General features: G+C 40.6%; 2 protein-coding genes across 2 annotated transcripts; both read left to right on the top strand.

Annotated features, from left to right (window-relative positions):
- Positions 1–24,936: 24,936 nt before the first annotated feature.
- On the top strand, positions 24,937–51,816 carry CCDC126 (coiled-coil domain containing 126). The gene is made up of 2 exons (XM_052638643.1): positions 24,937–25,174; positions 51,632–51,816. Exons 1-2 carry the CDS (start codon positions 24,937–24,939, stop codon positions 51,814–51,816), a joined length of 423 nt encoding a protein of 140 aa, XP_052494603.1.
- LOC128046522 (merlin-like) lies at positions 45,150–46,932 on the top strand. Its single transcript, XM_052638642.1, is given in 2 exon segments — positions 45,150–45,500; positions 45,502–46,932. Coding segments are annotated over 2 exon segments (1,782 nt in total).
- Positions 51,817–72,089: the final 20,273 nt, after the last annotated feature.

Consider the following 72,089-nt stretch of genomic DNA (forward strand, 5'->3'; position numbering starts at 1 on the left):
ATTTTGTGGTTAGGCAAGTTAGCACCCTCCCCCCCCCCAAAAAAAAGATACATATTTGTACCTTTTGGTGTGAAAGGTTAAAATCCATCTTCCTGAGTGTGTATGAGCACCTGCTGGGAGATATAATCATCATTATGATCTTGGTATTTTGAATGTTCATCTTCGCATTTTTGCAGTTTACATATGGGAGTTTAAAGAAATAAGATGTGCTTTCTATAAAGGAAGGCCTAAATTTGAATTAGGCAAGATGATGGGTTTTTAGCTTCAGTTCAGTTCAGTCGCTCAGTCGTGTCCGACTCTTTTTGACCCCACGGACTGCAGCATGCCAGGCCTCCCTGTCCATTACCAACTCCCGGAGTTTACTCAAATTCATGTCCATTGAGTTGGTGATGCCATCCAACCATCTCATCCTCTGTTGTTCCCTTCTCCTCTCGCCTACAATCTTTCCCAGCATCAGGGTCTTTTCCAATGAGTCAGCTGTTTGCATCAGGTGGCCAAAGGACTGGAGTTTCAGCTTCAACATCAGTCTTTCCAATGAATATTCAGGACTGACTTCCTTTAGGATGGACTGGTTGCATCTCCTTGCAGTCCAAGGGACTCTCAAGAGTCTTCTCCAACACCACAGTTCAAAAGCATCAATTCTTTGGTGCTCAGCTTTCTTTATAGTCCAACTCTCAGATCCATACATGACTACTGTAAAAACCATAGACTTGACTAGATGGACCTTTGTTGGCAGAGTAAGACAGCTTTTTAATATGCTGTCTAGGTGGCTCAGATGGTAAAGTATCTGCCTACAACGTGGGAGACCTGAGTTCAATCCCTGGGTTGGAAAGATCTCCTGGAGAAGGAAATGGCAATCCACTCCAGTATTCTTGCCTGGAAAATCCCATGGATGGAGAATCTTGGTAGGCTACAGTCCACGGGGTCGCAAAGAGTCGGACATGACTGAGCACCTTCACGTTCACTTTTCAAACTGGTCATAACTTTTCTTCCAAGGATTAAGTGTCTTTTAATTTCATGGCTGCAGTCACCATCTGCAGTGATTTTGGAGCCCCCCAAAATAAAGTCTGTCACTGTTTCCACTGTTTCTCCATCTATTTGCCATGTAGCTTCAGTTCAGTTCAGTTTAGTCGCTCAGTCGTATCCGACTCTTTGTGACCCCATGAAGCGCAGCAACTCCCGGAGTTCACTCAGACTCACATCCATCGAGTCAGTGATGCCATCCAGCCATCTCATCCTCTGTCGCTTAGGGGTAGACAATTAAAATACCTGTCTTGCATGTTCACACTGATATCTTTAAAATAGATAACAAATGAGGATCTACTGTATACAGGGAACTCTGCTCAATACTCTGTAACAACGTATATGGGAAAAGAATTTGATAAAGAATAGACACATTATATGTATAACTGAATCACTGTGTATAACTGCACACCTGAAACTAACACAACATTGTTAATTAACTGTACTCCCACATAAAATTTAAAAAGCCAAAACGTTGTTTTTATTTTGATATTTTTTACACAATGTTAAATGATATATACATATACAAAGACACATTCTTAAATAAAAAACATACCATATTGTATATTAAAAAAAATCCCCTTTGTTTGGCCCAAACTGTTTATTACATTTTTGATTAGGAGCTCTTCCTGTGGTTAGCAGGCTCCTCCTGCATTCCCAGACCCCAAAGAAGAGGGGCAGCTTCAGGGCTCCCTTCCCTAGCCTGTCAGACTCCCCCAGACCAAACCCTTTGGACCACTGTGTGGAAAAGTAGAATCGTCCATAAACGGTTAGGCACACCACAGAAACTTACCACAACGTAGAAGGAACGAAGATTCTGTTACCTTGAATGTACCCCCTCAAAGCCCAGCGGAAGGTGCTTCCAGGTTTAGGCCTTCCCAACAATGGTGTCCTTCAGGGAGGCTTCCTTCATTTCTGACCTCTCTCTCCCTCATCTTGCTGTCCGCATTTCAAACTCAGCAGAGAGCCACCATTTCCCCACAGGTTAAGCCCAGAGTCCTTTTCATGGTTTCAGCAGAGCTGAGCAATACTTCAGGCCCAAGCTGTGTTATGCTCTGCCTCATATATGAGAGTGGAATTAGGTACTCCAATTCCAACTCCTTCTCCTAGTTTAGTTTCTTGCTCCTTTCCTCAGAGACAACACAATTAACCTCGGAAAAGTCTACTTTTGTTGTTAACATGATATGACGAGCAACGTATTTTAGGAATAAACTACCTTCTTACCTGTTACATGGGCTTCCCTGGTGACAGCAGAGGTAAAGAGCCTGCCTGCCAATGCAGGAGATGTGGGTTTGGTCCCTGGATTGGGAAGATTCCCCTGGAGAAGGAAATGGTAGCGCACTCCAGTATTCTTGCCTGGGAAATCCCATGGACAGAGGAGCCTGGTGGGCTACGGTCCATGAAGAGTCGACTTAGTTACTGAATACCACCATCTATTATATTGCTAATGAGGCACTTTCCAAACTGAGGTCAGGAACTAGTTGGCTATGGTTTTCCTTTGATTTCAAGAAGGAATGGTTTCAATTCTGATCAAATTTATTTGAGCAACTGATTACATTCTTTTGACTCTAGGTCTCTCTTTGACAGAAGAGTGGGCAGAATTTGGCAATGCATCCCACTACCTCTAAGAAAATTATTTCTAAGTTGTAAAGGGCTATAAAATATAATAGTAATTATTATCTTCAACCTTCCAAATTAATTTACTCTTTGTCTACCAAGATGTGGGATACAATGGAGGTGATGAGAAATCTTGAAAATAATAGTAGATGAATCTTTTTGGCCAGGGAAACCTCTACCAAATAGCCGTTATTAAATATATATGTACAGTGATTTGTGTATGAGGCATCCAGGTGTCCAGAGAGTTGTCTATGAGGCCAGTGGGAAGAGTTATTTATTCATCATATATTTACCAAGTGCCTTCTACCAGTATTGGGAAACAGTGAATAGTAACGTGTTCACAACCTAATATAGGAAATGGATCTAATGGCTATTGTACTGTCCAGTACAATAATCTGTATCCAGGTATCTTGTGTTTTGTATACATGACCTGCATTGCTCCTTCTCATTTGTACCTGGTTACTGAACAGACTTTTCGCACTCAGATGGAAGTGTTTTTTCCTCAAACAAAATATGCTTTCTTCTCCACAGATAGCAATGCAGGAGACCCCGGTTAGATTCCGGGGTGGGGAAGATCACCTGGAGAAGGAAATGGCAACACACTTTAGTATTCTTGCCTGGGAAATCTCATGCTCAGAGGAGCCTGGTGGGCTACTGTCCATGGGCTTGCAAGAGTCAGACACGACTTAGTGGCTAAACCATCATAACAGGTATCACGTTCTGCTGTGCCTTTTTGTTTATTTACCTTCTCTCCCTTCCCCCTACCATAAGAGAATTCCCAGTCTTAACCCCTTCCCCACAAAGTACCTTCTGTCCTAGAGGTAGCCATTAACCTCCTTTTTTTTTTTTTTTTAGACGCCCCTGCAGTGGAGGCACGCAGTCTTTAATTACTGGACCACCAGAGAAATCTCCAACCTCCTTTTTTATGGTAACTATTGCCTAGTTCTTCTTTACTGTTTCAGCACCTAAGTATGCATTCTTTCATTAAAAATTTTTTTTAGACAGTCTTTACTTTAAAATTTTATCATTTTGTTTATTTATTTTTTTGCTCTGCTTTATTTTCGTTGCTTTGCTTGGGCTTTCTCCAGTTGCAGGGAGCAGGGGCTACACTTGGCTGTGGCGAGCAGCCTGCTCACTGCATTGGCTTCTCTTGTTGCAGAGCACGGGGTTCTAGGGCGCGTGGGCTTTAGTAGTTGTGGTTTACAGGTTCTAGAGTGAGGGCTCAGTAACTGTGGCATACAGGCTTAGTTGCTCCGAAGCAGGTGGAATCTACCTGGCAAGGGATCGAATCTGAGTTCCCTGCATTGGCAGGCAGATTCTTATTCACTGTGCTACCAGAGGAGTCCCTATGCATTCTTTACTCATGTTTTCGAACTTTATAAAAATGGAATAACATAGTATATATTATTTTGTGAGCGGTTTCTTAACATATTTTTAAGATCAGCTATATTATTGCATGTAGTTTTTTCATTTCTCTATCATATTCTATTATCATATGACAATTTGTCCATTTTTATGATGATAGAGGACATGGGGTTGCTGACAGTTTTTAGCTGTAACAGCAGCACTGCTGTTAACATTCTGGCACATGTATCTTGGTGCAGATGACCCTTTCTCAGGGTATATACCAGGAAGTGATATGCTTGGTCACGTGTGGGCCTGTGTTCAACTTCAGTTGATAAGGTCAAACAACTTTTCCAAACTGCTCTTTTAATTTACTCTCCCTGTAGTAAATGAAAATTCCTTTCTCCACTTCTAGTCAACTTGTAATTATCAGTCTCTTTCATTTTAGCCATTCTGGTGGGTGGTGTAGTATTATTTTGCTGTGGTTCCAATTTCCTTTTCCCTTATGAGATTGACACTTTTCACATGTTTACTGGCTATTTGGATTTCTTCCTTAGTAATGTGCCTGTTCAAATCTTTTTCTTATGATTGTAGTTCTTTATATGTCCCGGGTATAAGATTTCTCTTGTTTCTACATGCTGCAAATGTCTTTTCAGCTTCATTGAGAGATAACTGTTGAGATATACAATGCAATATTGTCATTTCTTATTTGACTCTGAGATTTGCTTATTGAAATATAATTGACATATGGCTCTGTATAAATTTAAGCTGTACAGCATAATCCTGTAATTTATTTGACTCTGAGGCTTGCTTTTTAGCTCTTTTAATGGTGTCATTTGATGAAATCAAGTCTTAAATATTAATGTAGCTAATTTATTAGTTTTTCAATTATATTTAGTGCTTTTGGATTAATTTTAAAAGTCTGTCCCCTACACTTGTGATCCTGGATATATTTTCTTGCTTTATTTTCTAAAAGCTTTATTGTTTTGCCTTTCAAATTTATGTCTAGTATCTACCTGAAACTCATTTTTGTGTGTAAAGAGGCCAATTTCATCTGTTCCCTTCCAAATGGAAATCTATTTGTCCCAACGCCAATCATGGGAAACTATTCTTTAGGCATTGCTCTGCATCACCTCAGTTCAGTTCAGTTCAGTCGCTCAGTCGTGTCCGACTCTTTGCAACCCCATGAATCACAGCACGCCAGGCCTCCCTGTTCATCACCATCTCCCGGAGTTCACTCAGACTCACGTCCATCGAGTCAGTGATGCCATCCAGCCATCTCATCCTCGGTCGTCCCCTTCTCCTCCTGCTCCCAATCCCTCCCAGCATCAGAGTCTTTTCCAGTGAGTCAACTCTTCGCATGAGGTGGCCAAAGTACTGGAGTTTCATCTTTAGCATCTTTCCTTCCAAAGAAATCCCAGGGTTGATCTCCTTCAGAATGGACTAGTTGGATCTCCTTGCAGTCCAAGGGACTCTCAAGAGTCTTCTCTAACACCACAGTTCAAAAGCATCAATTCTTCGGCGCTCAGCTTTCTTCACAGTCCAACTCTCACATCCATACATGACCACAGGAAAAACCATAGCCTTGACTCATGACAACATAAGTCAAATTTCCATGTACAGATGAGACTTTCTGCACTCTTTATTTTTTTAATAGCAGGGGCTGGCCAACAGCAACTGTCTCCTAGGGGAGGTGCTAGCAGACTCAGACTCATGTGGGGACAGTAGGGCATCCGTGGGCTCTTTACTCAGTTTGATTGGTCTATTGGTGCACTCCTGATCCAATATCACACTGCCTTAATGACTATGGCTTTATAAGAAAGCTCGATATCTGGTTGCACGTCTTCCTCCTCCTGGTCTTTCTTTTACTTCTTCCTCTTTCTCATATTTCATATATACTTGTCTTTGCTTTACCATAAAATTTTAGATTAGCTCGTTAAGTTTCTCTCACACACATCCCCCCCCCCCCACCTACTGAAGTTTATCTGAAATTCCACTGGATCCATAGATAAATATGGGGAGATTTGACATCTTCCAATACTGAATCTTGCAGTCTGTGAACACTATTATCTCTTATTGGTTTAGGTCATCTTCAGTGTTTTAAAAATATTTTCTTCATATAGGTCTTGCACTTTTTGATTTATTTCTAGATATTTGATATTTATTTGAAGGTACTGTAAGCTTCAAATACTCTAACTTAAAATTTCTAACTTTTCCCCTCAGTTCAGTTCAGTCGCTCAGTCGTGTCTGACTCTTTGCGACCCCATGAATCGCAGCATGCCAGGCCTCCCTGTCCATCACCAACTCCCGGAGCTTGCTCAAACTCATGTCCATCAAGTCGGTGATGCCATCCAACCATCTCATCCTCTGTCCCCTTCTCCTCCTGCCTTCAATCTTTCCCAGCATCAGGGACTTTTCAAATGAGTCAGTTCTTCTCATCAGGTGGCCAAAGTATTTGAGTTTCAGCTTCAACATCAGTCCTTCCAATGAATATTCAGGACTGATTTCCTTAGGATTGGCTGATTTGATTGATCTCCTTAGCCTTTTCCCCTAGATTATAGAAAAAAGTATTATTTTTGAAAGATACTATTTTTCTTTCTATTAATCTTGTTAAAATTCATTGTAATAATTTATCTGCAGATTCTTTTGGATTTGCCACATACATATCTATGAAAAATAACGACTTTGTTTGTTCCTGTTCTTAGTCTTTTTTTCCCCTTACTCCATTGGCTAAGGACATTCGGGGCAATAACGGGCATTCTTGCCAGTAGTACACTTTTAATCACTACTAAGCCCTCTGCCTCAAGCCAACGGCTTGTAATTGTTGGTTCCCAGCTGGAGAGTGTGAGTGAGACGCCCACGCTCTCTCTTCAGCGCTCGCAGCGAATTAAACCAGAGAGTAAGCCTCCCCTAAGCTCGCCTTCCAATTCTCAAGAAGGAGCTGGCAGCCCCCTCTGGTTGCCACGCAACGGCGTCTCCTGACCCGGAGTAGGTGCGAGCCGTTTCGAGGCACGTGCCGCCTCTTCCGCATTCCTGGACTACATCCCCCACAATGCGTCGCGCTACGGGCCGCAGGTCTCCAAGCAGGGGAAGGGCCGGGCAAGGAGGCGGAGCGGAAGCGGAGTGTGAGAGACAAGAGGAGTAAAATCCCCACAAGCCGGGAGCCAACCTTGTTGCTGATTCCCAGCTCAGGCCTTTCTTCATCCCCACCTGGAGGCTGCTTCGTGAGCGCAGGACGCAGCTGACGCCCGCTAATCGGCTTTCTTTGCACCGCCCCAGCTCGGAAGCCAGTCGGCGTCGGCGACAGAGACGTGAAGCCCACAAGGCAAGGTAATGAGGAGGGGGCGAGAGGGAAGCCGCGGTTGGAGGCGTCTCTGTCCATCTGGCTCGCGTCTCTGCCGGAGCCCCTCGGGCCGGGGGCCGCCTCTCCTCCGCCGTGCCCCGTCCCCCGCCCCATCGGGGCCGCTGCCGCGGGGCGTCCGCGAAGACCCCGCTCCAGCGCTGACCCGCAGCTCCCGGCCACGGCCGAGGAGGGTCTTTGTCCCTGCCGCTCCAGGTCTGACAACCGCGGCCCCAGGGCCCCGGGCAGAGAACCGAGCGTGGCTCGGGCTGCGTGATCCGAGTGGGGCGGGCTGGGTCCCGTGGCCGCTGGCGCCGGGGAGCGACGGACCTGAGCTGCGGGGTTGGAGCGCCCGCGCGGCAGCCGCACTCACTTCTTTTTCTGTTTCTGACAGCTCAGTTCTGTTCTACTTTGAGAGAGAAAGTCAGATGCCCTTTTTAAATTCCGTCTCCAAAACTCAGCTGCTGGGTGACTGGTAAGGATGAATTTAAACGGCTATGTCGACTGTGGCTTATAATCTCGCAAGCCCTATTAAAACAGCCTGGCTTCCAAGACTGATCGACTCACTGCCTGGCTTTAGTGACCTTGGTTAATTAAGGCTCTAAGCCTGCATTTTCTCACCAATCAAATGGCCGTAACAGTACACATCTCTAAGTTGCTAGAATAAGAAATAATACGCTTACAACGCCACAAATTCTTCACTTGGAAAAATTCTTTGAGTGTGATAATTACATTAGCTATTCTGAAGTGGCCCCTAGATTGGTGAATTTTGTGTTCTCCTTGTTTAATCACTGGCACTCTGGGTTGTATATTCTTCACTTTATGTATCTTGTTCACCTTAAACCTAAGTAAAGGATTCTTTAAAATGTGCTGTGTTTTCAATTTCCGCCGTTTTAAGATGGCTGAGAACATTCTTGGAAAATTGATGACTCTGGTTTTTGTGGGTTCGCTTTAGATATGAGGACTTACCCCCATCCCCCCCTGTGTTCTGTAGGGGATTCTTGGAGGAGCTTAAGTGTTTTGGCAGAATAAGCATCTAGGTGTTCTGCAGTCCTTAACCTGGGGCTTCACCATCTTTACTTTATGCCAGCCCCCCCCCCCCCCCCCCCCCCCCCCCCCGCCCGTACTTTTCTACTGTTTAGTAATTTTCACTTTTGGGCTTTTTGTTTCCAAGTTGTAGTGTTTGTTCTCAGGATAAATTCAATGTTAGCAATACATTTTATAAGAAATGATTGGAAGCATTTCACATTAGTCCTTCTTTAGTTATGATTGTTCTTGCACTGTTTTCTCCTGAATTTTACCGACATAGGTGTTGAGTTTTTCCTCATGGAAATCTTTATGATCCTTTGTTGAAATTGTTTTCATTTAAAATGTGTGTTCAGTACTACTTTGAGTTCAAATGCTGTGCAGTCTGAAATAAGTTCTCTACATTAAGCTATTTTTGAATGTATGGTTGTGGTGGGGGAAAAGCCAGTGGAGCAAGGTGAATTTTGTGTAATGTCTTGAGAGACACATGCATGAAAAAAAATTACTTAAGGAGAAATCTGCTGAATGTATTTCATCAGGATATCAGAGAACCAGAGAGTAAATACGTGAAAAACGTATTTAAACTGTGGGAGATGGCATAGTGCACATAAAGATTTCTTATTCATTTAGAAATGTGTGGCAGAAATACTCGTTTTTAGGAAAAAATATTTCTCTGTTGGTGTTGTCATTTAGTGCTGTGTATAGGACAGAATAATGACTGTGGAGATAGGAGACCTTGATTCTTGTCCTGGGTCTGTCACTCTGTATGACCTTAGTTTCCTTTGTGGTTGTCAACTTCCTCATCTTTCAGAGAATTGGTCTGATTCCAGGGATTCTTCTAACTCAGACTTTTCAGTGATAAGTTCTTTTCCAGTGTGGGGAAAAAATGATGTAAACCCTTTTAATAATTTATTTGTGTCTTAGGGTATTTTTCCCCCACCTTGGGGAACGGGTGCACATGAAAGAGTAGAAAGCTGCCATGAACAAGAATCTTTTTTCATCCCTCTTTCAGGAGCTGCACATGTTTTCTCTGCATTTTTGACATGGTTAGTTTTCTTCCTCCGTACTCTGCATCTCTTTTCTTTAGTCACAGTCTCTTTATCTGTTATCCCTGCTTTTATATAACTTGGGATCCCATGGACAGAGTAGCCTGGCAAGCTACAGTCTATGGAGGCCCAAAAGAGTGGGGACAGGATTTAGCAACTAAATAACAGTATAACTTGGGTTTGTTAGTCCCCCTAATTCAACCTCATTGTTTCTTTTTGTGATATTTATTTATTTATTATTTATAGGTATTATTTATTTATTTATTATTTTTACTCCCAACAGCTTGTTTTTTTTTAGAGGCTTTTTTTTGTGCGAAGTCTCAGGCCAAGGTGCCCAGTCCTGGTCTGGTCAGCTGTGGAAAGGGAGGTGGGGTCATGTGGCACAAACCATGGTTGGCTGAGTCAGTGGCTGAAATATCTAGTAGGGCGTGATGTATTTTGGATTACACTTTTACTGTGTGTAGTGCTTGAGTAGTTTCCCTTTTGCTCTAACATTCTCCTCGTCACCCTCACTTATTTTATCCGTTGTCTTTTGTCTGTCTTTGTCCTCTGCAGTGCTTTCGTTGTCTTTTGCCTCTCCCCAATATTCCATCTAAAAATGATCTTAGATCTTGAGATGTGATATTTCTGTGTCTTAGCTGGAATTACAGTGTAGCTTCTTCCAAGGCAGTTCACATTTTAAGTCTTAGACCTAATTAGTAGTGGATGGCTGTGTCCTATGTTAAATTTTTTCCCTAGTTGTTAGCCTCAGGCAATTTATGTAGAGAAACTAGAAAATATTTTAGGAATGAGCTTTTCTCCTGAAATTACATTCAAAGGCAAGTCTGTGGCATACTTATTTCTTTTTTTGGAGAGAACTATCTGAACCTCTGAGCTCTAGTGAGAACATACTGTGTCTTTTTGTAATAAAGATCTGCTTTTCCAGCTGTAAATTCCGTAGGAGACCAACAGGCAGTGATTCTTGTAGCACCTTTGGCTGAAAGAGAGCTTCTGTGCTTGCTAGTTGCTGCTAATAGTTACTTTAGTTATATATTCATAACGGCACAAAAGTAGAGCCCTGAATGAATGCAAAAATGGGACTTGAAGGAGAGAGTTCCAAGGTAGGATTGGTCATCCATTGAAGTTTTTAGTCTTGCTATTGCAACGTTTGCATAAAAATACAAGGAAGTATTTAAAGATCGGCAGAGTGAAATGCAGTGTTTATAACATTTTTGACTGCAGCCCATAGAAAGGGGCCTTTTAACCGACAGACTCTATGGATATATAACTCTCTGTGCGTGTGTATGAAAAAACTACATGTATATATAAAGCTGAAAAAAGTTTTACAAAATAAAACCTATATTCTGTACAGTCTACTCTGATAATTTCTCTTTCATTTCTGTATTTTTGGCTATGTTAGATCTTGGTTGTGTACGGGCTTCCTCTAGTTGTGGGAGGGGCTTCTCTCTAGCTGTGGTGCGCTGGCTCCTCTTGTGGAGAGCAGGCTCTAGGGGGCGCTGGGCTTCAGTAGTTGTGGCTCATGGCATTAGTTGCTCCTTGGCTTGTGGGATCTTTCTGGACTAGGGATCGAACTCATGTCCCCTGCATTGATTGGCAGATTCTTAGCCACTGGACCACCAGGGAAGTGTTCTGTGTTTCATCTTGTTTAAAAAGGGCTAGTTGAAAAGTAGATTCTTGTTCCTTGCTTTTGAAAAAACGCTGGAGTCCTGGGCTGAGTTTAGATGCTTAATTTCCCCATTTGTTTGACACTGGGTGGTCATTAATCCTCCTGATGCTTCCCTTTCCTTCTCTTTATTTATTAAAAGATATTTCTTTCTTTATTTGCGTGCACCATCTCTTAGCTGTGGCACATGGGATCTTTAGTTGCAGCATGTAGTCTCTTAATTGCAGCTTGTGGGCTCTAGTTCCCTGACCAGGGATCGAACCCAGGTTCCCTGCATGGGGAGCACAGAGTGTTAGCCACTGGACCACCAGGGAAGTCCCTCCTTGTCTTTAAAATGAGGATCTTCTAGTTTAAATATTCACTGATCCTCTATCTTTACTTTTCCCTAGTAATAATGTTGGAGCAATGTATTCGTCCTTAGGTCTTTGGCTAGGGAGAAACCACTGAAAAATAGCTTAGCTATGTAGTTACTTGAATGTTTGCTGTTTGGCAAGAGCTTTGAAAAATCTTTGTTCATGTGTAAATCTTGTGAATTGGAGTGAATACATTAAGGTCTGTAATACAGTAAATATATAAATTTAGAAAAAATTTCCCCTTGTTCTTTGTTTTTCTACTTTAGTGTTTTGTAACGAGCAATATTTTGGAGTTTGAAAAATTGTATTTAAAATGCTTAACAGCAATTACAAATTAATATGCCATCACATTGCCAGATAGACTTTATTTCTCCTCCTTCTTACCACTGCCCTTTTCATATTAGAAAAGGTCAAAAAGAATGTTTTCCTGTGTAAAGACCACCACGTCAGATCATTACTGCTCATATGTTACCAAACAGCGAAACTGCCATTCTCATAAGAAAAGGGAATACAGAGCTTTCTTTGCTTGTGGGTTTCCTTTTGTTCATTTTGGACAGTTTCTCCAAACCAGGCCATTCCATGTGGGGACTGGGATTCCTTTCATTCTCATATGTTTGTACTGAGGAGAATAGAAATAAGAAATTTACTGTCTGCTCCCAAGATTCTGGTTAGAATTCTCAAGGTTTTGGTTAGAAGGAAATTGGAGCCAGACTTCATACTTCCGTTTCTTTCCTCAGGTCAGACCTCCTTCCTTGACCTCATAGCTCATTTGGCTCCTCCAAATTTTCATTTTTTCTCAATCTCTGTTTATTTTCTTTGTAGCAATTTATTGCCAGCTGAAATTAGCTTCTTTCTGTGTTTGCTTGTTACCATCTGACTTCTACTAAAGCATAATCTTTAGAAGAGCAGGAATCCTGGCTTGTTTCCATTCACATCTCCTGTTCCTGGCACATAGTAGGTGCTTTAATAAATATTGTGAATGAATAAGTGAGCAAATGAATGAATAAACCAAGGTCTTTCAGGCTTAAATGAAACTGTATGTAGTAAAGGTTGTGTTTGAATACTGTTCTTTCTGTGTCATCCCTCCCCCTGCCCTCCCTTTATTTTTTCTGGAAATGTGTTCTTATTGTATTTGCTGATCATGGTGAAGATACCTATATCCAGAAGACCTTGTATATTTTTTCTAGTTCTTTTGCTTATGTTAAAAAAATAAAGATCTACGATTTCTTAAGTTCTTCCTATAGCAACTTTGTAATACTTTGATTTCTGTGAATCAACATATTTGAAACTTTAATATACCAACCTGATAGTTTAAAGAATAGTCCAAACTATATATCTTCAGAATTTTTAGTATCATTGACCTAAACTGCCATTACTGTTTTCTTATTACATTCCTTTAAAACAAAAAAGAACAAGATTCACTTGATATTATAGTTCGTTCAGTACTTACAGTCTTTTCTCCTGGAGGTAGGGGAGGTAGTGTGGTACAGACAAAAACCTGAATAGTGAGTCAGGACCTGTGTTCAGGGCCAGTACAGTTTCTGCTACTAACTGGTTGCCTCCATTTTAGGCAAGACACTTAACACCTCTCAGCTTTAGTTCCTACATCTGAAATGTGAGAAGATTAAATCAGATTTCTGCTCAGGTAATTGAAAATACAGTCGTCCCTCAGTATCTGCAGGGCATTGATTCCAGGTCCACTGTACCTTTACTGCCCTGTGACCATGGATGCCAAAATCTTTGGGATGCTTAAATCCCTTAGATGGCATGTTATATGCAGATAACCTATGCGCATTGTCCTGTATACTTTAAACCATCTCTCAATTGTTTATAATACCTAATACAATGCAAATGCTGTGTAAATTGTTGCCAGTGCATGGCAAATTCAGGCTTTGCTTTTTGGAACTTTCTGGAATTTCTTTTCATTAAATATATATATATATTTTTCCTTTTCATTAAATATTTTCTATCTGCAGTTGGTTGGATCTGTGGATGTAGAACTCAACTGACTGTAATTTTATCTTGAAATTCTCTTCTCCTCTGCACCTTTGCCCCTCAGAAACATTGCAGGGAGGTTACATTGGTGCTCAGGGGAGTTGGTGGGGTAGGCTGAGGGTGTGCTTAAAGTAAATAGCATTTCTGCTGATTGTTCTCCAGGCTCTGTGGAAGTTATGGCTGCGGTGTAGGGCACGTTACTCTTGCCCTTAATGGACGTGGGACTTAAAGAGACAAGGCTCAGTTGGTATAAAGTAATGTGCTTTGAAATGTGAGAGGAGTTGAAAGTCGACTAGAATAAGGTTATGAGGTTTTAAGACCTTTCTCATACAGGTAGCATTTAAACAGCTACTCTAGTCTCATTTTAGGCCATATGGAAGAGGAACTGTTCTCATCCATGACATGCTGTTAAGTCGTCTTAATCATTGTTTTATCACTCAGTCGTGTCCAACTCTTCTGCGACCCCATGGACTGTAGCCCGCCAGACTTCCCTGTTCATAGATTTTCCAGGCAAGAACACTGGAGTGGGTTGCCATTTCCTCCTCTAGCGGATATTCTTGACCCAGCGGTCGAACCCGCATCTGTTATGTGCCCTGCATTGGCAGGAAGTTTCTTTACCACTAGTGTCACCTGGGAAGTCGTCTAGGAAAACATCCCCTGTATTAACTCAAGTTACTCAAATTGCTAACTGATATCGGTGTGTAAGTACCTGATAAACGTACTAATAAATGTTAATATTTATTGACGTTAGTAGTATAAGGTGTCTTTATCCTCACCAGTGTTAGGTAGGTACTGTTGTCTCCATGATGTGAGACTTTAGGGTTTAGGAAGATAAAATAACTTGGTTAAGGTTTTAAAGATAGAATATAGTCAGCCCTTTGTATCTGTGAATTCTGCATCTGTGGAATCAACTGTGGATTGAAAATACTGAAAAAAAATTCCAGAAAGTTCCAAAAAGTAAAACTTGAATTTGCTACTGTTTATATCACATTTACTTCCTGGTGGCTCAGACTGTAAAGAATCTGCCTGCAATGGAAGGGGCCCAGTTTTGATCCCTGGGTTGGGAAGATCCTCTGGAGGAGGGCATGGCAACCCACTCCAGTATTCTTGCCTGGAGAATTCCATGGACAGAGGAGCCTGGCAGGCTGCAGTCCATGGGGTCACAAAGAATCAGACGTGACTAACATATAGCATTTACCTTAGTAAATAGTATTAGATATTATTAGTAATCTAGAAATGATTTAAAGTATACAGGAGGATGTGCATAGGTAATATGCAAATAATATACCACTTTTTATGAAGGACTTGAGCATCTGTGGATTTTGGTATCCACTGAGGGCCCTGGAACCAACCCCTGCAGATACTGAGGCAGGATCATACTGTATGTAATTTCATATGGAGATTGATAGAGAGTACCTTGAGGCTGGAGGCGGGGTAGGAGTGGGAGTGCTACTTTTTGAAGAGGTGACATTTGAGTTAAGGAGGAATACTAAAGGAGGAAAAGGAATAAGCCATGGGAAGAGCATTTCAAGCAAGGGAATAGCAGTTGTATTGACCCTGAGTTCAGAAGGAATTTGGTGTGTTTTGCCTAGCTTGACCTGTAGTACAGTGAGCAAGGGGAAAGTGGTGTGAGATTAGGACAGACAGAGATAATGGTGAAGTCAGGTGAAGTCAGCAATGCAGAACCTTTTCGACTGTGGCCATGTTGCCAAACATAAGTTTGTGTGCCTCATGCACAGTGAGGCCAAAGAGGCCAAAATGGGAGTTTGGAGCAAGGAAAGGTTTATTGCAACAAGCATGAAAGGAGAATGGGCAGCTTGTGCTCAGAAACCTTGAACTCCAGGAATCGTGTGCTCATCACTGTTGTATCTTGACGGCTTCTCCTTTGTTTCTGCATTCTCTCCCTTCTGTGATCAGTATCTGTTTGAACCTGGTGAAGCCTTTTCTTTACAAACAAGAAATAGGGGGCACAGAAAAGCATTTGTACCTAGGAGGGCTCCACTGGGTCCTACTTGGTTTCAGTAAATAGTTTTAATTTTATTTCAAGTACAGTGGGAAACCATTGAAGAGGTTTTTTTTTTTTGGTAACTGTAAGTTTGTTTCCTACATCTGTGACTCTTTCTTGTGTTGTAAATAAGTTCATTTGTACCATTTTTTAAGATGAAGCATGTAAGTGATGTCACATGATAATTTGTCTTTGTCTGGCTTCACTCAGTATGACAATCTCTGGGTCCATCCATGTCGCTGCAAATGACTTTATTTCATTCTTTTTTTGTGGCTGAGTAATATATGGCAACCCACTCCAGTATTCTTGCCTGAAAACTCCCATGGATGGAGGAGTCTGGTAGGCTGCAGTCCATGGGGTCGCTAAGAGTCGGACACGACTGAGCGACTTCACTTTCACTTTTCACTTTCATGCATTGGAGAAGGACATGGCAACCCACTCCAGTGTTCTTGCCTGGAGAATCCCAGGGACGGGGGAGCCTGGTGGGCTGTCGTCTATGGGGTTGCACAGAGTTGGATACGACTGAAGTGACTTAGCAGCAGCAGCAGCAGTAATATTCCATTCTATGTATGTACCATATGTTCTTTATCCATTCATCCATCAGTGGACATTTAGGTTGCTTCCATGTCCTGGCTGTTGTAAATACTGTGGCAGTGTACATTTGGGTGCATGTATCTTTTTGAATTATAGTTTTCTCTGGATATATGCCCCAGAGTGGGATTGCAGGATCATATGTTAGCTCTGTGTTAGCCCAGGAGTCCATCTACCTCCTTCCTTACTATCACTGCCTTACATCTCCAGTTTTTCTTCATCCCAGAGTATTTATAAAACTCTGTACTCTAAACCATAACTCTCCATTCTCTCCTCCCACTAGCCTCTGGTAACTACCATTCTACATTCTATCTCTGACTAACTCGTCTAGGTACCTGTACAAGTGACATCATATACTATGTGTCTCTTTGTGTTAGCTTCTTTAACTTAGCATAATGCCTTTAAGGTTCATCCATATTGTAGCATGTATCAGAATGTTATTCTCCTTTATTACTGAATAATATTTCATTGTATGTGTATACCACATTAAACAAAATGTTCAGCTGTTCACCTGTTGTTCCCACCTCACAGTGCTGCAGTGAACATGGCTGTACAAGTTCCTCTTTGAGTCCCTGCTTTTGAAACCAAGCAGGACCCAGCGGGGACCACCTGGGAACAGAAGCCCTTCCCAGCCGCCCCCACCCCCATTTCTTTCTTGCAGAATGAAGGCTTCAGCCTCCTAGACCTCCCTGAATTTCAAAAGGCAGATTCAAATAGTTGCTAATCAGGCAAGTAAGGGTATGCAGAAACAAAGGAGAGACATCAAGAAACTATATTGCAGCAATTAAAGTAGTATTCTGGTTCCTCCTCAAGGAATATATATAAAATATCTTTCAGTTTTTCTGAAGGAACTAAGATTCCCATACAGATAAGGATGGTTAACTTCAGCTGAGCACAAGATTCCTGGAATACCGCCCTGTTAACCTTATCACCAACCAATCAGAAGGGAGAAACATACCATACAGCCCTCATTCCAGATTTTGCTGATGAAACTTTCTCCCTGAAAACCATCAAGGACTTCAAGGTTTTTGAGCATGAGCCACCTGTTCTCCTTGGTTGGCCTTGTAATAAACCTTTCTCTGCTCCAAACTCCCACGTTTTGGTTTGGCCTTACTATGCATCAGTCACATGAACTTGTGTTTCATAACACTTTCAGTTCTTTTGTAATTACACCCAGAAGTGGAATAGTTGGGTCAAATTGTTTAATTTTTTTAGGAACTGCCAATACTGCTTTGCATGGCACCTGCACCATTTTGTATTGGGTTTCAATTTCTTTGCAACTGTACCAACAGTTTTGTTTTTGTTTTTAATAATTGCTGTAGAAGAAAAAAACGTTTTCATCTACCTTCTTAGGTTCAGTGCCCAGGACTCTGCAAACTAAACTGACAAAAGATCAATTAACAGGAGAGAAAGGTTGTTTCATTTACAAATGGTTCACATCACAGAAATGAACTTAAAAAATAAAAGAAGCAGTTAGTACTGAGAGTGTGTATACCATTTAAACAAAGAGCCATAAATTATGGAAGTGTGATAAGACAAAGGAAAAGGAGTTTGAGCTTCTGGAGTCAGTAAATTGTGGGAAGGTAAATAAATGGGGGAAACTAATGAAAGATAAGATTTGTTTTACTAAGATGTGTTGGTACAGATTTGTTTCAGCATCAGTGCCCTGTCTCCTGTGATGAAGAGTGTTCTCACCTTTCTCATAAGTAATTCATGTTTTGCTTTCAGGTAGAAAGGGGGAGGTCAGGGAGGCCTTACTGCATCTGCTGTTTCTCAGTTATCTTCGGCTCAAAATACCAAAGTGGATATTTTGGGGTGACATGTTCTGATGCCCTTCATAGCCATCCTGATGGTGTCATGTGGTATTTCATTGTGGTTTGAATTTGCTTTTCCCTAAAGACTAGTAGTTTGAGTACCTTTTCATGTGCTTATTGACAGTTTGCATATTTCCTTTGGAGGAAGAAATTAAAATTGTGACTCTTCAGATCATGGCTTGTTTTGCTCTGAGGACAATGGCTTGAAGTGGGGTTGGAGAGGAATCTAGGAAATCACTTGAGAAGTAGGGGCAGTAATTTAGTTGGAGATGATGGCACTTGGAGCATACTCTGGATGGTACTCTGTTGCCCGTCTTCAGGTTCATTTTAAGCGTGTCTCCTCTCCTTAATTTTTCTATTTTTGGGCCATATGGTGTGTAATTCCTTTTGTAATTTCTGCAGTTGTGTGAGAACTTTCCCCTGGGAATCCTAAAAATATTCAGAAGTCTGTCTTAGGTCAAAATAATGATGATGAAGCTAATATGTTACTGAACCAAAACTGTGATCCTCCCACCTGCAGTAAAGCCAACCTAATCTGCTGACACTGGGTTGTTGGGAAGGAAAGTACAGAGTTTATTGTAAGGTGCCATACAAGTTGTGATGCTGATAGCTCAGCTTCTTTGTACACTGGTGCCAAATCAAATCTCAGAGACAGAGTTTTCGGTGAAGTAGAAAAGGATAGCTTTAGTGCTTTGCCAGGCAGAGGCAGGGAGACAGTAGGCTCCTGCCCTCGAAACAATGTATCCTCACTTGGGGAAGATAATAGGTTTTATAGTAAATGTTTAAGGAGGGTATGGTCATTCTGCGGCTATTCTTCTGAAGGGTTGGTGGTGAGGTAGGTTGGAGTCACCATCATCAAACTTTAGGTCCAACTGGTCTTGGGTCTGCTTACTTGTGGGAATCATACCTTAGCTTAAAGACATTGTTGTGTGTATCCTTAGGTGGGAAACAGGACCTTGCCCCAAAGCTGGTCCTGACTGTTTCTCCCTGGTCTCACATGCTTGCCCTTCCCTAATTAACATCTGCTTGTATCTGCCCCATTGGAACTCAGGGAAGGGCATGGAGGCTGAATGAAGGTGGTTTCTTATAATCAAAGAAATGGGGGACACAGAGGCCTGTGGGGCCCTGAACGGAATCAGTTGTCTGGGACAGATAATGCTCAAAAAGTCCCTTTTCTGGAGGAAGTTTTTATAGACAAAATTTGAGGTGAGGGCTGTATGGTGTGTGACTTTCTTCTGACTGGTTGGTGGTGAGGTAACAGCTTGTGCTCAGCGTGAAGTTACCATCTCCTACCTGTGTGGGGACTTTCCCTGCAGAAGAACTCAGAGGTGTGTTATGTATATTCTTTGTGGAGGAACCAGGACCGTGCCTCATCACTGCACTATTGTGTTTTTCTTTTTGGCCGCCCCATGTGGCGTGTGGGAATCTTAGCTCCCTGACCAGGGACTGAGCCCATGCCACCTGCAGAGGCGGGGTGTCTCAGCCCCTTGGGCCACTGGGGAAGTGTCCCTGTCACTGCACTGTTGTTTCTTGACTCTTCCTCTTTTGTTTCTGCATTCCCTTACTTTGCTGATTAGCAATTATTTGACTCTATCCTTTGGAACTCAGGAAACGTCTAGGAGGCTGAATGAAGTCTGTTTCCTAAGAACAAGAAACAGGGGACACCGAAAGGACTTGTATCCAGGAGGTTCCCACTGGGTCCTGCTCGGTTTCAATAATGATTTTACTTTTGCCTTTAAAAACTCCAGCTGTTACTTGGGACATATTTGAAGTTTTATTTTTTAAAGTAATTAGTAAGAAATTAATATGGGGGCCTAGAAGTTAAGATTGAAAAGTTTTTATATTTTAGACTGTTTGGGCGGAGGACGACTGCTACGCTGGATTGTAGCCATAAGTCCCCAGTGACAGTGTAGGCCTTTCAGGTTTCTTATTATTGTCTCTATCTTGATCTAGGTGGCCTTTCAGGAGCTGAACTGGTACTTGAAGGACAAAGAAAAATTGGGGAGTTCAGCGTTCAAGTTCTCTGCCATTTGCAACAGAACGTTGCACAGAAATGAGTCAGGGGATAGAAGGGCTCCAGGTTAGACATTTACAACTGTCCTCCTGTTTGCATTTCATGGGGCACGAAAAAGTGGGTTTCAGGCCTGATACTTAGAACTGTTAGCATTTCCTGAGACAAGAGTTAGATGGGCTGCAGTTGAGGAATTTACAGTCAGCCTCCTGTTTGCTCTCCAAAATGGAAGTAACAGCAGAAACAAGGTAAATAGCCAGTCTTTGTCTCTTGTAAACACCTTAAGGTAATAGTCATGGCAAGGACAAAGAGGGGCAAAGCCCTATTTGCGTAAAGGATTAAGGGATCTCTACTCCCCCCTCTTTTGGGACAAGGGAGATGCTACACGTTCGCAGAAAGGCTCCTTGTGGGTGGGTCAAAAGTCAGGGGATAAAGAGTATTGCTCCTCCCAGAAGCCTTCACTTTGAGATCCATATTGGCTGGGGGGTGTGTGGGCACCAAGGGGAGGGTCCCAGGGTAGGTCAAGTGTGGAGAAAAAAACCAAATAATTGGCCTGAAGGAGGACAAAGATTGGTAAGAACTGAGGTATATAAATGACTTGACCGCCTCCTTGTGGGGCTCCTCCTCACTAGGGGGGTGCCTGTACCCTTTTCGCTCCGGGTGTACGTCTCTGCCTTGCTTCTATCTTAACAAACTGCTTCTCTGTGTGCTCTCCCGCTTGTTGTGCTATGTCTGTAGTACCTGCATTTATAGTTTCTGCCTCTGTGATAAATGTATTTTTTACTGGGAGCAAAGTTCCAGGAAGAAATAGCTTCTGGCCTCTAGCCATTGCTGATTCTGGTTTTCCTCCAGGCTCGTCAGCACTGGGATTAAAAAAAAAGAAAATTTTCCAGGTGGTTTTAATGTGAAGTATTCCCTCAGAAGAGGCCAAAAGCAGAAGTGTATCCTTTTTGGTATTTTAGTCACCTCTGCTGGGCTTGCCTGGAGTAGCTTGTGGAGATGAACCCTGAGATAACAGTTCTCAGGTCTTCTTGGGTCACTGTGGAGAATCCTCATGGACTGTTGAGTTGTTCAGCTTTTTGTCAGGCAGAAGCTGGCTCTGGGCCATCATTTCAGCTTAGAGAAGGCTCTAGGGTGTCTTCCGCACTCATTTATTCCTTGGTGTCCTTTTGTAGTTCCCTCATATCTTGAGGGATTAACTGCTCCCAACTTCTGACCTCTTTGCTATTCCCAGAGACAAACCCTTTTAATAGTAAAACTTCTTATCTCTATAGAAAACCATGTAAGAAACACAAGCAAGTTACACAGGGTATAAATTTCACACTGCAGAGTCCCTTTGAAATTTCCTGGACTTCCTTCTGAGATGGTCTGCTTTAATTTTGTTGTAGGCAATGGTGAGTAGACACATTCCATGTAGAATCAAGGCTACAGAGATCTTTCATGAAAGCCCCTTTTCTGAATCTGTGGTACAGTTGGGTCATACACAGTATATAACCAAAAGGGAGGTTCTTTATTTACTGTTTGCAGCTTATTTGGGTCCCTCAAACTGAGAAACTCGGCTTCCATGTTCCCTGGGATTTGTTACTCCGGGGATATGCCCTCCTCAGCCGTGCTTGTGCCTTGTCTCCTCCCAGGGTTTTCTCTCTGTGTCTGGTGTTGGTACTGCCTTTAAGCAGAGTTTGTGTTCATGATGGTGAGCAGTCTGTCGTTCCTTTTTGTAAAAATTAATTAATTAATTTGACTGCACTATGCATCTTGTGGGATCTCAGTTCGCTGACCAGGGATTGAACCTGGGCCATGGCAATGAAAACCCAAGAATCCTAACCACTAGGCCACCAGAGAACTCCCCAGCCTCTCATCCTTAAGCTTGTACCTCCTTGGAGGGATTTTACCTCTTATGGGTTAGGCTTCCTGGGTTTAACTATTCTCTTTCACTAGGCATTCTGGCTTCCTTACCCATGAACCTCCTGTTCTCTTCCTAAAGCCATTTACACTTTGGGGATTTGTCACTTTTGTGAAGTTTTGCCACTTTTGTGGAGTTTCATAAGACCTAGGAGTTCTAATATGGCTGGGTTTAAGGACCCTTTTGGAGAAGGAAATGGCAACCCACTCCAGTGTTCTTGCCTGGAGAATCCCAGGGATGGGGGAGCCTGGTGGGCTGGCGTCTCTGGGGTCGCACAGAGTCGAACACGACTGAAGCGATTTAGCAGCAGCAGCAGCAGCAAGGACCCTTTTAAAGGAAAGAAGAGACCCTGAATGGAGATATAGATTCTGAATTTGTGGACTTGGTGATCCTTGTCAAAGTTCAGGCAAGTGAAGTGAGTGGTCCTGCGTATTAAAAAATCTTAAGCAGGCTAACCTCGTAAAGCCTTACTTTAGTCATCTTTGGAGTGGGAACAACAACATTTTTTTTTGAGGTTATGTAAATAGTGAATGAAATAACCTTTGTGAAGTGTTTATTTCAGTCTGGACGGGTGATAAGGATTCAGTACTTTCACCGCAGTGGTTGCTGCTGCTGCTCTTTTAATGCCGTTGCTGTAAAAGAGGGCAGTGGTTAAGAGCCTGAGCTTTGAATCCTCTCTCTCCCACTATCTAGTTGTTTGATCTTGGGTAACTTTTTTTTTTTAATGTAGGATATATATATCTCTATTTTTAAAAAAAAATATTTATTTTTAATTAAAGGATAATTGCTTTATAATATTGTGTTGGTTTCTGCCATACATCAACATGAATCAGCCATAAGTATACATATGTCCCCACCCTCTTGAACTGGGCAACTTATTTAATGTCTGTTTGCTTCAGTTTTTTTCAACTGTTTAAGTTAGAATATTATTAGTATGGGATATTGTGAAGATTAAATAAGCTAATTTATGTAAGGAGATTAGAGTAGAATCTGGTATGAAGTAAGTAAGTGTAGTGATGATTGTTGCTGTTATTTAACTGAAGTATCCTCTTGCTTCTGGTTTTGAGTCTCTTCCTTTGTGGCCTTGGACAGGTAACAGTAGCCTAGAGCTTTTTAGGCCCTCATTTTAACCTTCATCTGCCAAAATACCTGTCTGTGTTCTCAATTCTCTGGTGATGTCACTTTTCTGGCTTTGTGGGCATGCCACCTTTAGAACCCTGCTGTGACTGCTTCAGGACAGATTCCCAGTTGATTTTTCCACTGGGTACTGGGTTGGATAATCTAGCACTCAGGTCAAACTTGAAAAGACATAAGCACCTGTAAAGATGTGTGAAGGAAGGTTTATACATGTGAAAGAATGTTTTTAAATTTTGCTTGGGAGCCCATAATTTCTATTTTTTCTGAACTTAAATGTAAAAATACTTGTAGAAAAAAATATTAGGTGATGTTTACCTTACTTTGTTAAACAAAATTTAGTAATCCAATATTGATATTAATGATACTGTTTCAGTGAACTCTGAAGGAGTTTGTTGGGTGCACGGTAACTGAAGAAAAAAGCAGAAGAAAATTAGAAAATGAGTTAATTCCTTAATTTTTAATTGCTTTACATAGTAATTAACATACCTAGTTGGTGGTGTAGTCTTGGTTGTAGTGAGGTTTGGAAACATAAATATACTTCAGTTAGAGTAGATGGGTAGAGCTTCAAACCTTGAAGCTCCAGAATTTATTGGATGTGTGTCAGGGACTGGGTGGCAGGGTGGAGTAAAGTAAGAATGGGAATTTTCTGAACCAAAATTGGCAGGGCAGTAGATCTCCCCCTTAAGCATACCTCAACACACATGCGTTTGCTAAAAAACTTTGATTATATGTGTTTTGTATTTTGATATTTTGCATAAGATCATTGAGTAAATACTTTCTTAATTTATTTTCAAAAAGGCTTGAAAGCACCTATGCTAGAAATCAAATTCCTAGGGCAAAACAGGATTTTCTTGCTGCTTATCATATATGCTGGCTTATAAATATGTGTTGAGAGTGATTGAATGCTTTACCTTTATTGATACTATATTCATTTCTAGTCATAGTATCCTCAAACTAGATTTTATTACTTCAGTTAAGTAGGTTGGAATTAGTGTGTTTTATTTGCCCATACTACTTTAGGAAGTTAAAAAGTTCTTAGTGATTATTTTCATTAAGCTGTGCAATGCATTTTTTGGACTCTAGGTATATTTCTCCCTGAAGAATTTTATCCTATTAGACATAATTGAAGAGTTTTCTTCACTGGACCCTTTGGTGATTTGGGCACATTATTACTGTTAAGATGTTTATGATTCCTTGATTGTTACTACTTTATCTCTTTTAAAAAACTGAAGTATAACTTTTCAGTTTTTCCTCAAATTATAAAAATACATACCTGTTTAGAATTATAAATTTGGAAATGTAAAAAAAAGAAAGTGCTTGTCATGTCTGGCATAAACTTAAGAGTATAAACTTAGAAATTATGACTTATTTTTCATCTTAGGTTGGTTATTTTTTAAGATTATCCACTGTCATTAGTAGTATTTTCTAGTGACGTTGGCATACTTATTGTGGGCTTGGTTTTGTTCTTCAGTCAGCCGTTTTGATCTTCCCATCTGTTTCACCTTTCCCATTTCTGACTTTCATTTTGGAATCAATTTTTTTTTTTTTTTTAAAGGAGAAGGAGGAATTGCTTTCACACATTTAGGTTGGTGACTTGTATTGGAAGAGTCTGATATCTCTATAAATCTTATATATTCATCGTTTTAGTTACAGACGATGAGAAGTTATTCAGTTTCATGACCATGGTGGTGTTTCTTTCAGGTAGTTCTAATGAACTGACATTTATTTCTAGTTTAAATTTTTGAAGAGCTGTGTAAACAGAGCTGATAAAAGACCTGGAGGCTTATTTAGTGATAGAGAAAATTATCAAAAAGAAGACAGTACAATTCCAAATGAAAACTGTAGAATCTCTTCTTTAATCTATCATTGTCTATTCTATTACTGATACAGTTAAGACTAATCGCCTTTTTTCTTCTCAATTTTACAGAGTTATTGTGAGTTGGCGTCAACCTTGGTGAACATGAAGAATATACATTAGAGGAGGAGATATTTTTCTTTCACGTCTTGATTGCTTGGTGACTTGCCTCTAGGTACCATTTTTCAGTTGAGGCTGTTTGGTTCCTCAGAAATGGTTTTTACAATCTCAAGAAAATCCATGTCCCAGAAATTGAGTTTACTCTTGCTTGTATTTGGACTCCTTTGGGGATTGATGTTACTGCACTATATTTTTCAACGACCAAGACATCAAAGCAGTGTGAAGTTACGTGAGCAGATACTAGATTTAAGCAAAAAATATGTTAAAGCCCTAGCAGAGGAAAATAAGAACACAATGGATGTCGAGAACGGTGCTTCTATGGCAGGATATGGTAAGATAACCATAGAATATTCCTGGTTTTCTCCTCTTCATCTTGTCCCCATTTAATGATAATCATGGAGATCCAACTCACTACTTCATGCACAGGTGTTCACAAAGTAATTTTGTCTTGACTTTTTATTATGAAAAATTTCAAATGTACTGAAAAATAGAAACCTGATAAATACCCAAATAATCCATCACTGAGGTCTTAACAATTCTAACATATTGCAATACTTGCTTTGTTCAATTTTTGGAGAATATTTAGATTATAAAAAATGTGGCATTTTACTGCTAGATAATTCTGTATGTGTCCCTAATAGAATGACTTTTCCTGCATAATCAGTACTGTTGTCATCCCTAGTTCATATTTGTGTTTTTCCTGATTGTCGCTTTACTGCTGCTGCTTTGTCACTTCAGTTGTGTCCAGCTCTGTGCAAACCCCATGGACTGTAGCCCGCCAGGCTCCTCTGTCCATGGGATTCTCCAGGCAAGAGCATTGGAGTGGGTTGCCATGCCCTACTCCAGGGGTTTCACATTACTGTAGAGCATCAATCGCATAACATCTGTGAATTCCTGAGAAGCAGCATTTGCCAGCGTCTCCACTGTTGCTTGTCGCCATTCTCCTTTTCACATCCCACTTGCTGCTGTGTTTGAAGTTCCTTATGTGTTGTGTTCTCTCTTGCTTTTAAGACTTAAAGAGAAGAGCTAGATCATGGTGCGTGTATATGAATGTGGGGACTATTTCAATATCTTTTGAATTAAAATTATACATGTATGTATTTAAACAAGCAAACATGTTATGATTGTAAAGGGGCAGTTTTTACTACCTCCAACAGCCCTCAAATTTCCCATGCCTTAGAGTCAGCCATTTAAAATTATTTAATCTGCTGGATTTGGTGATTACATCCGTGACTCTAAATAGCATGTTCTATGAGCTACTTCTTGACTTTTTCACTTACAGGAATTATCTGTTTACCTCTCACTACAAGGTGAGAGTTCAGCTTTCTTTCTTACTCCAAATGTCTTACTCCAAATCCCAGCCACCCTAGGCTACTTTCACACACACACACACACACACACACACACACACACACACACACACGTGCTTCCTGGCCCATCATAATTTTGGTTGGAACAGTAATTAGTATTTTATTATTATGACTGTATTGGTGGCATTTGTTAATATTACTGAGCCATATAATACATAATGGTTACTTTTCCTTTTCTGTACAACTATATTTTCCCCTGGAAATAAAATCTATAAGGATCAATTCTTATTTCTTTGCCTAGTTTTCTATCCCCACAGCCATATAAATCTCCTTCTGTATATTCAGACACATTAGGTATTTCACCACTTTTTTCTTGAGTAAAATCTTTCCCAGAGCCTTTGGATTTGCTCTGGACTGGTCTGTGTCCTCTCTAGGCTTCAGTACTGAATTGTTCTAGGATCCCACTCCACCACCATCCCGTGGCTGCCCTTTCCCTCTGTCATGTTGGATCTCCTGTATCCTAGAATCCTGGGACTTCCCCTTTATTGGGGGAACAGACCCACTGGGAATTTTCTCAGAAAGGTAGAAAAGGAGAAAGTCCTTGCATATCTGAATATCTGGAAAGCTTTTTTTTTTAATTGCTACCCTCTATCTTCATGCTTAACTGACAGTTTTGGTACTAGTTTGGAAATAGTTTTCATCTGATTTTAAAGGCTGTGTTCTTTTTTTTCCTTCTTAGCTTCCATTGTCCTTTTGGGAATCTAATGCTGTTCTGGTTCTTCAATCTTTATATGTGACTTATTTTTGGATGCTTATACGATTTTTGTTGTTCTGAAATTTCTTTTAAAAAATTTATTGAAGTATAGTTGATTTACAATGTTGTGATAATTTCTTCTATAAAGTGATTCTGTTATAACTATATACATATATGTACATGTTCTTTTTCATTTTTTTGCCATTATGATTTATCATCAGATGTTGAATATAGTTCCCTGTGCTATGCAGTAGAACCTTGTTGTCTTGAGATTTCTTGATGATGTGCCTGGGTATGGATTCATGTGCTGGAACCTCAGTGGGCACTTTAAATCCTGAAACTTATGTCATTTATTCTGGAATATTTTTCCAAAATTGTTTATTTGATTTTTTCCTGCACATTGTTTTCATTCTTTCTTTTTAGAATTGTTATTCAGCATTTGGGCCCTCTGAACTAGTCCTCTCAGTTCAGTTCAGTTGCTCAGTCGGGTCCGACTCTGTGACCCATGAACCATAGCACGCCAGGCCTCCCTGTCCATCACCAACTCCCAGAGTCCACCCAAACCCATATCCACTGAGTTGGTGATGCCATCCAACCATCTCATTCTCTGTTGTCCCCTTCTCCTCCTGCCCTCAATCTTTCCCAACATCAGGGTCTTTTCAAATGAGTCAGCTCTTCCCATCAGGTGGCCAAAGTATTGGAGTTTCAGCTTCAACATCAGTGCTTCCAATGAACACCCAGGACTGATCTCCTTTAGGAAGTACTGGTTGGATCTCCTTGCGGTCCAAGGGACTCTCAACAGTCTTCTCCAACACCACAGTTCAAAAGCATCAAATCTTTGGTGCTTAGCTTTCTTTATAGTCCAACTCTCACATCCATACATGACCACTGGAAAAGCATAGCCTTGACTAGACAGACCTTTGTTGACAAAGTAATGTCTCTGCTTTTTAATATGCTGTCTAGGTTGGTCATAACTTTCCTTCCAAGGAGTAAACGTCTTATAATTTCATGGCTACAGTCACCATCTGCAGTGATTTTGGAGCCTAGAAAAATAAAGTCAGCCACTGTTTCCATTTTTTCCCATCTATTTGCCATGAAGTGATGGGACTGGATGCCATGATCTTACTTTTCTGAATGTTGAGCTTTAAGCCAACTTTTTCACTCTCCTCTTTCACTTTTGTCAAAAGGCTCTTTAGTTCCTCTTCACTTTCTGCCTTAAAGGTGGTATCATCTGCATATCTGAGGTTAGATATTTCTCCCGGCAATCTTGATTCCAGCTTGTACTTCCTCCAGCCCAGCGTTTCCCATGATGTACTCTGCATCTAAGTTAAATAAGCAGGGTGACAATATACAACTTGGACGTACTCCTTTTCCTATTTGGAACCAGTCTGTTGTTCCCTGTCCAGTCTAACTGTTGCTTCCTGACCTGCATACAGGTTTCTCAAGAGGCAGGTCAGGTGGCCTGCTATTCCCATCTTTTTCAGAATTTTCCACTAACTCCTCTTTATTTGCTTTCCTGGTTTCCACCCTTTAGTCTTTTTGCTTTATTCGTTAAAGTTTTTCCTTAGCTGTATTTTCAGTTCTATATGGAATTTTACGGAATTTTGTCTCTTTCATTTTTAACTGCTAAGAGCTCCGTTTTTGTTATTTCCCTAAGGTTAATTAGTGATGACTTTTCTGAAGTGTTCTTAAAGAGTGAGACACTAAAACCTTGATGGGAAATGCTGAGTTGCTGAGTGGTGTTCACTCAGATGATCTGACTGGGTCATTTGTTTGGGCATATCCTTAATATTTACAGTGACTTCTGATTACTAACTACCTGTAATTCAGCCAAATTTCACAGGTTAAGGGCATAATCCTTCACAATACTGCCTTTACTTCAGACACCAGCCGTAAGTTTGGGTGTCCCCAGGTCATCTCCACTTTTTTTCCAGCTCTCTACAAGTTCCAGGGTTCACACTATCCTCTCAGATTTATAATGCATGAGATCAGCTCATGGAACTCACTGAAAGTACTATACTAACTCTTACAGTTTTATTACTACCAAATGGAAATCAGAATCAGTCAAAGGGAGAGACAAACAAGGCAGGTCTGTGAGGATTCTAGGTGCGAAGTTTCTGTTGTTTTCTCCCTATGAAATCAGAACACATTGCCCTCCTGGCATGTCAGTGTGTGTCAGTATTAAGAGCATTGCCAGTGAGGTGAGCCCACCGAAACATCGGTGTCTAGAGTTTTTATTGATGTTTCATTTGGAGGTATGATTGATTGAGTCATTAGCCACGTGGTTGAGCTCAATTTCCCAGTCTCCCTCACCTCTCCCCTACTGGAAAGCCCTAACCCTCTAATCACAAGATGGGTCTCTCTGTATGGCTTGCCCCCATTCTGAGTCACCTCCGTACACACTATCTAGGGGCGCACCAAGAGTCCCAGTTTAACACATTATTGACCCGGGGTGGTTTTTGCAGAAACTAATGCCTCTGGTGCTAATCTCTGGTCAATAATATGTTAATATCAAGTGCAATTCCTTGGGCCCACCATGAGTAACAAAGACAGTCAGTCAGGAACTTCCTGGCATTCAGAGTCTGCCTCCCAGGATCCTGGGACAAAGGCCAGCTAAACTTTTCTTTCCCTTTAAAAAAAAAAATTAACGAATTGATTTTTGGCTGTGCTGGGTCTTTTGTTGCTGTGCGTGGGCTTCAGTGGTTGCGTCACGTGGGCTTAGTAGTTCTGGTGCACAGGCTTAACTGCCTTGCTGCTGCATGTGGAATTCTCCTGGACCAGGAATAGAACCTGTATCCCCTGTGCTGGGAGGTGGGCTCCTAACTACTGGACCACCTGGGAAGTGCCCCAGTTTTTAAATTATAGTATCAGTGTCTGTTCATGGCAAATAGATGGGGAAACAATGGAAACAGTGAGAGACTTTATTTTGGGGGGCTCCAAGATCACTGCAGATGGTGACCGCAGCCATGAAATTAAAAGACGCTTGCTCCTTGGAAGAAAAGCTATGACCAACCTAGAAAACATATTGAAAAGAGACATTGCTTTGCCAACAAAGGTCCATCTAGTCAAAGCTATGGTTTTTCTTGGAGAAGGAGATGGCAACCCACTCCAGTACTCTTGCCTGGAAAATCCCATGGATGGAGGAGCCTGGTAGGCTGCAGTCCATGGGGTCACGAAGAGTTGGACACGATTGAGTGACTTCACTTTCACTTTTCACTTTCATGCATTGGAGAAGGAAATGGCAGCCCGCTCCAGTATTCTTGCCTGGAGAATCCCAGGGACAGAGGAGCCTGGTGGGCTGCCGTCTATAGGGTCGCACAGAGTTGGACACGACTGAAGCGACTTAGCAGCAGCAGCAGCATGGTTTTTCTAGTAGTCATGTGTGAATGTGAGAGTTGGACTATAAAGAAAGCTGAGTGCCGAAGAATTGATGCTTTTGAAGTGTGGTGTTGGAGAAGACTCTTGAGAGTACTTTGGACAGCAAGGAGATCAAACTAGTCCATCCTAAAGGAAATCAATCCTGAATATTCATTGGAAGGACTGATGCTGAAGCTGAAACTCCAATACTCTGGCCACCTGATTTGAAGAACTGACTCATTTAAAAAGACCCTGATGTTGGGAAAGACTGAAGGTGGGAGGAAAAGGGGATGACCGAGGATGAGATGGTTGGATGGCACCACTAACTCTACGGACATGAGTTTGAGCAAGCTCCAGGAGTTGGTGATGGACAGGGAATCCTGGCATGCTGCAGTCCATGGGGTTGCAAAGAGTTGGACACGACTGAGCGACTGAAGTGAACTGAATATCAGTATGTTTAGGTCTTTTCTCTTAAGCTGGTCAGACTCCTTAGAGAAGGGCTTCCAATCTCTTCCAACACTTGCAGGACATCTATGCCTCCAAGTGTTCTGGGAGCGAACACTTTTTCTCTGAGCCAGGGAAAAGGGTGCGGCGGGAGGAGTGGCCTCAGTACTCACCATGTGAACTCTCACTTCCTCCTCCAGTTTTCAGTGTGGTGCCCAGGCCTTCAGCTGTTTTACTGGCTTCCAAAAATGCCTCTCAGATGTTCTGCAGTGGTGGAGGGGCCATTGCCCAGTTTGGAGTAGCAGAGAAAATTTAGCAATCAGATTTCTTTATAAATCAGTTTTTATCCAGTCCTTTGGTTTTTGGTTCTTTTTTTACTCCTATTTTCATTAGTATCTGATACAGCAGTTTCTGGGCCATTTGGGCTGTGTTTCTTTGGAGAAAAATGAATTGCTCTTTGTTTTCTCTTATTTTTTTCAATTTTTTTTGGTTTCTGTTTCAAGATCCAACTTTTCCAGGTATGCTAAATCAGTTATCTAGGACACAAAGTAGCCATTCCTCTCCTGTGGGTGCGTGCTCTGTTGTGTCCAACTTTTTGTGACTCCATGGACCGTAGCCCACCAGGCTCCTCTGTCCATGAAATTCTCCAGGCAAGAATACTGGAGTGGTTTGCCATGCCCTCCTCAAGGGGATCTTCGTGACCCAGGGATCGAACCTGCATCTCTTGTGTCTCCTGCATTGGCAGGCAGATTCTTTACCACTGATGCCACCGGGGAAGCCCCAGGTCTCATCCATCTGCTTTCCAGCTTCTGGAATTTTGTTGCTGTTGTCTCCTTTCTTGTTATCTTTGGCCTCATCCATGTATGCATGAAAAAAAGAGAGCGTGAAAAAGAATCACCTTTACTGTTTTGATGGAGTATCTCGAGTCAGCAAAGGTTTAAGTGCCTTTATTGAGTTAACTATTTTTATCTGGGAATGCCCTGGACACTTTTTTATTGTCTTTATGATGATTTTTATGAAGTGATGAGGGTTAGTCTGCAGTGGCTCTTGAGAACCAAATATTGTTGACTAGACATGGAGTTCAGAGAAGGCAACGGCACCCCACTCCAGTACTCTTGCCTGGAAACTCCCATGGATGGAGGAGCCTGGTAGGCTGCAGTCCATGGGGTCGTGAAGAGTCGGACACGACTGAGAGACTTCACTTTCACTTTTCCCTTTCATGCATTGGAGAAGGAAATGGCAACCCACTCCAGTGTTCTTGCCTGGAGAATCCCAGGAATGGGGAGCCTGGTGGGCTGCCGTCTGTGGGGTCACACAGAGTCGGACACGACTGAAGCGACTTAGCAGCAGCAGCAGAGATGGAGTTGGTATAAACTGAGATGGCGGTATTAGTGGCAGATGCAGATTAAATGTTACATTGTTTTGCATTCTGTTTAGTCCAAGGACACTGATAGAAATGTGAAGAAGCAATTCTTTTGGAAAAAGAAAAAAATTTCTCTGCTTGAGGAGAATAACTGATATTTTTAAAGGTAGCTGTTCTGTGCTATGCTGGGTAGCTGTATATAACAATTCAGTTATAAGAGCAAAATGAGACTCATATACACATGGTATCTTTTAAACTATATTTAAAATATATGGTGGAGCTAGTTCAATGTCAGTGAATATATACCTGCATCATTTAATGGCCACATGGTATTTAACCAGTGATCTGAAATTTTTTTTACTTATTTCTGGTTATAAAAAAATAAAAGCATTCAAATATTACAGAAATATGCACCATAGATAAGTAAAAGAGCAGAGAGAGAGGATGTCATTTAATTTGGTATATATTGGGAGTTGTAGACTTTTTCATATAGGGCTAAATGGTAAGTATTTTCAGCTTTGTGGGTCATTTGGTCTTTTTTTCAGTAAATGAGCATGGCTTGCTTGCTTGCTTGTAAAGTCACTCAGTCGTGTCCGACTCTTTGCGACGGAGAATGGCTTCTCCGTCCATGGGATTTTCCAGGCAAGAGTGCTGGAGTGGATTGCCATTTCCTTCTCCAGGGGATCTTCCCTACCCAGGAATTGAACCCGGGTCTCCTGCATTGCAGGCAGATGCTTTACTGTCTGAGCCACCAGGGATCCACCAGGGAGCATGGCTATGTTCCAGTAAAACTTTTTTACAAATACAGATAACCAACCAGCTCTAGTTTGCAGACATATCATCCAGCACATTTTGAACAAAAATGGGATTGTACTATGTATATGCTAGTTTGCAACTTTCTTGTTTTCACTTGATTATAGATGCCTTTCCATGTTGTTATAGTCTGTTTCATTCTTTTTAGTGACTTAATATTGTTTCATTTTAAAAGGTTCCTTTTTCCCCTGGTTATTCTGTAATAATGGATAATTTGTTGCTAACCTTGTATGTTGGATTTAGTGCTGTGATATGTGTGTGTGTATGAAATATACGTGTGAATAATACATGTGTGGGTATTTTATGTTTGTATTACTGTTTCAGCAGGATGGATTTCCTCAAAATGAAATATTTGGCTAAGGGTATGCATGTTAAATTTAATAGACACGTGTCAAGTTGCCCTCCAGGGTTGTGCTGCCAGTGTGCACTCCTATTTCCATTCTCCCACCACTGTGGAAGCACCAGTTTCTCCACACTATACCAGTTCTGTCTACTTTTAAATGGCAGCTAATTGTTTGCTTTTGCATTTCTTTGTTTACAGGAGAGGTTGAAAGATTTTCTAGTTTGTTGGCTTTGTATTTCTTATACATACAAGAGGGAATATTTTGTATCCTTTGTCAGTTTTTCTGCAGGGAAATTACTTTTTGACTGATTTTTTAATAAAGACATTCATGCTGTCAGTATATGTAGCATATGGTTTTGCTCTCATTCATCAGTTGTCTAATAACTTGGTATATTGTTTTAAAAAATTTGTATGGTAAAACATGTCTGTCATCTTTTATGGTTTAGTTACATGCTTAAAAGTTTTTTTCTAAAACACATTGTAATATATTGCAGTTTTGTTTTTTTTTTAACATTGTTGTCTGTAATATGGTCTTCCCAGGTTGTGCTAGTGGTAAAGAATCTGCCTGCCAGAGTGGGAGATGTAGGAGACTCAGGTTCAGTCAAGGGTCAAGATCTCCTGGAAGAGGAAATGGCAACCCACTCCAGTATTTTTGCCTGGAAAATTCATGGACAGAAGAGCCTGGCAGGCTACAGTCTATGAGGTCACAAAGAGTCAGACAAAACTGAGCAACCAAGCATGTCTGTAATACAGTTGAGATTTCTGGTGCAAACAATAATAGATGCTGGTTCTTTTTTGCAGACTAGGTAGCCAGTTATTTCAGTTTCATTATTTGAATTCTATCCTTGTGCCAGTAATCTGGAATGGCAATATAAATTACAGTAAGTTGAGAATTTCGTGAGTTCTGGTGAACTTGAACTTTCAGCCATTGATAGAAACCATTTAGCCTCTAGTTGTTACCATATAAAAAGGCTAGTCAGTCAAAATAATATTTATTGAATGGTTTTCCCTTGAGCTATATAATGTGATTTTCCCAGTTGGCAAACAAAACACAAGCTAATATATTTTTTTAAATGTTGGTCTACAGTGAATTGTTACTATTGCAAGAGCCATGGACAGATCAGTTCAGCTTTAAGATTACTGTCTGTAAATTTTGAGGAGTAACTTGTACTTTCTTTTTAAGATACCATCATTTCTTTTTAAGATATCTTAAAAAGGTATCTAAGAATATTGCTTAACATTCTTAGTTTTCTCTAAGGAAAAAAATGTTTCTTCCCATGTAACATTTTTTGGATTCTGTGATTTGTGCAGAGCAGTGAATTTGGGGTTATTGTTCTGATGCCCAGTGACTGTTAGAGAACATTTGCAGTTGACCTGTGGTTTCCTACACCTGAATGTACAGCAACACATCTTTTTTCACCTCAGGCTTTTCTACCCAAAGTCTGACCTTACTTTCTTTTAAGAGTTTTGGTTTTACCATCTGTTGTTGTTGCTGAAAACTGGACTCCACCAAATATTTTCAGAGAATTGGAGAACAGTTTAGTGTTAATATTTAAATGCTATTCTGAGAATTAAGAACTGTCAACCAGGCACAGCCAGAGACAAAACAAGCAAAACTCCAACAGAAGCCTGTTCTCTGTAGCCAAAGAGGGGCAGCCTAGCAAGATAAAAACTTTTAGACATAAACCATTCTCCTCTAGCCAGACAACACAGAAGAAAGTTACCATTATACCACCCACGTTATCAAAGGCCAAGTGAGGAGCACAGACTCCCACCCTTGTGAGGCTATAACAGAGCATCCAGACTCCCCCTATACCACGTGGAGACCACATGGGGAGCCAGGACTTCTACCCTTACACAGTAATGAGGTGCTCAGCTCCCTCCCTCAGGGGTGATGTCAGAGGAGTGGAGAGTGAGGACTTCCACCATTGCCCAGTGGTACGCAGCAGTCCCCATCACAATGTCAGTGAAGAGTATGTGGGGAAGGGGAGCCTGGAACTCCTCCCTCCATCCAGCAGTGACAAAGAGCTCACCACCTTCAGGTGGCAGTGGAAGCTAAGCAGGAACCTAGATTTTTGCCTCCACCTGGCAGTAACAAAGTGACACCCCTCTGCCCTGCCACAGTGGTATCAGAGAATACTATTTAACATAGGAGGTTTAAATAAGATCCAGACTTTCATAATAAAATACGTAAATGTCCTGGTTACAAATATAAATCAGTTGTCATACCAAGAACCAGGGAAATCTTAAACTGAATGAAGAAAGATAACCAATGACTGATGTTAGAATTATCTGAAAAAGATTTTAAAGCAGTCGGAATTAAATGCTTCAGTGAGGAATTAATGAGCACAAAGAACAGAATGAAAGAACAGAAAGGCTCAACAGGGAAACAGAAAGTCTTAGGAGATAAATAGAGCATATAAAGAAAAACTAAATGGAAATTTTTGGACTGAAAGATACAATGACTGAAATGAAAAGTATGAGTTAGCAGATTGACTCAAAAGTAGAAAGAGAACAGAGGATAGAATCAGTGAACTGAACTATAGAATGATGTAATTACCCAACCTGAACAACAGAGAGAAAATAGACTTAAAAAAAAATTCTAGTGCATTAGGGACCTGTAGGATTATAACAAAAGATATAACTTCTGTGGAAGAGAATGAGGGCAGAGCTGGAAAAGTAGTTCAAAAAAATTATGACCAAAAACTTTCTAAAATTTTCAAGAGACACAGACCTCAGATTCAGGAAGCTGAGTGAACCCCAAGTATGATTAGTGAAAAAAGTCCATGCCCTGATACATCATAAGTAAGCTTCTGAAAACTTAAAAGAGCAACTTAGGAAAAAAACCACTTGGACTTACCTGGTGACCTTAGGGTTCTGGGCTGTCACTGTGGTGGCCTGGCTTCAATGCCTGGTCAAGGACGATCCCACAAACTGTGTGATATGGCAAAAAAAAAAAATCTTTTCAAAAGCACCTAGAGAAAAACAACACTTAACAGTGAGAAGACAATTCAAATGATAGTGGATTTCTCATCAGAAACCATCAAGACTAGAAATAAGTGGCATATGTGTGTGTGTGTGTGTGTGTGTGTGTATATATATATTTAATTGGAGGATAATTGCTTTACAATGTTGTGTTGGTTTCTGGCATATTTTGTTTTAAATGCTTAAAGAAAAGAACTCTTAATCCAGAATTCTGTACCCAGTGAAAATATCCTTTAGAAATTAAGGGAAATCAAAGTTATTTCTTAGATGAAGGAAAAGAGTTTGTTACTAGCAGACCTACACTAAGAAACAGCTAAAGAAGTTCTTTCAATGGAAAAAAAATGATAAAAATAGAGGAAACTTGGAGCAATCAGGAAGGAAAGAAAAACACAATGCATAAAAATAAAGGTAGGTCACCAGATTGTTTTTCTTCTTGATTTTTCTAAACTGAAGCAAAAATTGTTGAAGGAAAAATTAGAACACTGCTGATGTGATTCTAAATTTATGTAGAGGAAATATTTAAGGCAGTATCTTATAAATGAAGTAGTTGGTAAAAGGATGGCATATTCAGATTTTTAAATCTGTATAAAACAAATCAAGGGGAGGGAGAGATGGAGTTTAAGAAATTCGCTGCTCATGCAGTTGTGGAGCCTGGAAAGTCCAAAATCTTCAGGGCAGGCTGAAAATTCTGGCAAAAACTGATGTTTAGGTCCTGAGTCTGAAGGCAGTCAGTCTGGGGACAAAATTCTTCCTGTTCCAGAAACCTTAGTCTTTTCTTAAGATCTTTAGCTTACTAGATGAAGTATACCCACATTATGGTGAGTAATTACATTACTGAAAGTCTACTGGTTTAAATGCTGTGTTAAGTTGCTTCAGTCATGTCTGACTCTTTGCAACCCTATGGACTGTAGCTTGCCAGTCTCCTTTGTCCATGGGATTCTCAGGAAATAATACTAGAGTGGGTTGCCATGCCCTCCTCCAGGGGATCTTCCTGACCCAGGGATCAAACCTGAGTATCCTGTGGCTTCTGCATTGCAGGTGGATTCTATACCACTGGGCCTTGCTAATCCCATCTAAAAAGTACTTTTGCAGCAATATCCAGACAGGTAGATTTGTCTCCATACCTTGGCCTAGCCAAATTGACACAGGATGAACCGTCACAGATGATGGTGGTTGTTCTGTCGCTCAGTCATGTCCTACTCTTTGCAACCCCATGGACTGCAGTACGCCAGGCTTGCCTGTTGTTCACCATCTCCTGGAGCTTGCTCAAACTCATGTCCATTGAGTTGGTGATGCCATCCAACTATCTCATCCTTTATTGCTTCCTTCTCCTTCTGCCTTCAATCTTTTCCAGCATCAGGATCTTTTCCAATGAGTCAGCTCTTCCCATCAGGTGGCCAAAGTATTGGAGTTCCAGCTTCAGCATCAGTCCTTCCAGTGAATATTCAGGATTGATTTCCTTTAGGATTGACTGGTTTGATCTTCTTGTAGTCCAAAGAACTCTCGAGAGTCTTCTCCAATACCATAGTTTGAAAGCATCAATTCTTCAGCGCTCAGCCTTCTTTGTGGTCCAGCTCTAACATCCATACATGACTACTGGAAAAACGGTATGTTGGACTCTATGGACCTTTGTTAGCAAAGTAATGTGTCTGCTTTTTAATATGCTGTCTAGGTTGGTAATAGCTTTCCTTTCAAGGAGTAAGCATCTTTTAATTTCATGGCTGCAGTCACCATTTGCAGTGATTTTGTAGCCCAAGAAAATAAAATTTGTCACTGTTTCCATTGTTTCCATATCTATTTGCCATGAAATGATGGGACCAGATGTCATGATCTTAGTTTTTTGAATGTTGACTTTGAAGCCAACTTTTTCTCTCTCCTCTTTCACCGTAATCAAGAGACTTTTTAGTTCCTCTTCACTTTCTGCTGTAAAGGTGGTATCATCTACATATCTGAGGTTATTGATATTTTTCCCTGCAATCTTGATTCCAGCTTTTGCTTTATCTAGCCAGGCATTCACATGATGTACTCTGTATATAAGTTAAATAAGCAGGATGACAGTATACAGCCTTGATGTAGTCCTTTCCCAATTTTGGATCAGTCTGTTATTCTGTCTGGTTCTAACTGTTGTTGCTTCTTGACTTGCATACAGGTTTCTTAAGAGGCGGGTAAGGTGGTCTGATATTGCCATCTCTTGAAGAATTTTCCAGTTTGTTGTGATCCACATAGTCAAAGGCTTTAGTGTAGTCAGTGAAGCAGAAGTAGATGTTTTTCTGGAATTCTCTTGCTTTTTCTATGATCCAGCGGATGTTGGCAATTTGATCTCTGGTTCCTCTGCCTTTTCTGAATCCAGCTTAAACATCTGTAACTTCTTGGTTCATGTACTGTTAAAGCCTCACTTGGAGAATTTTGAGCATTACTTTGTTAGCATGTTAAATGAGTGCAATTGTATGGTAGTTTGAACATTCTTTGGCATTGCCTTTCTTTGGGATTGGAATGAAAACTGACCTTTTCCAGTCCTGTGGCCACTGCTGAGTTTTCCAAATTTGCTGGCATATTGAGTGCAGTACTTTCACAGCATCATCTTTTAGGATTAGAAACAGCTCAACTGGAATTCCATCACCTCCACTAGCTTTGTTGATAGTGATGCTTCCTAAGGCCCACTTAACTTAGGACTCCAAGATATCTGGTTCTAGGTGAGTGATCACACCATCATGGTTATCTGGGTCATTAAGATCTTTTTTTGTATATTTCTTCTGTGTACTCTTGCCACCGGTTTGTAATCTTTTCTGCTTCTGTTAGGTCCATACTCTTTCTCTCTTTTATTGTGCCCATCTGTGCATGGAATGCCTCTTTGGCATCACTCATTTTCTTGAAGAGATCTCTAGGCTTTCCTGTTTTGTTGTTTTCCTCTGTTTCTTTGCTTTGTTCATTTAGAATGGCTCTGTTATCTCTCCTTGCTATTCTTTGGAACTCTGCATTCAGATGGATATATCTTTCCTTTTCTCCTTTGCCTTTCGCTTCTCTTCTTTTCTCAGCTATTTGTAAGACCTCCTCAGACACCATTTTGTCTTTTTGCATTTCTTTTTCTTTGGGATGTTTTTTTTTTTTAATCTTTTAAAAAATTTTTATTGGAGTATAGTTGATTTATAATATTGTATTTCAGGTGCATAGGAAAGTGAATCAGTGATACATATATCCACTCTTTTTTATATTCTTTTCCCATATGGGTCATTAGAGATTACTGAATAGAGTTCCCTGTGCTATGCAATAGGTCCTTATTATCTACTTTATATTTAGTAGTGTGTATATGTATATTGGGTTGTTGGAAAAGGCTGTTTGCTATGACCAGTGCATTCTCTTGGCAAAACTCTGTTCGCTTTTGCTTTGCTTTATTTTGTACTCCAGTGCCACACTTGCCTGTTACTCCAGGTATCTCTTGACTTCTTCCTTCTTCATCAAAATAGATGAAAAGGACATCTATTTTGGGTGTTAGTTCTAGAAGGTCTTGTAGGCCTTCATAGAACCGTTCAACTTCAGCTTCTTTTGCATTAGTGGTTGGAGCATAGACTTGGATTCTGTGATACTGAATGATTTGCCTTGGAAACTAACCAAGATCATTCTGTCATTTTTGAGATTGCACCCAGGTACTGCATTTTGGATTCTTTTGTTGACTGTGAGGACTTCTTCATCTTTCGCTGCAAAGGATATAATTAGTCTGTTTTCGGTATTGACCATCTGGTGATGTCCATGTGTAGAGTCGTCTCTTGTTTTGTTAGAAGACAGTGTTATGACCAGTGGATTCTCTTGGCTTAACTCTGTTAGCCTTTGCACTGCTTCATTTTATACTCCAAGGCCAAATTTGCCTGTTACTCCAGGTATCTCTTGACTTCCTACTTTTGCATTCCAGTCCCCTGTGATGAAAAGGACATTTTTTTTTTTTTTTGCTGTTCGTTCTAGAACCTCTTATAGGTCTTTATAGAACCGTTCAACTTCAGCTTCTTCCACGTTAGTGGTTGGGGCATTGACTTGGATTACTGTGATATTGAATGGCTTGCATTGGAAATGAACAGAGATCATTTGTAGTTTTTGAGATTGCATCCAAGTACTGCATTTTGGACTCTTGCTGATTATGGGGGCTACTCCATTTCTTCTAAGGGATTTTTGCCCACAGTAATAGATATAATGGTCATCTGAATTAAATTCACCCATTCCGGTCCATTTAGTTCACTGATTCCTAAAATGTTGATGTACACTCTTGCCATCTCCTGTTTGACCACTTTCAGTTTAGCTTGATTCATGGACCTAACATTTCATGTTCCTATACAGTATTGTTCTTTACAGCATCAGACTTTACTTCCACCACCAGACATATCCACAGCTTTGGGTTCTTTATGCTTTGGCTCCGGCTCTTCATTCCTTTGGAGCTATATCTCCGCTCTACTCCAGGAGTCTTTTGAGCACCTACCAACCTGGGGAGTTCATCTTTCAGTGTCGTATCTTTTTGCATTTTTCATACTGTTCATAGGGTTCTCAAGGCAAGAATACTGAAGTGGTTTACCATTCCCTTCTGCAGTGGACCACGTTTTGTCAGAACTCTCCACCATGACCCATCCATCTTGGGTGGCCCTACACAGCATGGCTTATAGTATCATTGAGTTAGACAAGGCTGTGGTCCATGTGATAAGTTTGGTTAGTTTTCTGTGATTGTGGTTTTCATTCTGTCTTCCCTCTGATAAAGATAAGAGGCTTGTGGAAGCTTCCTGATGGGAGGGACTGGCTGTGGGGAAACTGGGTCTTGCTCTGGTTGGGGAGGCATGCTCAGTTAATCTTTAATCCAGTTTTCTGCTGATGGGTGAGGCTGTGTTCCCTCCCTGTATCTTGGCCTTAGGCCAAACTGTGTTAGGGGTAATGGTGACCTCTTGCAAAAGGACTTAAGCCAGGATGCTGTGGCTCCCATGACTGTTGTAGTCAGTGCTCCTGCTTCCATAGTAGGCCGCTGCCAACCCACACCTGTGCTGGAGGCTCCAGGACACTCACAGGCAAATCTGGCTCAGTCTCTTGTGGGGTCACTGCTCCTTTCTGCTGCTTCCTGGTGCATACAAGGTTTTGTTGTGCCCTCCAAAAGTCTGTTTCCCCAGTCCTGTGGAAATTCTGTAATCAAATCCCACTGACCTTCAAAGTCAAATTCCCTCGGGATTCTCAGTCCCTTTGCTGGACCTGCTGGACCTGCTGGATCACAGATGGTTAAGAGAGGTAAAGCTTCTGTATATCACTGTGATTGGTAAAACGACTATCGTACACTATGTATATGATGTAATATCCAGAACAACTAAAACTTGCAGAGAGATACATTTAAAAACCCTTCAGAAATATGAAAAAAAATTCTAAAAAATGCTCAAGTACCCCATAGGAAGGTAGGAAAAGGGAAACAGGGAAGTGAAAAAACAGAACAAACAAAAGATGAAATTTCAGACTTAAGTCCTAATGTACCAGAATTGCATTAATTATTAGTGTTATAAATGCACTAGTTGGAGGACACTGGCAGGTTGGGTTAAAAAACATGACAAAGTATGTGCTGTCTACAAGAAACTCACTTCAAACTTAATGATACTGGCTGGCTGTAAGTAGAAGGATTGGAAAAGATATTTCATGCAAGTATTTGTCAAAGGAAAGCAGGAATGTCTACATTAATAACAGATCAAGTAGACTTCAGAGGCAAGAAAACTACCAGTGTTAGAGAAGGACATTATATAATCATAAAGGGGTCAATCCACCCAGAAAAAATAACAGTTCTAAATGTATCTACAAAAATGATAGAACTGAAAGTAAAAATGGATAAATCCACAATTATTGTTGAGAATTTAAACACTGCTCTCTCAGAAACTGATAGAACTAGGCAGAAAATCTACAAAGATATAAAAGACCTGAGGAACCTAGTCTAAGCAGTGGACTCCTACATATATGGAAGCTCCATCAATAACAGCAAGATATACATTTTTTTTTTTTCAAATTCTGTAAGCATTTTACTTATCATTGAAGAAGAAACACAGGAGCATTGTGTTGGCTTCAATGAGACCAAATAGTTAATCTTTAACATAGCTACTACACTCCAAAATTGAAGTCAACACAGGGGATATACATGGGTTTTAACAGTCCATAGAACATTTACCAAAATAGTTATCCTAAGACATAAAACAAACCTCAACAAATTTATAAGAATTGAGATCGTAAAGTGTATTCTGTGACTGCAGTGAGCTCAAATTAGAAATAAAAGCGTGGTAATAGGACAATCCCCAAATGAAAGTGCAACATAAAAAATTGTGGGACACAGCTACAGCCATGCTGAGAGAGAAGTTTACTTTAGAAAAGTACATACTTTAGAAAAGAGAAGTCTTAAATGGGTAATCTGAGCTCCTACCTCAAGAACCTAGAAAAAAAAGAGCTAAAGAAACCCAGAGCAGAGCAGAAAGAAGGAAATGATTAAAGTAGGAACAGAAATAAATGAAAGAAAATCAGTAGAGAAAATCATTGCACCAAAGAGCTTTTCCTTTGAAAGAGTGGGGAATAAACTGGCAAACTTCTAATAAGACTGACAGAAAAATTGCAGTGTCACTATAGACCCTGCAAACATCAAAAGCATAATAAGAGACTACTATGAACAGCTCTACACATAAACATAGTAACTTATATGAAAGGGATTAGTACCTCTAATGGAGAAGGCAGTGGCACCCCACTCCAGTACTCTTGCCTGGAAAATCCCATGGATGGAGGAGCCTGGTGGGCTGCAATCCATGGGGTCGCTAAGAGTCGGGTACGACTGAGCAACTTCACTTTCACTTTTCACTTTGATGCATTGGAGAAGGAAATGGCAACCCACTCCAGTGTTCTTGTCTGAAGAATCCCAGAGACGGGGGAGCCTGGTGGGCTGCCGTCTGTGGGGTCGCACAGAGTCGGACACGACTGAAGCGACATAGCAGCAGCATCAGCAGTACCTCTAAAACCATGAACTAGCCCAGTATGGGATTCCAGTATGGAATAAGTAATTTGAATGGCTCTGTATAGGCATAGCTCAGAGATACTTGGTTCTAGACCACTGCAATAAAGCAAGTCATTCCAAGTTTTTGGTTTCATAGTGCATGTAAAAGTTACATTTACACTGTAGTTTATTAGGTGTACAATAGTAATAGCATTATCTAAGAAACCAAATAAATGTACATACCATAATTAAAAATACTTTATTGCTAAAAAGTGCTAACCATTATCTGAGCCTTCAGCAAGTCATAATCTTTTTTTTTTTAACTGGTCTTGCCTTGATGTCAATGGCTGATGACTGGTCAGGGTGGTGTTGCTGAGGGTTGGCGGGCTGACAATACCTTCACATAAAACAACAGTGAAGTTTGCCACATCAGTTGACTGATTCACAAATGATTTCTCTATAGTACGCCATGCTGTTTGATAGTGTTTTACCCACAGTAGAACTTTCAGAATAGAAATAAGTCCTCAAACTCTGCTGCTGCTTTGCAAACTAAGTTTATGTAATATTCTTAATGTCTTTTTTTTCTTTTTTTGTCATTTCAAGTCTTCATAGCAACTTCACTAGGAGTAGAGTCCATCTCAGTAAACCAGTTACATTACTCATTCCTTAAAGAGGCAACTTCTCATTTGTTAAAGGGTTTTTTTTGTTTGCTAATTTTTTTTTCTGTCATGAGATTGCATCAACTCAGTGACAGTCATCAGGCTTCACTTCGAATTCCAGTCCCCATACTGTTTTCACATATCTGCACATCTGATCACAGATCACCATAACAAATACCATAATGAAAAAGTTTGAAATATTGCGATAATTACCAAAATGTGACACAGAGACATGAAGAGAGCAAGTGCTGTTGGAAAAATGGCACCGATACACTTCCTTGGCACAGGGTTGCCACAACCTGTCAATTTGTATAAAAAAAATTTTGTATATAAAAAAAAATCACAGTATTTACAAAGTGAGATAATTTTTTTAACTGTTAGGGAAATTGATTATAGTTTAAGAACTTCCAAAAAGAAATCTTCAGGCCCAGGTGGTTGCACTGGAGAATTCTATCAGAAATTTCAATAGCAATCTAGAACCAGACATCTTGGAATGTGAAGTCAAGTGGGCCTTAGAAAGCATCACTAGGAACAAAGCTAGTGGAGGTGATGGAATTCCAATTGAGCTGTTTCAAATCCTGAAAGATGATGCTGTGAAAGTGCTGCACTCAATATGCCAGCAAATTTGGAAAACTCAGCAGTGGCCACAGGACTGGAAAAGGTCAGTTTTCATTTCAATTCCAAAGAAAGGCAATGCCAAAGAATGCTCAAACTACCGCACAGTTGCTCTCATCTCACACACTAGTAAAGTAATGCTCAAAATTCTCGAAGCCAGGCTTCAGCAATATGTGAACCGTGAACTCCCTGACGTTCAACCTGGTTTTAGAAAAGGCAGAGGGGAGCAGACTGCGGGGAGGGGACGCTTCCCGCGGGCGCGGAGCGAGGACGGTGACAGCCATGCGCGCATGTGCGCGCCCGGCTGCAGCGCGGCCCTGAGACTCCGTCGGCCGCTGAGAGGCCCGTGGCCTCTGGGCAGCCGCCGTCTAAGGGCCCCGTCCGCGGGCGTTCCCAGCGTCCCCGGCCCGAGTCCCGGAGAGCGGGGCCGTGCCCTCCCCGTCGGTCCCCGATCGCGATCCTTGCCCAGGGCCGTCAGGGTCCGCCCCTGGGACTCCCCTTTCCGTTCCTGGGCAGGGTCCTTGCGGCCCATGCTGGCCGCTGGGGGCCCGCGCCGCTCAGACAGCTCTCGGGCCGGCCAGCCGGCCACCATGGTGGCCCTGAAGCCTGTGCGCCTCCTCCAGGGAGGCTAAAAGGTCCCGAGCGCAGGCCTCGGGGCGCGAGGTTCATGTGCCTGAGCCCCGCGCCATGGCCGGGGCCATCGCTTCCCGAATGAGCTTCAGCTCGCTCAAGAGGAAGCAGCCTAAGACATTCACCGTGCAGATCGTCACCGTGGATGCGGAGATGGAGTTCAATTGCGAGGTGAAGTGGAAGGGGAAGGACCTGTTTGACTTGGTGTGACGGACCCTGGGGCTTCGCGAAACCTGGTTCTTCGGCCTGCAGTACACGATCAAGGACACCGTGGCCTGGCTCAAGATGGACAAGAAGGTGCTGGATCACGATGTCTCAAAGGAAGAGCCAGTCACCTTTCACTTCCTGGCCAAATGTTATCCCGAGAATGCCGAGGAAGAGCTGGTTCAGGAGATCACGCAACACTTAATTCTTCCTGCAGGTGAAGAAGCAGATCTTGGATGAAAAAATCTACTGCCCTCCCGAGGCGTCTGTGCTCCTGGCTTCTTACGCCGTCCAGGCCAAGTACGGCGACTACGACCCCTCTGTTCACAAGCGGGGGTTTCTGGCCCAAGAGGAATTGCTTCCAAAAAGGGTAATAAATCTGTATCAGATGACTCCGGAAATGTGGGAGGAGAGGATCACAGCCTGGTGCGCGGAGCACCGAGGCCGAGCCAGGGACGAAGCGGAGATGGAGTATTTAAAGATAGCTCAGGACCTGGAGATGTATGGTGTGAACTGCTTCACAATCAGGAATAAAAAGGGCACAGAGCTGCTGCTCGGAGTGGATGCTTTGGGGCTTCACATTTATGACCCTGAGAACAGGCTGATCCCCAAGATCTTCCCGTGGAACGAAATCCGGAACATCTCCTATAGCGACAAGTTTACCACTAAGCCTTTGGATAAGAAAATCGATGTCTTCAAGTTTAACTCCTCAAAGCTTCGTGTCAATAAGCTGATTCTCCAGCTGTGTATTGGGAATCACGACCTGTTTATGAGGAGAAGGAAGGCCGATTCTTTGGAAGACCAGCAGATGAAAGCCCAGGCCAGGGAGGAGAAGGCTAGAAAGCAGATGGAACGGCAGTGCCTCGCTCGGGAGAAGCAGATGCGAGAGGAGGCTGAGCGCATGCGGGAGGAGCTGGAGAGGCGGCTGCTGCAGATGAAGGAAGAGGCAACGATGGCCAATGAAGCCCTGATGCGGTCCGAGGAGACAGCTGACCTGTTGGCCGAAAAGGCCCAGATCACAGAGGAGGAGGCAAAGCTCCTGGCCCAGAAGGCGGCAGAGGCCAAGCAGGAGATGCAGCGCATCAAGGCCACGGCTATCCGGACGGAGGAGGAGAAGCGCCTGATGGAGCAGAAGGTGCTGGAGGCCAAGGTGCTGGTGCTGAAGATGGCCGAGGAGTCAGAGAGGAGGGCCAAGCAGGCCGATCAGCTGAAGCAGGACCTGCAGGAAGCCCGTGAGGCAGAGCGAAGAGCCAAGAAGCTGCTGGAAATTACCACCAAGCCCACGTACCCGCCCATGAACCCACTCCCAGCACCACTGCCTCCCGACATGGCAAGCTTCGACCTCATCGGCGACAGCCTGTCTTTCGACTTCAAGGACACCGACATGAAGCGGCTTTCCATGGAGATTCAGAAAGAGAAAGTGGAGTACATGGAGAAGAGCAAGCACCTGCAGGAGCAGCTCAACGAGCTCAAGACCGAGATCGAGGCCTTGAGACTCAAAGAGCGGGAGACGGCCTTGGACATGCTGCACAACGAGAACTCTGACCGGGGTGGCGGCGGCAGCAAGCACAACACCATCAAAAAGCTCACCCTGCAGAGCGCCAAGTCCCGAGTGGCCTTCTTTGAAGAGCTCTAGCAAGTGACCTGGCCACCCCAGGATCGGCTGCTTCTGCCAGTCTGCCCCCTGCACCGACGGGATGGGCCCGACACCGCAGGAGCCACCCGAAGGCGGGCGAGCGGAGAGCCCAGGCCTTTCGTGTGCAATTGCCTTGAACTATGACCCTGCAGAGGGTTCTCTCGTGGGGTTCTAGTTCTCCTGACCTGAGTCTTTAGGTCTTTTTTCAGGAGTATTTGTCTCTCCTTGTCTGATGTGGGATCCTATGCTTCCTTCATCCAAAGCAAAAAAAAAAAGAAGAAGAAAAGGCAGAGGAACCAGAGATCAAATTGTCAACATCCGCTGGATCATGGAAAAAGCAAGAAAGTTCCAGAAAAACATCTATTTCTGCTTTATTGACTATGCCAAAGCCTTTGACTGTGTGGATCACAATAAACTGTGGAAAATTCTGAAAGAGATGGGAATACCAGACCACCCGACCTGCCTCTTGAGAAATCTTTATGCAGGTCAGGAAGCAACAGTTAGAACTGGACATGGAACAACAGACTGGTTCCAAATAGGAAAAGAAGTACGTCAAGACTGTATATTGTCACCCTGCTTATTTAACTTATATGCAGAGTACATCATGAGAAACGCTGGACTGGAAGAAACACAAGCTGGCATCAAGATTGCCAGGAGAAATATCAATAACCTCAGATATGCAGATGACACCACCCTTATGGCAGAAAGTGAAGAGGAACTAAAAAGCCTCTTGATGAAAGTGAAAGAGGAGAGTGAAAAAGTTGGCCTTAAGCTCAACATTCAGAAAACGAAGATCATGGCATCCAGTCCCATCACTTCATGGGAAATAGATGGGAAACAGTGTCAGACTTTATTTTTTTGGGCTCCAGAATCACTGCAGATGGTGATTGCAGCCATGAAATTAGAAGACGCTTACTCCTTGGAAGACAAGTTATGACCAACCTAGATAGCATATTCAAAAGCAGAGACATTACTTTGCCGACTAAGGTCCGTCTAGTCAAGGCTATGGTTTTTGCTGTGGTCATGTATGGATGTGAGAGTTGAACTGTGAAGAAGGCTGAGCACTGAAGAATTGATGCTTTTGAACTGTGGTGTTGGAGACTCTTGAGAGTCCCTTGGACTGCAAGGAGATCCAACCAGTCCATTCTGAAGGAGATCAACCCTGGGATTTCTTCGGAGGGAATGATGCTAAAGCTGAAACTCCAGTACTTTGGCCACCTCATGTGAAGAGTTGACTCATTGGAAAAAACTCTGATGTTGGGAGGGATTGGGGGCAGGAGGAGAAGGGGACGACCAAGGATGAGATGGCTGGATGGCATCACGGACATGATGAACATGAGTCTGAGTGAACTCCAGGAGTTGGTGATGGACAGGAAGGCCTGGCATGCTGCGATTCATGGGGTCTCAAAGAGTTGGACATGACTGAGCGACTGAACTGAACTGAGTATCAATCTTACACAGTCATTTCCAGAAAATAGAAGAGGAGAGAACACTTCCCAGTTCAGTTATAAGGCTAGTATTAACTTTACATCAAAACCAAAGACTGTATTGGTAATAAAAACTAAAGACCAGTATCCCTCATGAGTATAGATGTGCAGGTCCTTAGGAAAAACTTAGCAAGTGGAATTCAACAACATATACAGAGAATTAATTACTGTTACCAAGTGGAATTTATTCCAGGGATGCAAGTCTGTTTTAATTTTCAAAAAGCAATCAGCTTAATCCATCATACTAGAAGGTTAATGAAAAGAAAGTGTTACTGTAAGAGAGCAACCCAGGAATCCTTGTGGTGAAGGAAATACTCTGCATCTTGACTGTACCAGACTCAGTACTCTAGTAGTGATGTTTTATGTGATTTTGCAAGATGTCACTATTGGGGGAAACTGGGTAAAGGGTACTGAAAACTTGTATTTGTTACTTCTTGCACTTAGTCAGATCATTATGTAGCTTTTCTTGCTTAAGAACTAGGCTTTTTTAATGTACCTAGGCATTGAATTTGCATGGGAAGTTGATGGGAACATCTCTTGATCTACTCATGAGATCTAAACAGTGTGCCTTGCACTCTTAAGTAGGGAAGTAATAAAATATTTGTTGAGTGATATAATTTATTCAGCACTCAATGGGAGAGGGTAGCTGTATTAAAAATGTAAAAGACTGAACACTTAATGTCCACTTAATTACAGAGTTTATGAGGCTTTTGAAATGATTTTTACCTAGCTATTTGCTCTGATACTTAAATTAGCTTTTAGTTCTGAGGAAGCATTCTTGTTTTGTTGCTGGCTTCACAATAAAACTTTACAGTGAGTAATTTGTTTTGATCAAGAAGTGACTTCTAACTTTTCTCCCTTGTACAATTAAGCAGATGTTAGTGGTAGTAAAATATTCATTTGAATTTGAAAAATATTAATAAGGAAAAGTTTTTGACTTACACTTTAAACACTTAATATATTTTATTTTCATTAGTCATTTTTGCGTTTTACTATAATTGTCTTTCTTTTTTGTGTACACATGGTTAATTTTACTTGTATCTGCCTCTCTTCACATTTATACAAATAGTAAAACCTATTGAGATATAAGTAAGAGATAAATCAAGATAGAGACATATAGGTATGGAAGTTTATTTTACTTTGTGTAATATCTTTAAGGTTCATCCATTTTGTATCATGTATTAGAGATCACTGTTCCTTTTTATGGCTAAATAATATTCTCTTGTATGCGAATACCACATTTTGTTGATCTTGTCACCTGCTGACGGACACTTAGTTATTTCCACCTTTGGCTATTGTGAATAATTCTGAAATAAACATTGGTGTACAGGTACCTCTATGAGTCTCTTCTTTCACTTTTTAAAGGTATATACCTAGGAGTGGAATTTCTGGGTCGTATGGTTTGATCCCTGGGTTGGGAAGATCCCCTGGAGAAGGGAAAGACTAGCCACTCCAGTATTCTGGCCTAGAGAATTCCATGGACTATATAGTCCATGGGGTCGCAAAGAGTCAGGCACGACTGAGTGGCTTTCACTTTCACTTTTTTCATGGTATGTGTAGCTTTTTTAGAAACTGCTTGGCTGTTTTGCATGATGGCTGTGCCATTTTATAGTCCCACTAGCAGTATATGCGGATTCTAACTTCCTCATGTTCTTGCCAGTGTTTATTATTTTCTCTTTCTTTGATTATAGTCATCCTAGCAGGTGTAAAGTGATGTATCATGTGATGTTTGGTATTGTTTCACATGCTTGTTGATCAGTTGCATATCGTCTTTGGAGAAATGTTTTTTCAAGTCCTTTGCTGATTTTAAAAATTGAGTGGTTTATCTTTTTATTGTTGGGTTTAGGAGTTCTTTATATGCTATTGATATTAAGCCCTTGTCAGATACATGATTTGCAAATATTTTCTTCCATTTTGTAGATTGTCATCTCCCTTTCTGGATAGTATCTTTTGGTATCCAAAAGTTTTAAATTTGATAAAGTCCAATTTACCTGTTTTATTTTTTTTCTTCTTTTTTTTTTTTTCTGATGACTTTGTAGCAGAACCATTAACAATTTTATTAGCTGTTGTTAAAATGATTTTTTTCTCTGATCACAGATTGGGGTTGAGGTGGGTCCAGGATCAACAAAAAATAACTGTATTAGTTGTCACTGACTGAATACCTAATATGTGCTAGGTGCCATTGGAAATCCTGAGTAGAGAGACTTAAAATGAAGCAGAGGGTCATAATTTCATTTTTTTTCTTTTTCTTTTAATTGGAGGCTAATTACTTTACAGTATTGTGGTGGTTTTGCCATACATTGACATGAATCTGCCATGGGTATACCCTCCCTCCCACCTCCCTCCCCATCCCATCTCTCAGGGTCATCCCAGTGCACCAGCCCTGAGCACCCTGTCTCATGCATCGAGCCTGGACTGACAATCTATTTTACATATGGTAATATACATGTTTCAATGCTATTCTCTTAAATCATCCCAGCCTCGCCTTCGCCAACAGAGTCCAAAAGACTGTTCTTTACATCTGTGTCTCTTTTGCTGTCTCACGTATAGGGTCATCATTACCATCTTTCTAAATTCCATATATATGCGTTAATATACTGTATTGGTGTTTTTCTTTCTGATTTACTTCGCATAATTTCATTCTTGCCAGTTAAATTCTGCTGACATCATGTAACCTCCCAGAGAGATTAGAAGATAGTTCCCCCTATCATTTGCTAGTCAAAACTACTGTCTGTACTGCACTAACCAGGTTCCTGGCTCTGCTGTGGTTCCTGGGTTCCCCCCACATTTCAGCCTGTGGAGGTTCTAGGTTTTTTTGTTTCTGCATTTCATTGAGTTTCTTACTTAGGTAGCTTTTTAACCTTACCTGCCTAGCCCACAGTCATCTTTACAGTCTGCTTAAGAGTCTCAAAGTAAATGAATTTCTTTCAGAGGGACTAACATTTTAAACCAGCACTTAAATCTGTTTTATTGCATTAGAAAAGTGAGTTTCCCCACATTTATAACTGACATTATTCCTATAAGAAACTCTGTATGTGATACTATAGATTAAAATACTGGGGCTTTTCCTGTTTGCAGTTTGAGTGCTTTCTCTCTAGTATATTTCAGATGATTCAATAATTGTTCACGTTTCCCGTCAAACTATGAAAGCACAAATATTAAGTGCTCTATCACTGTTTATTATGATTTATTCTCATTTTTCTTCCCCCTAGCGGATCTAAGAAGAACAATTGCTGTCCTTTTGGATGACATTTTACAACGTTTGGTAAAGCTGGAGAGCAAAGTCGACTACATTGTTGTGAATGGCTCAGCAGCTAGCACTACCAGTGGTACTAGTGGGAATCCAGTGCCACTGACCACAAATAAAAGGATAAAAGCATCAGGCAGCATTAGATAGCAGTTGAAGATCACCTGGTGCTGCTACATTCACCATGGATTATATCCTATGGCAGAAAATCACTGGCTAGCATAGAGTAATACTTTACAATAAAAGCTCTACGCATTTTCAAGGAATATGCTGGATTCATGGAACTTTAATTCTGTATATAATTTAAAAAGTTATTAGTTTGCTTTCAGGCACATCTCTTCAATGCTGTACTATAGCCTTAAAGGGAATTTGGTTACATGGTTGATGTAGTAAGCAGGTAGGTGATCTTTGTATAAACCTTTGTGTTTGAGACCAAGTTGAAACAAAAACACTGAAAGACGGATTCATTTCTACAAAATATTTATTTAAATATATAACATATTTTTTAGACAAATGAGGAATATTGTTATTGAGTCGTTTTGTCATTTGTTATGGATAGATGTAACTGTTGGACTAATACTATTAGAAAATGTGGTTACTTCCAGTACTTACTATATTTTGTTATTCAGATTATGAACAGAGAGAAAGGAAGTATAATGTTGAAAATAGTGTTTTGAAATGATGACCCAAAGAATGTCTTCATTTGCACTATCCCTTCAGAATAACTGAAGGTTATCGTATATTAAAAAAAATTACATTTGTAAGAGTATAATCTTGAAATGGGTAGTAGCCACTGTTTGTAAACTATTCTAAACATTGGGGCAATTAAATAACATTAAAATAGTAATCTCCAATCTCATATGTAACATTTTCTTATATACTTGTATTCTGAAGAATAAAAGATATTTTTATGATGAGATTAAATATTCATGATTTTTCATATAGATGAACGTTAATTTAAAAATATAACACTTCGAGTGATTATGCTGTCAAGAAAGCACATTATTTCCATATTTGGGTAATTTTTGCTTTTATTGTATTGACAAGGGAGGGGGATACTGAGATATTTGTGAGACTGGAACTCTTAAGGACTTTAGCAAGATGTATATAATAAAAGTATTTGTGTTGCATTAAATTGTTTGGAAAATGTTAACATTATAGTATATAGAATATATACTCTTTATGAAATGTTGGATTTGTATGATACACAGTAGATATTCATTTTATATAGTGACCACTTAAAAATAAGAGCATTTAAAATGTAATTTAAATTATGAAGATGGACTATCGTTTCAGGAAAACAGCTATTCTATATATAGCACAAGAGAGCTCAATCTTGGGTAAATTCTAGTATAGAGCAAAGTACACCTTTATTTAAATTTTCCTTGTTGCAAATTTAATTGCCATATGGTGCCCTATGTTTCATAGTATTTATTCTCTAAGTGGAGCTAGCTTCTAGATTTAGACAGTATTGCATTTAGTTTTGGAAATTGTATTGTTCATTATTACAATGTGCTACCAGACGTGGTAGCAATAATTATACTGGTTTATTAAAGTAAGTATGAGAAAATACTTCTTGAAGGTATCTTTGCAAACTCTTCCCTGTACCCTGCCTTATGTGAAGAAAGTATTTACATACCATTTCCAGGTGAAGTTTGGAATAGTTGTTCAGTCTCCCATTAGATGTGTACATTTTTTGTTTTTGTTTACAGGGATGAAATAAAATGTATTATTTGTACTTTTAAGTGTTATAAGTTTTTTTCTTTAATGGTGATTGTTCTTTTAATAAATGGTAAGTGATTAAAAGGAATTTTAGATAATTTTGGGTTTTGTTCCATCAATTCAAAAGAGAAAAATGAAAGATTGCCTCGTTCAGATTAGAAGAGTCTGAAGTTGGGGATTGATGGGAATGAATTCTGAGGTTTGTGATTGGAAGTGGTTCCTAGATTTGTTCCCTCAAGTTGAAGTTTACTGTTGAGTCTTTTTTTTAATTTTAATTTTATACTGGAGCATAGTTGATTAACAGTGTTGTGTTAGTTTCAGGTATCCAGCAAATGGTTTCAGTTATATATGTGTCTGTTCTTTTTAAAATTCTTTCTTCATTATGTTATTACAGAATACCGAGCAGAGTTCCCTGTGTTGTACAGTAGGTCCTTGTTGATTATCTATTTTAAACATAGCAGTGTGTACATGTCAATCCCAAACTCCCAATATATTCCTCCCCCTCTACCCCTCCCTCCTGTTAACCATAAGCTTATGCTGTAAGTCTGTGAGTATATTTCTGTTTTGTAAATAAGTTCATTTGTATCATTTTTTTAGATTCTGTATATAAGCAATATCATACGATCTTTGCCTTTGTCTGACTTACTTCAGTTTGTATGATAATCTTCAGGTCCATCCATGTTGCCATAATGCAAATGGCATTATGTCTTTCTTTTTAATGTCTGAGTAATATTCCAGTGCACGTGTGTGTGTGTGTGTGTGTGCGCGCGCGCACGCTCGCGTGCGTGTGTGTGTTCAGTTCACTTCAGTCACTCAGTCATGTCCAACTCTTTGCGACCCCATGAATTGCAGCATGCCAGGCCTCCCTGTCCATCACCAACTCCCGGAGTTCATTCAGACTCATGTCCATCGAGTCAGTGATGCCATCCAGCCATCTCATCCTCTGTCGTCCCCTTCTCCTCCTGCCCCCAATCCCTCCCAGCATCACAGTCTTTTCCAGTGAGTCAACTCTTTGCATGAGGTAGCCAAAGCACTGGAGTTTCAGCTTTAGCATCATTCCTTCCAAAGAAATCCCAGGGCTATCTCCTTCAGAATGGACTGGTTGGATCTCCTTGCAGTCCAAGGGACTCTCAAGAGTCTTCTCCAACACCACAGTTCAAAAGCATCAATTCTTCAGTGCTCAGCCTTCTTCACAGTCCAACTCTCACATCCATACATGACCACAGCAAAAACCAGAGCCTTGACTAGACGGATCTTTTTTGACAAAGTAATGTCTCTGCTTTCAATATGCTATCTAGGTTGGTCATAACTTTTCTTCCAAGGAGTAAGTGTCTTTTAATTTCATGGCTGCAGTCACCATCTGCAGTGATTTTGGAGCCCCCGAAAATAAAGTCTGACACTGTTTCCACTGTTTCACCATCTATTTGCCAAGAAGTGATGGGACCGGATGCCATGATCTTTGTTTTCTGAATGTTGAGCTTTAAGCCAATTTTTTTACTCCTCTTTCCCTTTCATCAAGAGGCTTTTTAGTTCCTCTTCACTTTCTGCCATAAGGGTAGTATCATCTGCATATCTGAGGTTATTGAAATTTCTCCTGGCAGTCTTGATTCCAGCTTGTGCTTCTTCCAGTCCAGCATTTCTCATGATGTACTTTGCCTATAAGTTAAATAAGCAGGGTGACAATATACAGCCTTGACGTACTCCTTTTCCTATTTGGAACCAGTCTGTTGTTCCATGTCTAGTTCTAACTGTTGCTTCCTGACCTGCATACAGATTTCTCAAGAGGCAGGTCAGGTGGCCTGATATTCCCATCTCTTTCAGAATTTTCCACAGTTTATTGTGATCCACACAGTCAAAGACTTTGGCATAGTCAATAAAGCAGAAATAGATGTTTTTCTGGAACTTTCTTGCTTTTTCCATGATCCAGCGGATGTTGGCAATTTGATCTCTGGTTCCTCTGCCTTTTCTAAAACCAGCTTGAACATCTGGAAGTTCACGGTTCACATATTGCTGAAGCCTGGCTTCGAGAATTTTGAGCATTACTTTACTAGCATGTGAGATGAGTGCAATTGTGCAGTAGTTTGAGCATTCTTTGGTATTGCCTTTCTTTGGGATTGGAATGAAAACTGACCTTTTCCAGTCCTGTGGCCACTGCTGAGTTTTCCACATTTGCTGGCATATCGAGTGCAGCACTTTGACAGCATCATCTTTCAGGATTTGAAATAGCTCAAATCCGAGGTCAGGGACAGAAGCTGGGAGGACCCCATGCCCGAAGGGCAGCGGCCAAGAGGAGTTATCCCACTTCCGAGGTCAGGGGCAGCGGCCGAGAGTGCCAGGCTGCAATGGCGCAGGAACGGCCGAGAGGAGCTACCCCGCGTTCGAGGCCAGGGGCAGCGGCTGAGAGGAGCTACCTCGCGTCCGAGGCCAGGGGCGGCCTGGAGGAGCCACCTGGCATCCGAGGCCAGGGGCGGCGGCCGGGGAGGAGCAGCCCTACGTCCAAGAAGCGGTGACTGTGCAGGCGCAGGAGGGCCTAGAGGAGCTATCCCACGTGTGTATATACATTCATATATATATATATATATGTATTTTTTTATTAGTGTATCTTTCAGACATCTTTCCAGAATGAGATTAGGGCTTCCAGTAAGTCTTTATTAGGTCAAATGTTACTTCATGTTGCTTCTTTTTGAGTGTTGATTAGCATTATCATTCATTTAAATAAATCATTTTTCATTTAGTTTTCTCAGAGTGTTTAATTCAGTCATCCACCCACTCTTTCTTTACTATCTGATATCAATTAGACATTAATAGTTAATACTGATTTTTTTTTCAGACAAAGAAGTAAACTTTGGTTCTGAGGATTCTTTTTAAACGGGAAGGTGATGTGACGTATAATAGCAAAGTTTGAGGAGAGGAAACATTTGGTGTTTGAAAATTTACCCATAACAGATTATGTTCAATTTTAAGATAAATGTGCTTTTTGTTTGGTTTTTCATCTTCATAAGTTTGAAAGGAGGAAAAAACATTCCCTTTTGAGTGTTTTCTTTAGATTGGAATTGGGAGTCTCAGACCAGAAGCGTTGAGTGGATAATTGAAGCAGGAAAGCCCAGAAAGGGGGTCTCTGCCAGGTAAGAAGGGCCACTGGCCTCTGCCTCCTGAAAGAGGCTCTACACCTTGTGTATTAGAACTATTCAAAACCACAGTGTGTTCTGGGTGGAAGGAGTTAGAGCAGGAAGGATTTGGATAATTTATTTTTAATAATATCCCTCATGTGATGATATCATTACAGTAACATTTACTGAGCATCTACTAAGGGCTGAGCCCTGCACTATGCCATCATGTATAATGTCCTGTTTTAATCTTCAAAACAGCTTTGTGAGATAGGTTTTGTTAATCCCTGTTTTGTAGGTAATGGACTAAGGTATGGAGAAGCTGGATATGAGGGCTCTGGTCACAGATCTCTTATGCTGTTCAGCAGAGATTGAAACCTAGAAGGGTTGGTTTATAGGATCTGTGCTCTTGGTCACTGTGCCTTATCAGGTGTTCTGCAAATCTTGGCTTAAGTAAGCTCAAGCATTCTCCCTTCCTCTCCTTATCTTGTCCCCTGGACCTATGGACTTTTCTGTTGTGATCCAGGAGAGATCTCCTCACTTTGTCCCCAGACGCCTGGGTCAACAAAGCACATCGAGTCTGAAGAGGCGTCACACAGTAGGTACTGGGCTCCCAGGCATTGGTGGTAGCCCCAACCAAGGCTGATGGCCCAGAATAGCTGGATTTGTGGATACTGGGAGATGAACACACGCCATAGTGTTTGGGAGCTTATGAACAAGCCTGTCACAATAGCAGCTGTTACATCACATCTTGGGCTAAAGAGAAGGGAGGAATCAACTTGGTGCATATTCTCTAGGCTGAATAGAATCTGTTCAGTCTTCCTGTTAGGGCCATTTTTTGAGTGTCCAGCATGGAATTTAGGGCAGTTCTCTATCAGTATCTAGTGTATGTGTGGGCATGCTCGGTCGTGTCCGACTCTGCGACCTCAAGCACTGTAGCCTGCCAGGCTCCACAGAAGAATTTGCCTGGATTTCCCAGGCAAGAATACTGGAGTGGGTTGCCGTTTTATTCTCCAGGGGATCTTCTTGACCCAGAGATTGAACCGCATCCTCCTGCATTGGCAGGTGGATTCTTTACCACTGAGCCATGTAGGAAGCTATTGAGAGTACTTTAAATTGCAAAAGCTCTGAGTTCACCTGTTTTCTGTCTCTGGATGATTTCTGCTCACTGTACATGGTCCTTGCACTGATTACCAGCCTGGAATTGATCTCTCCATGGAGAAGTGAGGAAAATTTTTCATAGAATTCCTCTTTTTAGCATATTCATTAATACTCATCCTGTATAAATAAAAGGGTTCTCTGGCCTTCCCTGAACTCGTATTTAAAAGTAGAATGAATGTAAAGAATGTTTGTTGTGAACTGTAACAGTACATTTTAGCTAAAAATGCCCTTCTTTTAGCTTCCAGGCAAAGACACAGTTGGAGGAGAAAGGCAGTCAGAAGTTGGGGGTTGGAGGATTGACATATTTATGTAGTTTATTCTCTCTTTATAGGCTGCTGCTTTTTCTGCCTTCGGAAATAACTAAATGGTGTTTGGAAATAAACTCTTCCAGGAAGTTGCTATGAATATTGATAGTTTCAAGTAAAAATAACTTTCTCTTTACGTGGCTTAATTATTCTTATCTTTTCCCCTAAATACCATGTGCTAAAAACAATGTTAAGTTTAAATACAGTGCTAGATAACCATGGTTAAAGCAGAAGAAAGGTTGCTCTTTCTTTGATTAAAACAAGTGACTTCTGACACAGCGTGTTAGCTGAGGGGCCCAGAGACTGCAAAAGTGGCCACGCTGCCTTCTGTTTCTAGAAAGAAACTTTTCCTGAGGCTAAAAAGGAAGCCAAGGGCACAGCTCTAAAAGGAGAACGTTTTTCTTCCTGTTGATTAGGACTCAGTTAACTTTATCAGGGAAATAATGAACTTGGGGAGGGCATAAGCTCTACTTTTTACACCTTTCTCCAGGGAGTCTTCCCTTCACATATACTGATGCCAAGGTGGAGAGAACTGATCTCTTCGCAACTCAGAAGGCCAGATGGAAAGTACTGTTTGCCTGTGCAAAGCCAGGATAACTAGTATTTCTTGCTGATGATAAGGCATGAGTGCTGGCTTCGTGAAATAACGTCCCATGATAATAGGCACAGCTGGGACCCGTTGCTATCTTACAATGTCCCATTGGGATTCCAAGCAGATGAAGCCCAGTCCTACAGTAGTCACAACTACAAAACAATTCTGCTGTCAGGCTTTGACTACCCTATTTTATATCATGTAGTCCTGATTTGTTCTTTTCTATTTGCTTTCTTGGAAATCCTTCCCCTTACTCTCTCTGGTTTGAGTACAATTTTTTTTTCCAATATCCTTGTCAGGTTTTACCTACTTAGTATTCCAGGCTTTCCATTCCCACCCTCAAGAGATTGCCTCTTTCTTTGGAATCCTGTTATCACTTGTGGTCCCTGCTTCATGCATTTAGTCCTTCATTCACACTGTTCCCTCTGGATTCTCTTCTCCCAGCTGTCATGAGTGGCTTCTCTTTCTTTAAGTCTTAACTGAAAGTCACTTCTACAGGGAGACCTTCTCTCACTACCATTCTAAAATAGGAGGCTTTTCTGTATATTCAGAGACTGTTAGGTTCCTAGCTCCCAGCACAGTAGCTGGTGCATAGTAAATGTTTACTAAATGAATTAACAAATGAATTTGTATATTATTTTAAAAAATTTTATCATTTTTGGCTGTACAGGGTCTAAATTGCTGTTCTGGCTTTTCTGTCGTTGTGGTAAGCAGGGCTACTCTTCGTTGAAGTGCGCGGGCTTCTCACTGTAGTGACTTCTCTTGTGGAGCAGGGGTTCCCGGGCACATAGACTTCAGTAGTTGCGCTCCTGGGCTCTAGAGCACAGGCCAGTAGTTGTGGCCCATGGGTTTAGTTGCTGTATTACATATGAGATCTTCCCCCACCAGGGATCAAACTCACTGTCTCCTGCTTTGGCAGGCAAATTCTTTACCACTCAGCTACCAGGGAAGAAGTCCTGTTATTTCAGTTTAATGTGTAATGATTTGCAGCTTAAAAACAAAAGCTTTCAGAATAAGATCAAACTAGAAATTAATTTGGAAGGAACTGAAATCTTTAATTGAGTCTTTCTTTCCATAATTTGGTAACTCTTAAAAATTCGTTAAGATTTTCTTTAATGTTTCTCAGTAAACTTTTATAAGTTCCCTTGCAGAGGTTTTGTATGTGTTTTGTTATATTTATTACTAAGTATAGTGTGTTTTAAACTGTTAAGAGTTGTATCTTTCTACATTTCATTTTTATTAGTTATATATATATAGAAAAATAAAAAGAACAAAAACTTTGCTAACTCCAAGAATTGAGACATATCACAAAACAGAAGTGATGCGACCCATGTCCATTTGTGTAAGGAACTAAGAAGTTTTCTGGAAAATAACTCCTTGTAGTAGATGAAACCTGTGAGATGCCAGTGTATGTTTCAAGGATAGTAATATGAGTAAATAGGAATGATTTTTCATGTTTTCCTCATTCTCTATGGTCTTCTCTTAGTTGTTTTCTAGGGATTTGAAGACAAATGTTTTTATCTTTAAATGGTATTTAATGTACATATGAATATGTTATGATAGATGGATATAACTTAAATAGAACATGATCACACTTTTAATCCCAGTTAAAAGGCATTATGTATTTTAATATTATAAATAAATGCTATTTTGAAGTTGATTTTTCAAAATATTCTGTTAAAAATATTTTAGATTTTTGAAGTTGAAAAAAAGTGTTTTTTAACTTCTACTACATTCATGGTATGGCTTTTGGCAGAGCTGTTTTCATTTTTCTTTATTTAAGAAGAAAAATAATGTACAGAATTCTAATAATTTGCTACTAGCAGCAAATGTGGTCTACTGGAGAAGGGAATGGCAAACCACTTCAGTATTCTTGCCTTGAGAACCCCATGAACAGTATGAAAAGGGGCAAAAAGATATGACACTGAAAGATGAACTCCCCAGGTCAGTAGGTGCCCAATATGCTACTGGAGATCAGTGGAGAAATAACTCCAGAAAGAATGAAGAGACGGAGCCAAAGCAAAAACAACACCCAGTTGTGGACGTGCCTGTTGATAGAAGCAAAGTCCAATGCTGTAAAGAGCAATATTGCATAGGAACCTGGAATGTTAGGTCCATGAATCAAGGCAAATTGGAAGTGGTCAAACAGGAGATGGCAAGAGTAAATGTCGACATTTTAGGAATCAGCGAACTAAAGTCGACTGGAATGGGTGAATTTAACTCAGATGACCATTATATCTACTACTGTGGGCAAGAATCCCTTAGAAGAAATGGGAGTAGCCATCATGGTCAACAAAAGAGTCCGAAATGCAGTACTTGGATGCAATATCAAAAATGACAGAATGATCTCTGTTTCCAAGGCAAACCATTCAATATCACGGTAATCCGAGTCTATACCCTGACCAGTAATGCTAAAGAAGCTGAAGTTGAACGTTTCTATGAGGACCTACAAGACTTTATAGAACTAACACCCCAAAAAGATGTCCTTTTCATTATAGGGGACTGGAATGCAAAAGCAGGAAGTCAAGAAACACCTGAGTAACAGGCAAATTTGGCCTTGGAGTACAGAATAAAGCTGGGCAAAGGCTAATAGAGTTTTGCCAAGAGAACACTGGTCATAGCAAACACCCTCTTCCAACAACACAAGAGAAGACTCTACACATGGACATTACCAGATGGTCAACACCAAAATCAGATTGATTATATTCTTTGCAGCAAAAGATGGAGAAGCTCTATACAGTCAGCAAAACAAGACTGGGAGCTGACTGTGGCTCAGATCATGAACTCCTTATTGCCAAATTCAGACTTAAATTGAAGAAAGTAGGGAAAACCACTAGACCATTCAGGTATGACCTAAATCAAATCCCTTACGATTGCACAGTGGAAGTGAGAAATAGATTCAAGGGATTAGATCTGATAGAGTACCTCATGAACTATGGATGGAGATTCACGAGATTGTACAGGAGACAGGGACCAAGACCATCCCCAAGAAAAAGAAATGCAAAAAAGCAAAATGGCTGTCTGAGGAGGCCTTACAAATAGCTGTGAGAAGAAGAGAAGCGAAAAGCAAAAGAGAAAAGGAAGGATATACCCATTTGAATGCAGAGTTCCAAAGAAAAGCAAGGATAGATAAGAAAGCCTTCCTAAGTGATCAGTGCAAAGAGATAGAGGAAAACAATAGAATGGGAAAGACTAGAGATCTCTTCAAGAAAATTAGAGATACCAAGGGAACATTTCATGCAAAGATAGGCTCAATAAAGGACAGAAACGGTAGGGACCTAACAGAAGAAGAAGATATTAAGAAGAGGTGGCAAGAATACACAAAAGAACTATACAAAAAAGATCTTTACTACCCAGATAATCACAATGGAGTGATCACTCACCTAGAGCCAGACATCCTGGAATGTGAAGTCAAGTGGGCCTTAGAAAGCATCACTACGAACAAAGCTAGTGGAGGTGATGGAATTCCAGTTGAGCTGTTTCAAATCCTGAAAGACGATGCTGTGAAAGTGCTGCACTCAATATGCCAGCAAATGTGGAAAACTCAGCAGTGGCCACAGGACTGGAAAAGGTCAGTTTTCATTCCAATTCCAAAGAAAGGCAATGCCAAAGAATGCTCAAACTACCGCACAATTGCACTCATCTCACATGCTAGTAAAGCTCAAAATTCTCCAAGCCAGGTTTCAACAGTATGTGAACTGTGAAATTCCAGATGTTCAAGCTGGTTTTAGAGAAGGCAGAAGTACCAGAGATCAAATTGCCAACATCCACTTGATCATCGAAAAAGCAAGAGAGTTCCAGAAAAACATCTATTTCTGCTTTATTGATTATGCCAAAGTCTTTGACTGTGTGGATCACAATAAACTGTGGAAAATTCTGAAAGAGATGGGAATACCAGACCACCTGACCTGCCTCTTGAGAAACCTGTATGCAGGTCAGGAAGTAACAGTTGGAACTGGACATTGAACAACAGACTGGTTCCAAATCGGGAAAGGAGTCAGTCAAAGCTATATATTGTCACCCTGCTTGTTTAGCTTATATGCAGAATAAATCATGAGGAACACTGGGCTGGAAGAAGCACAAGCTGGAATCAAGATTGCTGGAAGAAATATCAATAACCTCAGATATGCAGATGACACCACTTTTATGGCAGAAAGTGAAGAAGAACTAAAGAGCCTCTTGATGAAAGTGAAAGAGGAGAGTGAAAAAGTTGGCCTAAAACTCAACATTCAGAAAAGTAAGATCATACCGTCTGGTCCTGTCACTTCATGGCAAATAGATGGGGAAACAGTGACAGACTTTTATTTTGGGCTCCAGAATCACTGCAGATGGTGACTGCAGCCATGAAATGAAAAGACACTCACTCCTCGGAAGAAAAGTAATGAGCAAACTAGGCAGCATATTAAAAAGCAGGGACATTCCTTTGCCGACAAAGGTCCGTCTAGTCAAGGCTGTGGTTTTTCCAGTGGTCATGTATGGATGTGAGAGTTGGGTTATAAAAAAGCTTAGCACCAAGGAATTGATGCTTTTGAACTGTGGTGTTGGAGAAGACTCTTGAGAGTCCCTTGGACTGCAAGGAGATGCAACCAGTCCATCCTAAAGGAGATCAGTCCTGAATATTCATTGGAAGGACTGATGTTGAAGGTGAAACTCCAATGCGTTGGCCACCTCATGTGAAGAACTGACTCATTTGAAAAGAACCTGATGCTGGGAAAGATAGAAGGTAGGAGAAGGGGACAACAGAGGATGAGATGGTTGGATGGCATCACTGAATCAATGGACATGAGTTCGAGTAAACTCGGGAGTTGGTTATGGACAGGGAGGCCTGGAGTGCTTCAGTCTCTGGGGTCGCAAAAATTTGGACATGACTGAGCGACTGAACTGAACTGAACTGAACTGAACCAGCAGCAAGGAGAGTAACAAAATTCTATACCAGACAAGCCAGGTAGGACTCTTATCTCCCTTTAGATTGGTTCAAGAAACTAAAATACACCTACTTTACTAATAAATTAGTTATGTTCTGGGAGCTCCTTGATTAAATTTTTCCTTATAGACTTAACCCTTACTGTGCAATTAATCATTTCTCATTCTTTATAGGAAACATGGCGCTGTCAAAATATGAGGATCAACTAATATTTTTAAGTCACACTAAGTACTGTGCAGTAGTTTGAACATTCTTTGACATTACCCTTCTTGGCTATATTTTGTCACTCTGCTTATTTAACTTATATGGAAAGTACATCATGCGAAATGCCAGGCTGGATAATCACAATCTGGAATGAAGATTGCCAAGAGAAATACCAGCAACCTCAGATATGCAGATGATACCACTCTAATGGCACAAAGTGAAGAGAAAGAGCTCTTGATGAAGGTGAAAGAGGAGAGTGAAAAAGCTAGCTTGAAACTTAACTTTCAAAAAGTGAAGATAATGGCATCTGATCCCATCACTTCATGGCAAATAGAAGGGGGAAAAAGTGGAAGCAGTGACAGATTCTATTTTCTTTGGTTCCAAAATCACTGCAGATGGTGACTGCAGCCATGAAATTAAAATATGCTTGCTCCTTGGAAGAAAAGCTATGACAAACCTAGACACCTTATTAAAAAACAGAGACGTCACTTCACTGACAATGGCGCATATAGTCAAAGCTGTGGTTTTTCCGGTATATATAGATATGAGAGGTGGACCATAGAGAAGGCTGAGCACCAAAGATTTTATGCTTTCAAATTGTAGTGCTGGAGAAGACTCTGAGAGTCCCTTAGACTGCAAGGAGATCCTAAAGCAAGTAAACCGTGAATATTCACTGGAAGGACTGATGCTGAAGCTCCATACTTGGGCCACCTGATTCAAAGAACTGACTCTTTAGAAAAGACCCTGATGCTGGGAAAGAATGAGGGCAGGAGGTGAAGGGGGCAGTAGAGGATGAGATGGTTAGATGGCATTACCTACTCAATGGACATGAATTTGAGCAAACTCAGGAAGATAGTGAAGGTCAGGGAAGCCTGGCGTGCTATATTCCAGGAGGTTGCAAGGAGTCAGACACAACTTAGTGACCAAAACAACAAAAGACTGTCCTTTCAAAGGTATTGTGAAGACAAATTATATACACTGCTTAAAAGGAATGAAGATTTGTGTTTTTCAAAGTCCTGTAACAAGTTTCTCTCTTTCTTCAAATTATGCTTATTGCTCTGTGTCTACCTGAGGAAAGCTTTCTCAGTGAACCTATTTCAGAGAAGGCAACAGAGCTTTAAATTTATTTTCAGTCTTTTATTACAAAACTTTCCGGCATACAGCAAGGTTGAAAGAATATGTCCACCATCCAGATTCTACTGTTAGGTTTTTTTTGTTATAGTCTGCTATATCCACCCATTACGTCATTTTCTTTTTTTATGTTCACTGAAGCAAATTACAGTTTTCACCCACTTTTGCTAAGTGCTTTAACATTTGTGTCATTAACTGGAGTTCAGTGTTTAAAATTTCCTCGATGTAAAATTTATATAAAGTAAAATGCACAAATTTTAACACACTTTAGCTGAGTTTTGACAAATGCATTAGCCTGTTAACTGTTAATATATGAAACTAAAATCACACCTGAAAGACCCCTTATACTGTTCCTAGTTAAATCCCAACCCCCCCTACCCCAATGCAGTTTTTTCCGCCATAGATTACTTTTGCCCGTTCTAGAATTTCATATAAGTGGAACCAGTTTGGCTGCTTTCAGTCGTCGTGAAGTGAAAAGTGTTTTTGATTTTCATTTATGTTGTTACATGTGTCAGTAATTTGTTTAATGTAGAGTAGTATTTCATTGTATGAATATAACACAGATTACATTCTCTTCTGTTGGTAAACATTTGGGCTATTTCTAGTTTTGGACTGTTATGATAAAACTGCTGTGAACATTCTTTTTTGTGAACATAAATTTTCATTTCTTTTGGATAAATACCTAGGAGTAGCATTCAGTTCAGTTCAGTTCAGTTGCTCAGTCGTGTCCGACTCTTTGCAGCCCCATGAATCGCAGCATGCCAGGCCTCTCTGTCCATCACCAACTCCCGGCGTTCACTCAGACTCACGTCCATTGAGTCGGTGATGCCGTCCAGCCATCTCATCCTCTGTCATCCCCTTCTCCTCCTGCCCCCAATCCCTCCCAGCATCAGAGTCTTTTCCAGTGAGTCAACTCTTCGCATGAGGTGGCCAAAGTACTGGAGTTTCAGCTTCAGTGTCATTCCCTCCAAAGAAATCCCAGGGCTGACCTCCTTCAGAATGGACTAGTTGGATCTCCTTGCAGTCCAAGGGACTCTCAAGAGTCTTCTCCAGCACCACAGTTCAAAAGCATCAGTTCTTCGGCGCTCAGCTTTCTTCATAGTCCAACTCTCATATCCATACATGACCACCGGAAAAACCATAGCCTTGACCAGAAGGACGTTTGTTGGCAAAGTAATGTCTCTGCTTTTGAATATGCTATCTAGGTTGGTCATAACTTTTCTTCCAAGGAGTAAGCGTCTTTTAATTTCATGGCTGCAATCACCATCTGCAGTGATTTTGGAGCCCCCCAAAATAAAGTCTACGCTGTTTCCGCTGTTTCCCCATCTGTTTGCCATGAAGTGATGGGACCAGATGCCATGATCTTCGTTTTCTGAATGTTGAGCTTTAAGCCAGCTTTTTCACTCTCCTCTTTCACTTTCATCAAGAGGCTTTTTAGTTCCTCTTCACTTTCTGCCATAAGGGTGGTGTCATCTGAATATCTGAGGTTATTGATATTTCTCCCGGCAATCTTGATTCCAGCTTGTGCTTCTTCCAGCCTAACATTTCTCAGGATGTACTCTGCATATAAGTTAAATAAGCAGGGTGACAATATACAGCCTTGACGTACTCCTTTTCCTAGTTGGAACCATTCTGTTGTACTGGATCGTATAGCAAGTATATTAAGAAATGCACTATTTTTTCAAAGTGCTTGTGCCTTTTGCATTCTCTCTGGTAGTGGTGTGATTGGATATCTCCATACTTCCCCATGCTCAGGGTAGGTAATAGAACAGTCATAATACTTCATTCCTTTGAGGACATTTACTTCACTGTGCCCAGAGAACTTAGTTATAGATTAGGAGCAAACTGGTAAAATCATGTGAGTGGGGTTCCTGAACTGCTCATGCATACACCGGAAAAAAGTAAATTCTACCAGCAAAGGGATGATAAAGCATTGTCTTGAAAACAGAGAATAAAGGGACCCTTTGACCCATTTCTGTCTGTTGATGTCCCCAAACTTATCTCATTGCTGCTTATAAACAGAATAAGGCCTAGCCAAGAGGAGAGAGTAACTCTTTGACAGTACTCTAAACCGAGTTGTTACCTCTATCCCTGGGAAAAATTTTATATGTGTGTGTATATATATATCTATATCTATCTATCTATCTATCTATCTATCTATATATACACATTTGTTTTAGATTTACTGTACAACTCGGGTACCAGTGTTTAATTTCTATTTTATATTCCTGTCAGTTTTTTTCTTTATTCTTTTAATATGGTGAAATGCAGTGATTGATTTTCAAATATTTAGCCAATATTGCATTCAAGTTTGTAATGTATTATATCTTTTATAAGTTATTGGATTCAGTTGCTACTGTTTTGTTTTAGGGATTTTTAAATCAATAGATTTATGAAAAAATTAATCTGTAATTTTCTGTCCTTGTAAGTCCTTCAGTTTTGGTGTTGAGTTTATTCTGGTTTCATAAGACAAGTTAAAAAGTATTCTCTATAAGAGCATTATAAGATTGATGTTATTTCTTTGTTAATTTAGAAGTCACCAGTGAAGTGATACGGCTTGGAGATTTCTTTGGGGGAAGGTCTTTAATTATGGGTTTATTTTCTTTAATAGGTATAGAGTTATTTAGATTTACTTTTTCTTTTTGTGTGAGTTTTAGTAAGTTGGCTTTTCTCTATTTTTTTTTTCTTGTCCATTTAAATTTTCAAGTTTATTGGCTTAAAGTTGTTGATAATAATAATATCTAGTGTGGTTTGTAATGTTGTTGCTTTTCATTTAGTTTTTGCTTTGCTCTTCAGTTATTTCTGGGCATTTTATACCCATTGTCTGTGACATAGTTTATACATTTAAAAATATTTTCTGGAGATCACTTCATAGTAGTGTTCAAGAAGTCTTCCGTTTTTTTCCCCAACATTGCACAGAACTTCATAGTGGCTATTCATGCCACCAATCCTCTTTTAATAAATGTTGTAACAGATAGTGCTGAAGGAAATACCTTTGTATGTACGTTTTAAAGCAAATTTGCTCGTTAAGATCTCACTTACATGTGGAATCTAAAAGACAGAAACCAAGTTTGTAGACAGAACGGACTGTTGGTTGCTAGAGGCGGGGTTTGCAGGGTGGGCAAAATGGATAAAGGGAGTTAAAAGCTACAAATTTCCATTTATAAGATAAATAAGTCAGGATGTAATGTATAGTATGGCAACTATATTTAATGATACTATATTGCATGTTTGAACATTGCTGAGAGTAATGAAACATCAAAGCTCACGTCAGAAGAAAAACATTCTATAACTCTGGTGATGCATGTTAACTATACTTATTGTGGTGATCATTTCACAGTGTACACAAATATCAAATCATTATGTTGTACACCTGACATGTAATGCTGTATGTCAATTTGCCTCAATAAAAAAATCAATTAAAAATTTTTTTGCTAGTGTTATCTTTGGGATATGTGCTCATAAAGTTGATATGACAGAATGTGAACAATGGTTGACTCTTAGAATACCATTTCCTACTTTTGTGTATGTTTTAAAATTTCATAATAAAAAGTTAAAAAATTATATAAGAATTATTTTATGTTTATACTGAATTATACTTTTATTTATGTTATGACTTTATAATAAGGATTTTTCTTACAAATATATTTTGTCTTGTATAATTATCTCATAATCCTTATATACTATCTTAAAATATTAGTATGATTTCTTCTGGTCAATGTTTGTTTGGGAGTCAGTCTAGAGATAGCAGCTGCAGAGGAAGCATCCAAGGAGAGCTGCGAAGATGCTGTTTGCACAAATCCTTGGGCTGTGTGGCTTGCACACCCTCCCTCGGCAGGCCAGGCTGATGTTCAAAATTTGAGATCATCCTTTATTGCTAAAAGGAACCTCCATGCCTCTAACACTTGTCTTCAGAAGACTGGCACTTCAGAGGGACTGGCTCTAAGATTACACTCTCCAAGAATGGAGGACAGCTTGGCTCAGATGGTACAGAATCCGCCTGCAGTGTGGGAGACCCAGGTTTGATCCCTGGGTTGGGAAGATCCCCTGGAGAAGGGTATGGCAACCCACTACAGTATTCTTGCCTGGTGAATTCCACGGACAGGGGAGCCTGTTGGGCCACAGTCCATGGGTCTTAAAGAGTCAGATATGACTGAGCAACTTTCACTTTCTTCTGATGGAAAGAGGAAGCTGTACTATTATATATCTGCACTGCTGTTGGTCAAAAGAGATCCATCGTTGGCCAGTTGGTAAAGACACTTAACAGATGTGGAGGCCATGGAGAACACGAATACACTAATGTGGTTTCAGCTTCTCCTTCTAACACAGCCCCACATCAGTACCTGATTGCTTATTCTTACCATCCTATGGCGGGGTGGGGGCCAGTATTTTAGGGACGATGGCAAACATACTTTGATTGTTCATGAATGAATTACCTATAAACAGGCTATTGCTTATTGTCAGGTGCCTCCACTGATGCGCAGACCACTCTACTACTCGTGAGACCCAGCCTGGTGAGGTGTTAGATCTACACTCCCACCTCCTGGGGAGAGCAAACATAACGAAGGATTCTTTTGTTGGTGGCTTCTTGCCTTCTTTACCAGAAGCACAAGCTGTTGATGTGTCTGGTTACATTCCAGTGAATGTTATTTCTGTCAGTGATGGACAGATCTTCTTGGAAACAGAATTGTTCTACAAAGATATCTGTCCTACGATTAACATAGAGTTTTGTGTGTCCTGTGTCAGATCTGGCCACACCAGGTTTGTGAAGTAGGTGTAGGCACCCTGTCAAAATGGGCCCCTTATGTTGAGGTTGCTGCATTTGCCTAGTTCAGTTCTGACCTTTATGCTTCTACTCAACAGCTCTTGAGTTGTGTTTGAGTTGCTAAAGCAGGAACAGTATTCTATGGCTGTGGAAGAACTCAGGGCTTTTATGCTGGGGTAAGTGATTCTCTTGATAGCTGAAGCTTATTTTATTTATGTCTTGTAGAAGGTGAGTCAGTAGTCCTGTTTGTTGTCTAGAAGTGAGATCTAAAGAATTGATTGTTCTGTTTCAGATTTTTGCCTGCCATAAGCGATATTACAGACTTCATACTGTTTATCACCTGGAGAACCACGTAGTGTCAGATTGTCTCACTTTTTTAGTAATGCTTAATTCAGGTGGTGACTTACTTAATTCACGTGCTAATTCAGCCTGATTCCTTCCCTGTGAAGTTTCCCAGCAAACTTTTAACTAATGATTTTAATATCTGTTGATGATCATTATCTGATTCATCTTGAAATAGGGGTTATAAGATGGTGGTTTCTAGTTTGATCACTACTTCTACATTTATTAGCTAGAATTATTATGTATAGAGGAAATTTTACTATGTCCTTTAGAATTATTTGATGACCCTGGAATACTGTTCAAACCAGAAAGACAGCAAAGATCATCAGTTATTTCCTTAAAATTACCCAATTTTAGAGTAGTATGTTGGTTACTTAGCAACCTCCATCATGTCCAAAAAAAATCTCTCTCTCTTTTTCCTTTTTTGAGTATCACTATGAACTCGTGACTTTATACATTCAATGTATTTTTGTCAGTTGCAGTTGTTTGATATTCACATTATTCTGTTTTGGTCAAAGGGGAACATTTTGATGTTTTCTGTATTTACTTAATTTGTCAATATTAGCTTTTGATAGCTTCCTTCCTTTCTATCACAATGTGATATCCCAAATGCAGTTGGTACATTTCCTGGAACTGCCTTTGTTAAAAAAAAACACCTGAGTTCTTTTGGTGTGGAATGGTGTTTGGGGACCACAAAATGGCTTGTTGCTACTTGATTATCACCATTTTCAGTGGACAGAGCTAGAAAATATGTAACTTAAAAAAATAAAAAGTTTACAAGTTCATACCAATACTTAGAGCCACAATGTAAAACTATAAGATTTTTTAACTGACCTTCTTATGTTGAACATTGGTCTTTAGCAGTTTTAACATAGTTTCTTAGTTCTATTATGTTAAAAATATATACATGTTAATTTCAAAATAATAATATAGTTGTTACTATTAACAATAAAACTACAAACAACATTAGGTATTTTAAGATTTGTTTGCCATTTCAGTATTTTTCTCCTAAGAATATTTTGTACTAAGGACTGTAAAGGCAAAATAGTAGTAGGCTCTAGGACTAATTGGAATAATTCTTTTTTCTGTTTTTGTTGCCAAACTGATATACAATTAATTTCATTCGTTTCAGTTTGTTTTCAAATTGTAGGCGTTGGTTTTTATTTTCTTCTTAAATTTAGTTTTCTGTTTTGCTATACCACCTCCTTCTTGAAATACTTCTTTCTTTAAAAGTTCTTATTGAAATATGGTTGATTTACAGTGTTTTAGATATACAGCAAAGTGTGATTCAGCTATACATATGCGTGTGTGTTCAGTCGTGTCTGGCTCATATGTACATATGTATTCTTTTTTAGATTCTTTTCCATTATAGGTTATGATAAGATATTGAGTATGGTTACTGGTGCTGTATTGAATACTGCTGTGTGTGTATGTGTAATATGTATTGCTATATTGAAATACTTTTTTACTTGTCTGGGACACTACTTTTTCTTGTGTTTATTTTTATTTTTTTCTGCCTCACTTGGGGCTTTGATTAAGTCTTCTTTCTTAGATCATCCTTCTCTTCCTGCTCTCAACTTTGGAGTGTAACAGGACCTCTCCTCCGTTCATATTCATCTCTTAGAGCTTGCATCTTGTCCCATGGATTTAAATATGACCTATTTTCTAATCACTCTAAAATGAATATCTCTGCCTGGACTTCTTCCCTGAACTGCAGATCTCGATATACAACTGTTATTCACTATCGGCACTTGGATGCCTAATAGGTTATCCAAACTTAACAAGTCCAAAGATGAACTCTCAGTCTCCATGCAGCTATTCCTTGAGTCTCCCCTGTTTCAGTAAATGGCAACTGTATCAGGTGCTCAGGCCTAATACGTGAAGTTGTCTCTGATCGTTCTGTCATACGTTCCATAACCAATTCACCAATATGTCTTGTCAGCTTCTACCCTTGATATATATTAAAGATCTACCATATCTTACCATTTCCACTCCCATCACTTCCAGCTGAGCTGCTGTAAATGCACTGGGATTATTGTAACAGGCTCATAACAGACAAAGGGCTGTGTAGTCAAAGCTGTGGTTTTTCCAACAGTCATGTACGGATGTGAGAGTTGGACCATAAAGAAGGCTGAGCACCAAAGAATTGATGCTTTTGAACTGTGGTGTT

This window comes from Budorcas taxicolor, chromosome 4 (genome assembly GCF_023091745.1).
Source record: "Budorcas taxicolor isolate Tak-1 chromosome 4, Takin1.1, whole genome shotgun sequence".
In the NCBI taxonomy this organism is placed as follows: domain Eukaryota; kingdom Metazoa; phylum Chordata; class Mammalia; order Artiodactyla; family Bovidae; genus Budorcas; species Budorcas taxicolor.

What these genes read in the sequence shown, in the direction of transcription:
- CCDC126 (XM_052638643.1), top strand. Translation starts at nt 24,937, where the DNA reads ATGGTTTTTACAATCTCAAGAAAATCCATGTCCCAGAAATTGAGTTTA. An exon ending in TGCTTCTATGGCAGGATATG is followed by an intron (nt 25,175 to 51,631) that starts GTAAGATAACCA and finishes TCTTCCCCCTAG; the next exon opens with CGGATCTAAGAAGAACAATT.